This window comes from Sinohyriopsis cumingii, chromosome 1, assembly GCF_028554795.1.
Source record: "Sinohyriopsis cumingii isolate HCF-2022 chromosome 1, ASM2855479v2, whole genome shotgun sequence".
Taxonomy (NCBI): Eukaryota; Metazoa; Mollusca; class Bivalvia; order Unionida; family Unionidae; genus Sinohyriopsis; species Sinohyriopsis cumingii.
The window spans coordinates 113228166-113300254 of record NC_142961.1 but is presented as its reverse complement, the minus strand read 5'-3'; the positions used below and the strand labels follow the sequence as shown (position 1 = coordinate 113300254).

At 37.3% G+C, this 72089-nt stretch overlaps 1 protein-coding gene across 1 annotated transcript; it reads left to right on the top strand.

Moving 5' to 3' along the window:
* Positions 1-26798: 26798 nt before the first annotated feature.
* Positions 26799-62948, top strand: LOC149807644 (BTB/POZ domain-containing protein 19-like). Its single transcript, XM_089969100.1, has 7 exons — positions 26799-26966; positions 31602-31827; positions 33971-34024; positions 36761-36889; positions 40756-40887; positions 47342-47467; positions 60294-62948. Exons 1-7 carry the CDS (start codon positions 26878-26880, stop codon positions 60411-60413), a joined length of 876 nt encoding a protein of 291 aa, XP_089825226.1. The 5' UTR covers positions 26799-26877; the 3' UTR covers positions 60414-62948.
* The last annotated feature ends 9141 nt before the right edge of the window (positions 62949-72089 follow it).

Here is a 72089-nt window from a genome sequence, read left to right as displayed (position 1 = left end):
ATATCATACTCAGCATTCCTTTGGACCCCACCAGCAAGAACAAGAGGGGGATCATGACGTCTGGGCAGCCCAGGATTTCCATACTCTACGCCTAGGCTTGCGCCATGGACAGGTCACTCCAGTCTCGCTACTGAGTGATGAAACAAAACGGAAGATGACAGTCTACGGGTTATACGTCCCACCTGATTGGCGTAGGGAAGGGGCTCCACGGTCCAGCTTCGACGGTGTGAGGGATCATTGTGTCACACTGACCGACTATCTCCCGCCTCAAGCCGGGCAGCCCCCGGTCAGTAAGGTGCTGACCCGCCAACGTCTTCCTGCTCAAGTTGGTATCTGGAGCTCTGTGTGTAGCTCAGCATGACAAGCAGACAGAAATTCCGCACCGGACAAAAGAAACAAGAAGCCAACAAAGAAGACTTCAGCTCTTCGATTCACAAGCTGGAACGTGCGCACCATGTGCACAGGCATCTCTGACGACCCCAGGGAGGTGGACGACACCAGGAAGACGGCTATCATCGATAGAGAGCTCACCAGATTAAATATCAGCATAGCTGCCATCCAGGAAACCAAGTTCGCCTCTAGCTGTTCCCTCATAGAGGAAAACTACACCTTCTCCTGGAAGGGCCGAGAACCTTAGGAGTGAGCTTCGCTATCGAAAATACCCTCCTATCCTCGGTTGCGCCTTCCGCAGAGGGGCAATGATCATATCTTGTGCATCCGCGTCACCACTGCCGAAGGTCCTGAAAAGGATCATCAGTGTCTACGCCCCCACCCTCACGTCTTCAGAAGACACAAAGGATCAGTTGTATGGTCAGCCGGACGAACATATCAAAGGATGCCCCCAAAGACGAACCACTGTTCCTCCTCTGCGACTTTAATGCCAGAGTAGGTGCGCAAAACGAGTCATGGCCTATCTGCCTCGGACATCATGGCACTGGAAAGACCAACGAAAACGGTCAGAGACGTCTGGAGCTGTGCACTTACTATGACCTGTGCGTCACAAACACCTTCTTCAAGTGTAAGCCACAACACAAAGTGTCATGAAAACACCCCAGGTCTAATCGCTGCCACCAGCTCGACTTGGTCATCACCAGGATCTCTGCCCTTAACAGCGTCCTCCCTACCAGAACCTACCACAGTGAAGACTGCGACTCCGACCACGTCCTCGTGAGCAGCAGGGTGAGTCAACAGCCACACACACTACACCATTCAAAACCAAAAGGACGCTCTCGCATCCATCAACGCTGCGCAGATGTCGGTCCCCTCCAAGGTGGAGGAGTATGTGTCCGCCATGGACCAGGCTCTCTAGGACCTGCCAAAGCACGATGCCATAGCCAAGTGGAACGCCACGAAGGGTGCCATCCACAACACAGCCATGTCCACGTTTGGCAAGGAGGAGCGGCCCAGACAGGACTGGTTCAACGCATACCTTTCAATGATGGAACCAATAATTGAGGACAAACGAAAAGCCTTCATAGCTTACAAAAATGCCCTAATGAACGGAAGCTTGCTTCTCTCAGAAATGCCCAAAGCAGCAGCCAACACATCACTAGACAGTGCGCGAACGAGTAATGTCAGCAACTGTGTTATGGAATCCAGCGAAGTGCCGAGTCTGGAAACTCCAAGGTATGTACAGTGGCATCAAGAAGGCTCTAGGCCCTACAGTGAAAAGGGTCCCCCCTCCCCCGAAATCTCTGACGGGAGAGAAGACAACAGACCATGATCAACAGTTGGCCAGATGGGTGGAGCACTAATCAGAGCTATACTCACGAGAAACGTCAGTCACTGATGCGGCCGTTATCATCAGAAAGAAACTGCCCACCATGGAGGTGCTCGACAAAGTGCCAACCTTAGAGGTGCTCAGCAAAGCAATCGATTCCCTCCCAAACCACAAATCACCCGGCAGTGACAGCATCCCGCCGGAAGCTATCATACGTGGAAAACAAACATTGCTTCAGCCGCTGGACGAGTTACTCTGCCTCTGCTGTGAGGAAAGAGGAGCAGTACCCCAAGACATGCGCGACACCACGATTGTGACCCGTTACAAAAACAAGGGCGACCGCAGTGACTGTAATAATTACAGAGGGATCTCGCTCCTGAACATCGTTGCCAAAGTGTACCCTTAATCCCAGTGCGGATTCAGAGCAAGCAGGTCGACGACAGACATGATCTTCTCCCTACGATAAGATAACTCCAAGAGAAGAGCAGAGAGCAGGCTCAGCCACTCTACATGATGTTCATTGACCTCACCAAGGCCTTCGATCTGGTCAGCAGGAAGGGCCTATTTGAACATCTCAGTAAGATCGGTTGCCCCCCCCCCCAAAAAAAATAAACCAACTCTTCAGCATGATAATCTCTTTCCATGCCGATAAGAAGGGAACAGTCCTGTACGATGGATCCTCCTCAGACCCCTTCACGATCAACAGCTGCGTGAATCAGGTCAGCGTGCTAGCGCCGACTCTTTTCAAGATCTTCTCCAATCTCCTGTCCTACGCCTTCGACTCGTCCACTGATGGCGTATATCTGCACACCAGGTCGGACGGGAGGCTGTTCAACATGGCACCACTGCGCTAGAAGACAAAATTGAGGTCGGTGCTCATCAGAATGATGCTTTTTGCAGATGTCTCAGCTCTTGTGACCCACACCGAGGATGATCTCCAAAGACTGGGAGACCGTTTCGCTGATGCTTGCAAGCAGTTTGGGCTCACCATTAGCCTGGAAAAGACAAACGTCAGCGTGCAAGATACCACCACTGCCCCTTCCATCAAAATCGATGGTGTCACCCTGGAAGCAGCCAACAACTTTGCTTCCCTAGGGTCAACCATCAGCAACACTATCTCATTTGATGTGGAGCTGGACTGAAGGCATGGAAAGGCAAACACCGTCATGGTAGACTAACAAAGAGGGTGTGGGAAACAAAGCGCTGACAGATTACACCAAGATCCAAGTCTATCAGTCCTGCTTTTTAAGCACCCTTCTGTATGGAAGTGAGACCTGGAGCACCTACATGAGGAAAGAGCTCCGGCTCAACTCCTTCCATATACGGTGCCTAAAACGCATCCTGAAAATCAGCTGGCAAGACCGCGTCCCACACAGTGAGATCCTGCACCGTGCAAGTATCCACAGCATGTACTCCCTGCTGAGCAAACACCGCCTTCGATGGCTGAGACACGTCCGACGCATGGAGGATGGGAGGCTGCCAAAAGACATCCTATATGGACAGCTGGCCACTGGCACCAGAAGAGTCGGTCGCCCCTCACTCCGTTTCCATGTGTGCAAGAGGATCATGAAGGCATGCGACATTTCACCCGACGGTTGGGAAGTGCTAGCCGAGGACCGAGGCACCTGGAGACTGGCGGTAGGCAAGGGCATATCAGTCGCTGATGCGAAGAGAGCTCATCTGGCGGAAGAGAAACGTGAGAGAAAGAAGAGCGCGGCAGCAACCTTAGCAACTCAGACTCCTCAGTATGCCTGCACCAACTGCATTATGGACTGCACAGCCACAGCAGACGATGCCAAAACCCCAGAGACAGACGACACTCCAAGGGTGCTATTCGCATGGTCTCTTGAGACTGAGCCGCCAATTATTATTTTTGTTTTGGTGTGTGAGTGCCGCTCTCTCACTACTCTTTCTCTTCGTTTCTTCGTCGAGGCCATCAAGCAAGACTTATGCGTCAGCTCCAAGTGGGTGGGGTTGGAGGCCATCTATATTTTGTAAACATTTTATTTGTATCCTGTTCCGACTCTTTCCGAACTTAGGAAACCAATTGGTGGTATTTTCTATGTCCTTTGATTGTTTTTTTTTTGTCTTTGGTGTTGGCGTTAGTGGTGTTAAATAGTATATGGTAGTCATGTCTCCTTTATTTTGGGTGGTTCTTCTTCTCTATTTTTTAAATTTTAAAATCTGATGGTATAAAATTGTACAATTTTAAAATCTTGATAGAATAATTGTCTAAAGGTGCATACTTCTACATTAATCATGAAATGGAACGTCTATGGATTTACTTTTAGGATACTATCAGACATATCTGAAAAGTTTTTCTATAGATTGTATATAGTCTTCTTCGATTCATTCATAATATTTAATGAATTTTGCAGATGGAAAGGGAAATAAAAATGTCTATATTTCTTTACATATATATATACTATACTCTATCAATAAATATGTTGCATCTACCTACGGTGCTTTTGTTGGCCTTTATAGGTTTGATTTCAATTTAAATTCAGATCGTCTGGTCAGTAGATGTCGTGCTGCCTATGCTGAGCAGTTAGCATTCAGTTAAGAAAGCTGAAGAGAATCCAATTGTTTCACATCAGAGAGAGAGAGAGAGAGAGAGAGAGAGAGAGCGTGTGTGTGATTTGGATTTTTAACGTAGCTTTAACCATTTTTCAGTCATATGGTTATGTAGCATCATGTCACACCCAGTCACAGTATCCTGACAACAGGTTGACAAGGCCTAACACTAACCTCTCTTAATGATGAGCGCCCTTGAGAGGCAGTTATTAGTACAATTTTCATAAGATTTTAATCAGAATACACAAGGGACATGATGTATTCTGTAAATGTGGTCTATTGAATTCACGCGTGTGTGACGGGTAGAGTATTAATGCATTTTCTTTTTTTCTTTCATGCACGTAAGAGACAGACAGTCCAAAATAGAAATTAAGGTCTTCTTCACACAGAATAAAAACAACTCCAAAATAACCGAATCTTGTAAAAGGAAGCTACAGTATCCGCTAATGATAACGATAGTTTTGTTACATATGTATAAATTTTCTGATTTTATATACAGGGCCGTAGAGAGCGATCATGGGCCCTGGGGTAAGAAACACCCAGGCCTCTCCTAGTTCCAGGCCCCTCCTCACCCCTCTTGTCGGCCCTGTTTCAGTATCAACACCCACGTTTGTCTTTCTTTTTTTCTGCGTGTCTTGCTTGCCAACAAGATGTCGCGAGTTCGAAATTCTCGAGGACATCCCAAAGTTTTTATTTTTACTTTTTTTATATTTTTATGTCGAAACTTTCTTTTAGACTAGTTCATCCCAATTGTTTTTAAAAACTTTTCTTTTCATTCACATCCTGGGACGAGAGTAGTGAAGGGGGATACTCTACGTACAATGGGAATTAGCATTACAGAACCCCTTGGGACACTCTACGTACAATGGAAATTTAACATGGCGAAAAATCGTGGGACACTCTACGTACAAGGGGAATTTAACATGGGAATAAATCGTGGGACAATCTACGTACAAAGGAATTTAACATGGGAATAAATCGTGGGACTATCTACGTACAAGGGGAATTTAACATGGGAATAAATCGTGGGACAATCTACGGACAAGGGGAATTTAACATGGGATTTTTAAAAAATTTTTTTTAAAAAAGGGTAGGCAATGGAAAGGCTATCTCTTTTCGAGATATATGGCTGGCCCTGAAAAGGGCCTTTGGGTTTTTCTTCTTCTTCTTTTATCTTCTTAACTTTTTCCAACATCTTCTTAATTTGTCCATCATTCCTTTCTTCTTCTTCTTTTCTGTTTCCGGCAGCCAGTCCGGGTGGCCCATGGCCCGGAACTTCTCTTGGATTTTCATCCAGTTTGTGTTCAGTTTTTCGAATTCATCCTTTTTTCTTCTATTTTCTTCGTCTTTTCTTTCATTGGACCACTTTTCTTTGATCTTCTTGACCTCTTTGGTCAGCACATTCCTCATTAGTTCTTCAGCTTTCTTAAGTTTTTCTAACCCCCACTTTGCGAAACACCAATCTGTCCATTCTACAACGTCTTCTAAAAAGCACCTTGCACTTGTCACATGATCTATTGCTTCTTTTAACTTACCCACTTTGACATACGGTGGGTTAATTAAACCTCTGATTCTCTTCTCCTCATCCTCTATCATTTCTTTCACGATGTTTACGGCTAAGTGCAGGCTGTTTACTTGTCTTGAGACGAAGTCTTTTGTCACTTCATACCTCCATTCCTGTTCAACCCTTTCTGCTACACTCAATCCATCTACCATCCAATACCAACTTCCCATAAGATCGTTGTATAAAGCTGAAGCTGCTGGCATCTTCTTGTTTGCTTATTCCGTAGAATGAGCTCCAATGGCCAACACTGTTAGTTTTATACTGAAAGTGCGGACGTGATGGAAAACATCCCCCTAAAAAACATAAAATTGATCTTACCTAGATCATGACCCAACAACGCGCGGACGTGAAGGAAAACATCCCCCTACTTTTTCATTTCATATAATATAACCCCAACTATACTCTTCACATACTCTAAGAAACCCATAATCTACTATCCACACCAACCTACTTTATCACTTACAAACACAAACACACAATCACACAAACACATACCCTCACATTTTTTAAAAAAAGAGTTAGTGTTTATTTTCACACTACTCTACTTACACACATTGGCAAATGGATCGTTATTTCTTTTCTAGAGTATTGGGTAGCCCTGAAAAGGGCTGTTTTGTTTGGAACTTCATGGACACCTGGTTAATGGTGGCACCTTCCAGGCCTGGCGCCACATACACATCTTATCCCCCAGTTACTTTTTACCTTTTTGGGGGAGAGAGCAGAGGCAGGATATGTCGCTTCAGAATCCCAATTTTCGCTCTCTGGGATTTTGAAATTTCTTCTCTCCTTTTCCTCATCCTCTTCTTTGTTTCTTCTTTCCTCTTTATATCTTCTTTCTTCTTCTTCTTTATATCTTCTCTCCTCCTCTTCTTTGTTTCTTCTTTCCTCCTCTCTTATCCTTCCCTCCTCGACAATGGCTTCCGCGGCCAGTTCATTTAATATGCGCCTGGCATATTCCAGATGCACATGAAGCTCCAACAGTTTCTCAAGTCTCGTGTTCATTTTTTGGTGTTGATCAATCAACAAGGGTAGCTGGACTGCCGAACGAGTTTCAATTTAGACTGAAAGCGAGGACGTGAAGGAAAACATCCCCCTAATAACATAAAATTCATCTTACCTAGATCATGACAAAAAAAAAAAAAAAAAAAACAACAACGCGCGGACCTAAAAGAAACACTCACTCACTTTTTATGCTACCCATTACTATTTAAAATTTTTTATAAATCACTTCAATAGACTATCCACATACTCAAATCAATCCAATCTAACCCCAAATATACACCTCAAACACTAAGAAAAGATATCATTTTAATCTACTATCCACACCAACTTACTTTTAGCTCTTACTAACACTAACACACCAACACATACCCTCACATTTTTAATAGCAAGAGTTAGTGTTTATTTTCACACTACTCTACCTACACACATTGGCAAATTAATAGTTATTTCTTTTCTAGAGTATTGGGTAGCCCTGAAAAGGGCTGTTTTTTTGTTTGCTATGGCATTCTTTTTTTAGTTTCTAAGAATGCGATGTCCTCTGAGGATAGACTTTCTGGCGATAGGTCTGCTTCTTCGGAAAGAGAAGAAGAACTCTTTGGTGTCGATACGACAATCGACAAAACCTCTGTCAGCTTCAGGTTGCTGCTGTTGTTGTTGTTGCTGTTGTTGCTGCTGTTGCTGTCTCTGAAGTCTGTACTTCTCTGTCCATTCTTCTTTTTCCCTGTTCATTTCTTCTCTGAAGAGTTCTTCTATCAGGTCTTCAGTGATTTTTAACATTCACACATTCTCTATTTCTTCTGGCTTCGGTATCAGACTGTGTCTGACCCTATGCAAATTCACGTAGGCTTCGTTGAGTTTAGCTAGTTTGGAGCACATCTTCTTAGGAGGATGAGTCGACAATGGATGGTTAGACTGGAAATAACCCGGTTCTTAAAGTCAAAGCGCGGACGTGAAGGAAAACATCCCCCACACGGTTTTCGAGCCGCAACGTTCAGTGAGTGTCATGAGAGGGATAGTAAGAAAAAAAAGAGCATCAATCCAACATTCTTCTAGCTAAACAAACCACAAAGGCATTTTTTTTTCATAACACAACATTTTTTATTCAAAAATCACTTAACACTTAACAACAACTCTAACATTTTTAACAATAATAATAATAATAACATCAAACAATTTTTTTCAAATTACTAACATTTTTTCTCAATTTACAATCTACTTTAAACAAGGCTGACAACGTTGTGAATGAAATCGTGATTTCCACTGTTGGAAATCATTAGGCCATTGATGGACACTACGTTTCCTAGCTTGAGACAAAAGATAAGCATAATGGTCACAAAACCATCGATCTACTTTCACATCGTTTCTAGCAGAAGAACGAGGATCGAAATGAGTCACTAAATGTTCTAAGGAATAGCCCAGGCTGCGATGATGCAGAAAATACACACAGTACTGTCCACACACCAAGGAATCTGTGCCTTGTAATTTCACGTTATTGAATCGGGTAGTCTGAGCATTTCTTCTCATAAAGTCAATGATATCGTCTTCCAAAGGGGGCAATCCGTACGAATCGAAATATTCCACACATCCTTCTTGAGGAAAGTAGACGGCTACCCAGTGGGTTCCTGGGAGATGACTGTCGTCCGTGTTGATCACGTAAGCTTGATGGTCTTTAGGTTTGCGATGAGGGAGTTCATCTTTAGCACAGACGACAGGATTCCAAGAAGCCGTATACGAACTGTGGTTCAAAAGGTAATAAAGTTCCCAGGTATCCATTGATTTGTGTGTGAGTTTTTCTTCTTCTTCACAGGTAATAATAAGTCGTCAATTCGATCCTGACTTTTTGCTTGAAAATGTCTGACGAATAAACGGTTATTCGTTCTGTTTCCTCACTCTGATTCAGGAGAGCTTCGATACGATGGATCTCTTGAGTGGTTAATGCTGGACAAGAATGTTCACGCAAGTCTTTATACCACTGGTACAACACGTCTTTGTCCGAGATGAGACTCCAAGCTTCGTCCAGATACTCATCCAATTTTTCTTCTTGACTCAACATCAGGCATTTATCGTGTTGAATTTGACTGGGATGATCGTTTTGACATCCATAGCAATTTTTCTTGATCAATTCCGTCATTTTGTCGACCAAGTGTTTGGCAAAACAGGAGACTAAATGGGCTTCTTGTTCTGGCCATCTCGACTTCATCATGATTACTTCTTCTTCTTTTTCCAGGGTCTCCTCACATTCCATGTCCAAAGTTTCTCCACTAGGTAAAGAGGGATAACAGTCTTCCATGGTTTCTAGTAATCTAGAATGACTTCTCTCAAACTGTTGATTTCTATGGTGTTATCGAATTCTGCATACAGGATGACGTTCAACGTTGGATTATCTTCAGCACCGGTGGCTTTGATTGCAAACTGAATTTCCACACGAATCTGGCCGGATTTTATAGGGTGGAAATGTCCCTCGTCGCTGCCTTGGTCTGGAGTGAAATCGAAAGCCCACAAAGCGTAGCCTCCTGCATAATCTTCGTACGTAATGCCGTGACTGGTGTTGGTTCCTAACTGTCCGGTGGCTTCGTACAGGGACAAGTACGACCTCAAGTAATTCTTCTTTTTAAAGTCAGGTTCGAAAGGTCTGGTACACAAGGTTTTGCCATCGCGACTGACTTCGATCTTGGACACGTCAAAGTGTTTAAAGTTGAACGGATTTTTTTTGATAGCTCCGTTGAAGGCTTCATTCTCGACGATACCAAGGATTAAACGTTTGGGTAGCTGTCCTTGGAACAAATGATCTTCGATCATGGATCGCTGTCCCTTGGGAATGGTGAACGTTTTCACTTCCACGCGTCGGATCGGATACTTGGCAGTCGTTCTGCTCAACGTCTGACTAATGTCGTTTCCCACTTTAGGTAACACTTCCACACGGCGTACGTAGAGTCTGGCTTCTAGGATTTTGGTTTTGTAATCGTCACTATCACCTATCAAATGGAAAGCGGTACTGCTTCGATTCAGTCTGAAGCGGACATTCACCCCGTTCAGCAAATATTTCTCTTGCAACCACATGTCCAAGTGCAAACGGTCCATCAGTTCTAAACTCTTTCCATCTTTGATTCTGTCTCTTCGTTCTACAAATCCCGCATTGTGTACTTTCTTTGGATCAATTTCTAATTCTTCAAACTGACCTTCATCGTCACCTTCCCATACCACACAGGCATTGAGATGAGTGTTCTTGGCGTCTATTCCGTACGTCAAGAGATTTTCCAGGTAGGCACGGTAAGGGTAAGTATCCATGCTGCTGCTAACCAGTTTGTTATTCAAGTACAAGTCCACTCCGCTAAACAAGGAATGCATAAAATTGTTGACGGGAGCTACTGGCTCAGTGTCAATAGCATTTCCATCCTTATCTTGAACTTTGACTTTCAAGTACAAGTAACTGCTATTCAGATCGATGTAATCTTCGGGCTGTCCTTTGATTTCAAACTCGATGGGAGCGGAATCGGTCAAAGAGGAGACGGGGTGAAATTCCACCCACTGGGATTCTTGCATCGTCATCATGGTGGGGGGCATGGCAAACAGATCCAGTTCCGTCTTGGAACAAGCGCAAGACTCTCGGTGCATCATTTTTTTGTGTTTCAATAATCGAAAACGTCTAAGTCTCGAACGGTTCTTCTTTTCTTGGCCTTTCTCGCTTGAAGTCTGGTGAAAGGGTGTTTTCTTCTTCGTCGTCTCTTTCTGCCTTGTCCTTGCTGAATGCCTGACTCGGTAGCGTGCAGGACATTTATAGGTGTGTCTCGTCGGCCTAAAATGTCTTTGCCCGTTTGCAGCAAGACATTTTTGCCTGCCCTCATGAAGGCTTCTTTAGGGTTTTGTTTGTCGATGATGACATTTTGGAGAAATTCTTTGCCTTGCGTCAGTGCCGCATCTTTCAAGGCGTGCAATCCGCGTGTCACCATCGGTTTCAACACCGGGGCCACCGAACGAAAGGCCGATTTTAACATGTCTCCTAAACCGTGTCCTCGCTGCTGAGCCACCCCTCGGTACACTGGATACATGACTTACTTACGAGTCGTGAGAGAACCGTTTTCGAAAATGGAGTTTCACCGTGACTTTTCCTTTGGTGAATGGAATATTTTGTCCCAAATCTCCTTTTATAGTAATGTTGACCGTGTCCAAATACGACTTGCTGACCGGTAAATAGTGAGGATGGACAAATTCGCGGTGGACGTGGTAAGTGTTTCCACCTTCCTGGTCACTGGTTGTGGTACTATCCACTTTGAAAGGAATGACACGCAGTAACGGCACAGAGGTGTGTCCCACTACGTTGTACTCCACCACATCGGAATACACGAACATCAAATTCAGTCCTTGGTTCAGTTCTACCGGTTTTCCAAAAGCTCTGTAAAAATCCATATTATTGTTGATCTTGGGGCTCATATTTTGTGCGACCATTGTTGAATATCCACCCAAAATTTCAAACAAACTACCATTGAACCTGAAGGACAACAGTTGAGTATCCTGAAATTTCATCAGTAAGCGACGAGCCACTTTATAGTACTCCAGGGTGACACGTTTAGTTAGTTTGTTCAGGGCTTTGGCAAAGGCGAACTCGAACCTGTCCACAATAGTGTCCACCAAATGTTGGCCACTAAAATAAAACCCTGCTGGAATTTTCAAGGTGTAGATTTTGAAGGGTGGATTGTTGGCTGGTCTTATGATCCCTGAAAACCCGATGTCATTCATGGCTTCTTGTAATTGTTGGATCAGGATTTCGACCTCAAAAGTGTTTTGCGTTTCGGTGATGTTTTGGATTTGTGTAGGGTGAATCATTTCTACTAAAGCCACTTCCCAATGGGCTTCGTGATCTAAGGGGATGGCTTGAGGTAATTTGGCCGTGTAACAGCACAACGTGTTGTGGGGAAACACCTCCATGGAACTGTCACTGGGTAAGGTTAAGTAAAATTGGTTTTGGTGACTCATAATTCCAGAGTTCTGTGGCTGTCCGAGGGGTTAGTGGATGTCAGAGGCGTGTCTCCGCCCAAAATGGGGTTCTGATTGTGATTGGAGTGGTGACTGGCACTGGCACTGGACACAACGTTCCCGTTCGAGGAGAATTTCAGGGAGGGATTGGGAAGCAGGTAACCGATGCAACTGCTCAATAAAATGGTCCACAATTGTTTGTCTCCTTGTTGCAAACTCAAATTGGCAATGGCTGCCCCGATGACACAATACACCACGAAGATTTGGCAGAAAAAGACGATTTGCGTTTTAGGCACACGTTCTCCACACCACACCCACAAGGGTTGTTTTTGTAAATCTTGCACAGAAGAACTAGGTGAAGAAGGACTGGTCGACGTAGCTGCGTCTGCTGTGTGAAAGGGCATGATGGTCACTTCTTTTTATAGTCGATGACTTGCGAAGCGTCGATCCAAGAATCGAAACTGGGTGGATATCCTTTCCAACGTACTTTGATTTCTTTGACACGTCGTTTGCCCACTTTACGGGTTCTGCGTTCGAGAATGCTTTCGATGTCGTACACGTCGTCTTCTTTTTTGGTGACACGTTGTAACTCGGGCAAATAAAACGTTCCTTTGAGTACTTCTCCGTTCATGTCTTCCAATTTATAGACGGCAGGATGACGGCCATGCACTCGTCCAGTGACGCGAAACAATTCGGTCGTCCAGTTAGGTAAGTAACCTTTGTCGAAAGTGCGTTTGGTTTTGCCAATGCGCACCCAATCTCCTACGGCCAACTCTCCACTTTTCTTGGGGACAGCCCTCGTCGGGGACGTACCGAACAGGCGCTCAAACACCAGCACTTCGTTGTCGGGAGTCACGTCTTGCGGAGCACGTCCGATGCTTCGATGGTAAGATTGGTTGTACGCTTGCACCAGGTGCGGTAAGATGTCGATGTACTTCAGAGTGTGGTGATGCGTAAAATATTTCCACATGCGTTCTTTCAAAGTGCGTTGAAAACGTTCCACGATGCTGGTTTTGGTTTCGGGATTCTCGGTGGTAAAAAAATGAATGTCACGTTTCTTTAATTCTTTTTGGAAAGCTTGGTTTAGAAATTCGGTGCCTTTGTCCGTTTGCCATCGAAGAGGGTGACGACCGCTTTGTTTCAACACCCGTTGTAAGGCTCGCACTAACTCGCTGCTCGATTTGGAAGTCAAGGGCACGACCCAGGCAAATTTGGAAAAGACGTCGATGACACAAAACAAATATTTGTAGCCACGATTGTAGCTGGCCAAATGAGAGACATCGGCTAAATCGGCTTGCCATTGATGATCGATGCCTTCCACTCGGGTGCGACTTCTGGCAAACTTGCGTCGAATGGGTTTGTGTAAAGTGTAGGTAGCTTGTTCTTGTAACCATCGTTGCACTTGAGGTAAACGGAGACTTTTCAGTCGCGTTTTGGCAGCACGATACAATTTTTGAACTCCTGCGTAAGCTGCAGGATGCGAGGGATCGTAGTAAATGCTGGCTAAGACTTTTTCCATTTTTTTGTGTTGGTTGGTGTGTTAATAAGACACCCACTCTTGGAGGATGCTACTCTTTTTCTCTTGGGGTATTTTCTTGGATTGCAAGGCTTTGCGTGTGCGGCCAGCAATAGGTGTCGAAGAGGAGAAGGATGTCTGAGCGGGGGATATCGGTTCTTGTTTCACTTCTGTCTTCACTTCTGTCTTCACTTTCTTTTTCTCTTGTGAGGAAGAAGGGGTGGCCATCATCTTTTTAATCCATCCAATTCTGGAGGTAGGTGGTGTTGTTAACTTGCGTACTTTTTCTGGTAGAGTTTGAAACCCTTCTTCTTCTTCTTCTTTTCCTTTTTCTGTCTTGACCACTGGTACTGGTACTGGTGATGGTGCTGGACTTTTCATCAAGGTCTTAAAATCTTTTAGAGTGGGTAAAGCTGTTTCGTCTAAAGCTTTCTGGTGAAAGAGTTGCAGTCGTTGCAAGAGTTGACCGTACTTTTGCGATTTTTCTGTTTCGGACAAATCTTGGCGATCCATCAAGGACTGCAATTCGTGTTGTAACTGGGACATCTCGCTCAAATTGGGATTGGGAGGTAAATGCGGGGTGCGTTGTTCTTGCCACCGATGGTATTCCATCCATCGTTTGTAAGGCACTAAAGCTAGTTTTCGTCCTTCCATGGGGTTGTCAGGGGTCGATTCTGAGATCTTGGGACTTTCGAAGGCCTTTTTATCTTGCTCCCATCAGTCCTCCCAACATGGTTCCCAAGACTCCTTTCAGTATGGGGCCTAACAAGAGAGGCAAAATGCCTCCACGTTGAACCAACATCTTCTTTTTTTGACGAATGGGAATTTTCTTTTGAACCATTTGGCGAAGAACGTGACGATGTTTGCCTAAGCATTGTTTCTGGTGTTTGGACAAAGGGATCGTGCCTTTCAAAACGTTCAAACAACATTCGCACACGGTATCGATGACCTCTTTGGAGGCCGTTTGAATGAGTTTTTTTCGTACGGGTGGAGAAGCTTTGGACAGGACAGATAACAGGTCCCCATGTTTGGCTAAACGTGGTGGCAGTCCTTTCCTTTTCTTTCCTTGGGGTTTTCTGGAGGGTGACATCTTTGAGTCTTTAGGAGCACCAAAAGAACACTGATACCCTACTTGGTCACAGGCCTTTTTTATACTGGAACGCGTCACCACTGATTGTCTTTACGGCGTATCAACTTCATGACAGGCATGACACGTCGTGCAGGGGTACGTAACGGACTAAATCGAGTCAGTTCTTGCTTGGACAAATCCAGTAAACTTTGTAACATGCCCGATCTTTCATGGACTTTGATTTTGGGAGAAGGTAATTTGTGAGCAGCAGCCACTGCCGCTAAATTGGAAGGTCCTGCCACTGGGGAAGTTCTTTTGGGGGTCATCAACGGAGAAGTTCTTGGTGTGATTAACGTCTCCAAGTACTCTTCAGTTCCTGATGACATCAACGGAGAAGTGGATAAACGTGAGGCTGTCGGAGACACAGTCACCGCTGTGGCAGGTCGTGGTTTGCGAGTGTAAGGCTGCGTCCTGGCCGCAGTGCCTCTCTTGCGACTAGTTTTCTTCTGTGGACTTTTCTTTTTCTGGGGACTTTTTCTCTGTTTCTTTTTCTGGGGGCTTCTTTTCTTTTTCCGGGGTGGTGTCTGGTAAGAGGAGGGTCCTGCCACTGGAGAAGTTCTTCTCTTTGGGGACCTGGTCTTTTTCTTTTTCTTCTTGGGGCTTCGTTGGACTTTTGTCTTAGGGATAACTTTGGGGGCATTAGGATCCCATCTTAAGAGTGAGCGAATGATGACCCCTCCTAGAGTACCGCTCCCTCCAGGTTTCAAAATGATTTGTTTTTTGGTTTGAGTGTCGATGCGGGGATCGGCCAGTTGGACCAAAGCGACTTTGTTTCGATCGAAAAAGCGTTGGGTTTGATGAGGAATCTGAATGATTCCTTGGAGTAATTGACGTGCCGTCACCGTAAACCATCGTAAGACTTCTTTGAGACTAGCTTCTAAGACACGAGCTCGTGTTTGTGGATCTTTTTCTCGACTGATGCCATACAAGGCACGAATCAATTTGACGGGAAGATGCGACTGAAGGGACGTCATGTTCACACTGTGTGAGACAGACGAAAAAGGGTCTGAGGTTTTTATAGATTTTTTGATGGGGAGTGAAATGAAGTCGAGGACGGAGACGTGTACAGGACAGGCCCTCCGTCTTGGCACCAGTGGTGAAACAAGTGGGTACGAAATCGCAAATCCTCGGGAGTGGTAGGTTTCAAATCGACGAGTAAATAGGCGTGTGGAGTTTGAGTGGCATCGTCGTACGCCTGAGTCAGCCAAGGCGTTCCTAACTGTTTGGCTAAGACTTGCACTTGCGATTTATCTCGAGGGCTTTTAAACAAGACCACGTAATGCGCATTGAGACTGATGGTGCGATGGGCTTTACTTTGTTGAAACAAATTTTGGGTGATGTAAACGACACTGGCATTACGGTGATGCCCTTTGCGCGTGAACCACAATTTAATTTCTTCTTCGTCTTCTCCTAACATGTCGTCGAAAATGACCAAATGGGTTTGACGGGAGTCAGAGACGATGCCGTCGTCTTCTTTAGGAATGCCTTCCACAAACACGATGGAATCACCTTGACTTTCTCGCAAAAGGCTGTACGCCGATTGCCACTCTTTGTAACACCACACGATCCGTTGAGGGGGCCGATCGATCAAATGATGTTTATGTTCGATCAAACGTTTGACGAATTCGGTTTTGCCAGAACCGCTAGGTCCAGCAATGAGCATGTTAAAGGGATGGCGAAGATACAAAGCCTCCCAACTGGCACGATCTAAATGTTCGTCGATGACTTTGACAGTAGAGGAAGAGGGAGCAGAGACAGCAGAGGTAGCCATGGTGTGAGAAATGTCACTTGTGACACGAAAAACAAACAAGACAAGAGTTTATATACTTTTTCAGAACACGTTTATTGAATGTTTTTTTTCAAACATGAATACGAAAGACAAAAATACATAAAAGCCAAAGGCTTAAGTACAAGGATAAAAGGCACATGATAACGATGAACGTGGAATAAACACAAGTGTCTGTACAACAACCACATGTTTTGGGTAATGTTCTAACCAGTTCTATAGTAGGGGGTAAGGTCACACAAGTGTCCTCCCGAAAGGGTCTTTCAGGTCTGTCCACGACAGTCCTGTCCTGGGTGACGGGTTCTTCTGGCACCGTCACTAACACGGGTTGAAAAGTAACTTTTTTCCTTGAACAACTCTCGTGCATACTGGGCCACTTCTTGGGTCCAAGCCTCAAAACCCCATTCTTTCCAGGCACGGACATCTGTCCAATGGGGATGTAAGTCACAAGCTACACACACATCGTCATACACGTCTTGGGTAGCTAAAAGTTGACGAATCTTTTTTTCCCGTAGAGGTCGAGAAGTATCCAGATGAAAACGCAAGGCTTTGAGCAAAAGAAGTTTTTCGTGACCATTTAAGGCCATGGAGGTGGTAAATACTGATCGTAAAGAGTCCACAAAGAATCGGCTGGTAAACGAAATCCCAGAAAACAAGTCACTAAGACACACACCACTTGTCGTCCCAAATTGAATGGATACAGTTCTTGTAATAATTGATGGTAATGATCCACGGTTTGAATATGGTCATTGAGTTCCTTCCACGGAATCTGTTGGATGACATGTGACATAAACCGTGGCATGGCAGCCTGTTTTTATATTCTCTTTTTTTTGGATGCAATACACGTACTTTCTAGCCAGAGATCTTCGTTCTCCAGTAGGGAATCTAAAACTTGCATACTGTAACCGAAACGTCAGAGTTCGTTTAGAAGTTTCCTCTTCCGCTAAGTAGATTCCACGTAACAAATGTTGGTAATCCTTTACCTTGTCTTCCTCAATGTATTGCTGTAGGTGAATCTCGAAGTAACCATAATTATGAACATGTCGATCATTAGCGACCTCAAAGTTTTGAACAATGTCTGACCATTGAAAGAATTTCTGACGAATCAGTTCTCTTATACCATTCAGGTACCAGTGGTTAAAGATCTGGTGACGTAACGGATGCAATTGTTCTTTACGTTTCACTTGTATTTTCACCAGCTCTCGGTAAATCCTTTCTCTCAACTCCACAGGCAAAGCACGAATGTTCTCTTGTAAAGTATCCATGAATAGGTCATACTAAATCCTCTTTGGTCTGACACAAGAAATGTACTGTTTGCACAAACATGGTTTTAATTCATTGTCGAATCTAAATCGTTTCACCACTAATCTACACATTACAATTCGTTCAGAAGTTTCCTCTTTCACCAAGTTGACATTGCGTGAAAGATGTTGGTAATTCGTTAACTCTTCCTCTGGAATTCGATGCAGTACGTTTACAATGTAGTAGATAGAATCGTCAATACCAAACCATTCCTTTTTATAACCAGGAGGTCGTTGATCAATGTCTGTCCAATGGAACACTTTCAACTCAATCAGTCCTTGTATAGCCTGAAGGTACCAGTGGTTAAAGATCTGGTGACGTATCGGATGCAATTGTTCTTTACGTTTCACTTGTATTTTGACCAGCTCTCGGTAAATGCGTTCTCTCAACTCCACAGGCAAAGCACGAATGTTCTCTTGTAAAGTATCCATGAACAGATTATTATGGTAAGAAGTTACTTCAATGTCTCGGTCCCACTAAGGGTAAGTAATGACAATTCGGTGACCATCGAGCATGTTCTACGTAGGCCGAATCTTGCGGTTCCCAGTGGTGAAGTGACACACCGCAACTGAAACACTTGACTTTATCTCCTTTGCCCAAGTAGAAAAATCCGGCTCTGGCTAATTCTTCGGGGGTCGGTCCTCCCAGATACTTAGGCCATTTTCCTTTGAACGATTGAAGACGATTTTCAAAGTCGCAGTATTCCGACAAACGCACAGGGAACGAATATTCGTCTTTCACAGGTTCGTTTCGATGAGGGTTGAGTGACATGGGTAGGAGTTTGCTCAGGGCTGGATGACATCCGTAGGGGGGTAGACGTGAAGGTGGACATTCCCCTTTAAAACGAAACCCAGTAAAATGTCCAAGAGGACGAGCGGCATCACTTTCGCATCCCACAGGTTTGACACGCACAGCATCACTTTCCATGATAGGGGTAGGGGCACTAAAGTTCCCATGATGCTTTACGGCATCGCTCAGGTCACAAGGTACAGCATCGTATCCATCGCAAGGCTCACAATCGCACTCGTCTGCAAACTCCGTTACGCAATTACAATGGTAACCACATGGACAATCGCAGTTTCCTTCCCGACATTTTCCGTCGCAATGTCTGGGTCTTATCCATCCAATATTAGTCACACTAGAGGAAGATACAACTTTTTTACAATCCCCAAACTGGAACGATGTCTCTTTCAAAGTATTCATCTTGTTCGCTCGGTCTTGGTAGTCGCAATGAACTATCGATCTTGCCTAGGGTTCCTTTTTTATATACAGACCAATACCGACGTGACCGTACGGTAAGGTGAAATGATTGGGAAGTCGAACTCGCTTCTGGTAAACAATTTGATAGACTTTTTCCAAGGGTTGACTGACGATGTGGTGAGTGGGTAAACGTACAATTTTGTTCGGTTGGTGAGTGGTCACTTTAAAGTTTCCATCCTCTCCCGATTGCAAGGCTTCTTTCAATACCCCAAAGTTGACCACTCGACTGGTACGATAATTCAGAGTCAGTCCTTTCACTTTGCACGTCGTGTGCACTTCTCCTTGTTTGTCCCGGTATTCGTAGCCGTAATTTTTGGGACCGCCACTGACAAAACTTAGAATCTTGTCGTCGGGATGCTCGTCTGTCCAGGCTCCTAAACGGTCTCCTTCGATGTCAGGGTGATGTTGAATCGGGTGATGGATGTAAATGCAACTGTCCGTGTCAAAGTACAGGACGCGTTCTTCTAACAGTTCTAAAGCTTCGTACAATTTTAAGCGAGCATGGGCTGTCACGTAAGCCGCAATGATGACATTTTCAAAAGGGTCGTCTTGTACAAAGTCCAGATCTTCTTCGTAATTGACCAAGATCAAATTCTCTCGAACGACGTCCACGTGTTTCATGTATTTGGTTTTGTCGTGAATCATCTGGAAGTAGCGGGAAGGTTCTGTCAAATATTCTGTCTTGGGTAAACACGGTCGTTGTGCCATTTTACCCCACAAGCAATTTAACATCACTTTGGCAAACGATCGCCTGCCTTCGTTTTTCTCGATGTGGTCTAAAGTGATGCCTTCTTGTTCGTAATATTTCTCTTTGAATTTTATTTGGTCTTCGGGAGTGTGACACCAGGAAGGATAGCCGCTGTTTTCTTGCTTCAGTTTCAAAAAGGCATCCACGTAGTCTGCGAAAATGCCTTTCTGACTGGGATCACCCTTGCGGTACTGTTGTGTCTTGGGAAAGTGGCAAATTTCGTACACTTCTAACAGTTGGTATCCCATGTCCAGAGCTTTGAACAATTCTACGCTGACCCAGGTTCCCGTCAAGGCCCGTTCTTCCTGGCTGTGCTGACAAGGCTGGTCTTGGTTGCACGTTTCGGCACAAGTACGGCACAAGGGAAACATCAGTTTGCCTTGACAATGGTGAGGTAAGACGGGATGGTATAGGTTCGTGGGAGGCAAAACTTTACACTTGATCAAACCTTCGTATTGTCGAATGTTTTTCAGGTCGATGTGTTCCGTGAACAATTGCGGGTGCCCTACAGGAAAGCGACAATATTTGCACACGTAGGGATACAGCGAACACACGTCCAAGTATTTGATTTCTTCTCCTTTCTCTTCGTCGGCTTGGTACAGCAAACAGGTGGCATTGGTCCTTCCTCCGTACAAACTATCCCTCGGGTTCAGCGGGTCCATGAACTGGTAACTTTCCACGAGGCATTTAAACTCGGGATCGGTTTTCATACGGTGATCGTACTCGTGTTCCCACATTTCCACCACTTGGTATCCTTCCTGTTCTAACTTTAGGCGCCGCTGACAAGTGTCCTGGTACAAGTCTTCCATGGTTCGTTGCAAAAACTGATTTTTAGTGCCACGGTCAGGGTAACAGACGGGACATCCGTGAAATAAGCAACCGTTAAACTCGTACACGATCTTGGGGTTTTCTAAGTCCCAGCCATCGACCGAATACGTTCCGATGGTCTTTTCGCCCCCTCCGTTGCGGGCATGTTGAATCCACTTGTCTTCCTTGTCGCACAAGTAATGTAACCAACGTAGGGCTTTGACCGAGTATTGACGTTTGACAAAGTGGGTCGTTTGAGGACTGATGACAGCCACGGTGTTTTCAGGCATGAATCGTTGTCGATACACTAAGGAACACGCTTTGGCAATGGTGCAAGCTTCTTTCAAAGGATCAACCCCTCCGTGTTCCATGAACAGTTCTCGAAATTTTCCACAGCAACGCCGTAAAATGTCCACGTCGGAACGACAATACTTTAGCATTTCTTCCTGAAAGTCGAAAGGGTCCGAGGCGTGAGCCTGGTACCAAGCGTAGAAAGCTTCTCGTTGCTCGGTACGCATGTTGTCGGGGTCGTAATAGTGATCCTCAGGTAAATGGGGTAGAACGGAGTGTTGATTGGCTTCCGTATTGAAAAAGTGTGGAAAGTACCCTTTAGCCATTTCTGTCATTCCAAACGTTTTAGGCATTCGACTCAAAGGCATGGCCAAGTAACTCATCGAATCTTTAAACTGTACTTGTCCCACTTGCATGAAAATGATTTTGGCTCCGTTCAAAGTCACTTTAGGACGCTCGGTGCCTTGTTCCGTATAGTACCTCAAAAGAAACTGTCCATCGTATCCGGAAAAATTGTGAGCCATCACCGTGGCATGACGATGACAATCTCCGTAATGTTCGATGTCCTCTTGGCTCCACGTCTTGTGGACGGGGTCTAAGACCCATTGGGCAAAATCGGCTAACGTGTTTGGTCCCCGAAAGATTTTTTCACGCCCTCCGGGAATCTTGCTGCAGTGAGGGCAATGACTGAAGATAGGTTCTTGAATGCACTTCTCGCACACTCGATGAGCCACGCAGAAATTAGGAATGTGAATGCCAGTCTCTTGCATGCATTCGAAATCGAAAAAGATGAAATTGCCTTTCTTCTTGTGACCGTCCTCTTTCTCAGTTGGGGGTTGGTATTTTTGCACGTAACATTCGTGTTCCAAGTCCACGATGTGGTGACAAATGTGACATTTTTTCTTTCCTGAACATACGTGTGCCTTGGTATTATTGGTACGTATGACTTGTTCACACGTAGAGCACAATCTCAGGAGTTGACAAGCGCATTTTTTCTGTGAACCTTGCGTCTTCAAATGTTGTTGGTACAGGTAGGGCTGACAAACGTGCGCAGACAAGTCGAACAAGGCACTGGTTCTTCGCTCAGACAGGGTGAAGAGGCCAAACATCCTGTGCATTTCGATCCACAATGCTTGTGTTGCTCTCGATTGTTATAACCATGGTCACATTTCTCACAGTAATAACCGTATACTAGGAATCCGGTGATACTGGTAATGGTATCGAAATGGTCATCGTGATGATAAACATGAATGTATTTTCCGTCCTTAAAATCTTGGCCTCGAAACAATAGAGGTCCGCGCATTTCTTGAGGGTGCACTTTCAAGGTGTATCGTGGAGCTAGGACATCTTGCAATTTTTGCATCTCAGGAATGCCACAGGGTGTGTCTTTGGACAGTCCGGCTTGTTGTAACAGGAGTTCTGCTTCGTTTCGTTGTTTGGCTCGGTCGGAACGTTGAATAGTGTTCCAGGTTCTTTTCCATTCTACCGTGTCGTTCTTGTTGGCATAGGTTCGTCCCACCACGATGGCACGGGCTAAACACATCTGGTCATGAGGGTTGTTAATTCGGACGAGACTCGTTTTGGTGTTGCGAAGGTTGTCCACCAATAACATCTTTTTGCGTCCAGTCCCTTGAGGAGGAGAGACGTGGGTCATGTCCAGTGTGGCTTTACCATCGGTGATGTCAAACTGATCATTAGATTGTTGTACGTGTTGAATCTTGTCCATGACTTTGGAAGCAGTCAATTCTGCAGGGGTGCTAAACTCGATCCAAACAGGGGATTTCAAACCGTCGTGTTGTATGGAAAGTCTCAAGCGATCGTCTTCTTTGGGTTGACATTGTCGCTTGAGTGCAGTGAGCAAAGAATCCCACACCTCAGTGATGAACACTTCTGCTTTCTCTAACGGCACTTCACCCTTGAAATCTTTAAACTTCACCGTGTATTTGTAAGCCGTGGTTCTAAATTTTCTAGAGGAGCGCTTTTCCGTCTCTCGAATGGAATAGTACTTTTCAGGGTTGACTAAGGGTGGTGAACTTGGTTTAGAGGGTTCGGATTCTGGTTCACTCATGTCCTCTTCAAAATCACTGGCATGAATTTGTGCCAAGATTTCAGCCCTGGTACGAGGCGATAGATCACGTTTCTGCCTCTTACTTTCTTCTTCTTTCTTCTCGAATGAATGGGATCGTTTCATCTTGAAAGCAAAAAGTCAAATGACTCAAGTTCAAACACCATAAGCTACTTTATAGTCATAGCAGACCAGCGTATATAAAAGGGTGTGTGTCTTGTCCTTTCACTATTCATTTCACTCTCAAGCCGAGCACAACGATGGAAGAGACTAACCAGATGGAACGTTTCGTCAGAGCTTTGCGAGGGGTCATTAGAAAATTCTCTTCAGACCAGCCTACGGACTACTCTCCTTCCTTTCGAGATAAAAGTCAAGATACTTGCTATATCTGTCAGAAGAAAGGGCATTGGTCTTCAGAGTGTCCAGACCGTCAAAAACGAACAAAAACAGGGACTAAAAAAGACAAAAGTCAAGATACCTGTTATTATTGTCAAGAAAAAGGACATTGGTCTCCAGATTGCCCAAAAAAGAAACAAGAGGAGTCAGAAGAAAAGAAGGATTCTTCAGAAGAAGAGAGGGATTCTTCGGAAGAAGAGAGGGATTCTTCAGAGAAAGAAGAGGAAGAAAAAAGACAATTCTATTTACAAGAGGCAAAGAAACAGGAGAAGAAGAAAAGAAGAAGGGAAGAAAATGAGGAAAAGACGGTGAAGAAATTTAAAAAACAGAGAGAGTAAACAAGGAGAAAGAAGAAGTCAATGAATTTTTTATTAAAGTGTTGTGTTGTGAATTGTGAATTGGATTGTAAAAAATGGAGAAAGGAATAAATGAATGATAAAAGGTAAGTGTCTTTGAGTTGTGATTTTAAAATAAGAAGCTACACTCACGCACTCATACACAGACACGTATTATAAGGGCAAAATGGGTGGGGTTTCTTTTGAGTTATTGGCAAATTGAAATTGTATTTCTTTTCGAGAAATGTGGGTGGCCCTGAAAAGGGCCTTTTTTCTTCATGGTGAAAGGGTGAGTTTAAGCAATCAACTTTAACTGCCTTATGCCTTTGCCACGGCCAAGGCCTACTTCTGGACTGCGTAATGTTGATGATGATGATAATGATTGGGTTGAAATCACTAAGGGTGGTACGGTAGGCTTAGTCACAGGGTTGACGTGTTTAGCTCGGGAAGGTCGTATTCTCTTCGGTCGTGATAAAGAAGTCTGATACATTTGTTTCAGACTTCTTAACTCCGCTAAAATGTCCAACAGTACCGTGACCGTTTGATTTTCACCCTCTTGTTTCTTTGCTGCTACTTCTTCTTGCTGTTGTTTTTTTCTTACCTCTTCTTCTTGTTGCTGTTGCTGTAGGAGAAAAGCCTGTTCCGCTTCCTTTTGTCGTTGTATAAATTTCTCCAATTCTTCTTTCTGTCTCTGTCTAAAATTCTCCACTTGCGGTAATGAAGAAGGTAACGAAGGTTCCGGAACAAATTCTTGCGAGGAGAGAAAATCCACAAAATCCCAATTCACCTCTTCTGAAAGTAAGTCCGAGTTCCCTTGGGCAGTCTCCCCTGCTGGTGCACCCCAATGGATCGTTTTCTGAGTTTCCGTCATGTTGAATCACTGTCGCATAGATTGACTGCACACAAGCGCTAGCGAATCTATATAGACTACGTGACGTCACAGACTGCACTCTTCGGATTGGATGCGAGCTGACTGAATTCTGTAACGCGTGTTCGGATTGGTGAATGAACTCAATCCGTTTCAATCCTTCCTGTACCTATAAATAAGCGCCGTTCACTGCATTGATTCACCTATTCTCGGAGTCTCAACATGTGGACAGACGTTGAATCTTCAACCCTTGTGTCAACAATGATGTTCAGGACGGACATGCTCATGTATGTCCGATCCAAGTGGACCGTTGTCCACAGGACCAACAGCAGCCTGTGGATAAGAAGAGTCTATATAGAGAGACAAGGTTGCCTCAAGAGGACTCTGATGTATGGCCCTGCTGTAAGACGAAGTTTGAGGAAAAGAAGATGTCGCAAATGCCCTTTATGTTAAGGGCATATTAACATAAACCAAAGGCCCTTTTCAGGGCCAGCCATATATCTCGAAAAGAGATAGCCTTTCCATTGCCTACCCTTTTTTAAAAAATTTTTAAAAAAAATCCCATGTTAAATTCCCCTTGTCCGTAGATTGTCCCACGATTTATTCCCATGTTAAATTCCCCTTGTACGTAGATAGTCCCACGATTTATTCCCATGTTAAATTCCCTTGTACGTAGATTGTCCCACGATTTATTCCCATGTTAAATTCCCCTTGTACGTAGAGTGTCCCACGATTTTTCGCCATGTTAAATTTCCATTGTACGTAGAGTGTCCCAAGGGGTTCTGTAATGCTAATTCCCATTGTACGTAGGGTATCCCCCTTCACTACTGACGAGCAATTAATCTAGTTTTTTTTTTTTAAAAAATCGCGATCCTTAACTGAAAAATAAAAGAAACATTTTTTAAATACGAACTCAGTCCTAAATAATGAACCGAATTACATATTGATCAGCTGATATGAGAATGAACGTAGCAGTTAGCAAAAAGCGTTTGAAGCAACAATTACTCATTTTCATTGCGATCACTGTTAGTAGCACGAATTCTAGACGCATAGCGAGAGTAGACCCATATATGTAATTTACAGTTATTATGTAGTTCTCAAATGTTCCTTCATGGAAGTTTTCAACACTTTTATGATTCTGAAAGCTTCTCTCCAACTTCCAAGGCCAAACTCAAAGCGGTGAGTTAGGTTTCATTGGGGGCCTGACATGGGAATCACACCATGGTTTGGATACAATAGGATTATCCAAATTGTTGAAATTTGATGATACAGATTTCTTACAGAATTTTTGTTTATTAATTTCCTTTTGCATGTCAAGTGAAAAACAAAGTTCCAGCCTCCTTGAGAGGATGTTGATACAGAATCGAAAAAGAGAGGATTGTTTTTCCTACCTATAAGAAATGATGGTAAAATTCTGGCTCTTTCCCGTGATAGGTTGATAAGTGAATACTAGACTATTTTATAAACTTCAAAGGTCATGGCCAGAAGTCGTTTAAATGGAGTGTTGGTAACCATGAACTTAATTGTAAACAGTTTGTCATCGGTGCTGTTGTAATCCTCATGAATGAAACGTACTTTATATTGATTAGTATACAGAAATAATTTGGGGTGGGGTGGGAATAGCTTAAGAGTGTATTGGCCAACCATTATGCATGTGTATTTTAACACTTAAAATATTTACAAATCTTTTAGAAAGAAAAGAAACAAAACAACTTATAATCGTAAATAATTGTTGAAATAATTGGTATATTATTGCTTCCAGTCGGTAACATGGCTCTATCGAGTTAAAGTTTCATATTGTGTGATGCAACTCCGCCTTTAAATAAAACATATCTGGCCTTTGAGAAAACCCACATTTCGCCTAAGTATAACAGTTTTGAACTCTATCGGAAACGAGGTTTGTTACTCCGATTGTTTTGGACGCGAATGTCCGAAACTGAAGTTGGAACCTGCCTTTTTAGGCACTATTTTTTTGTTTTACGTTTATTTTTGCAATACAAGTTAAGAGTTAAGTTTGATTATGAAAATTTGTCATTGTTAGTAATTGCTATTCAAAAGAAAATGTTGAATTAATTTTTAAAAAAGATTTTGAAGTTGATAATAACGTCTTATAAAATGTACTGTGTATAGATTAGGTAAAATTGGAAAATCTATCACATAAACCAGTCAGAAGGTTAAAAAAGTGATACTTTATTTTTTATATAGCTTTTTTATTTATTTATTCATTTATTTGTTTTTTATTTATTTATTTATTTATTTATTTATTTCTGACTCCATAGTCTATATTAAGGATGACTCACCTCTGGTTTAGCTTCATATTTTAAAAGTTCACAGTTCCGTGTTTTCTCGAATTTAAATTATTAGTTTTTATATATTTTTACATTACAAAGTCATAGTGTTAGATTTATAACATTTTGAAATTTAACTCTGTTCCGGCTCCGCATTTAAATATTATCCATTTCCTGCAGGTACCTGACGACGGGACTCTTTCAGTTTCGGTTTCTAATTCTTCTTCCATTAACATTTATTTAACATATTCCATGGAGATGGCTAATGAAAAATTAATGAAGGGAGATACGATTGGATTTGCTAACGAAATGAAGAAGTTGGTCAACAGCAAAGAATTCAGGTTAACCCACTTTCCTAGTTTCACAGTATTATAAACTGTTGTTACAGCAATGATTCCTTCTTTCGCTGTTACTGACAAGAACACACCATCGGACCACATGGGCTTGTATCCTTGCTTACAGTTTAACTATCAGTCATATCTATAGTATAAAATAGCATTAGTATTATTTTATACTTTAGTGCAAGTCACACGGGTCATGTAGGTATTCAACACCGCATTTTTTAGTAATTGGTGTTTTTTGTTTTACAATTTGATTCTACATACTTCAGGTGGCAAGTATTCACTCATTTGGATTCATATATATCCATATTGATTTGGAAGGTCATTATTTAGACGCCCCGAGAGGCGCATACGGCAAAATCAATGTTAAAGTACATAGACATTTTTGGACGAAAAAGAACCTAAATGTGTGATCCAGTGCAATCCGGATTGAATGTCGCATGCTGTGATGTCACCCTGAAAATTTTGCATATTGATAAACAAATTCGTATTACCCTCGATTGTGACAATTCCACTTGACGTGCTCTTATTTTGACCCAAGTTTAGTACATGGCCACCATAGTAAAAGTCCAAAGCGATAGATACTTTTCATCTGGATGTTTCTTGGTGACAACTGTTAAGGTGCAGAGCATTCAGTAATCAGGATTGAATATACTTTGGTTAAAGAAAATTAGTGTCAAATTTTAAAAGAACAATTTTAATTTAATTTAAAATGATTGTTGTTGTTGTTGTTGGGTTTAACGCCATTTTTCAGCACGCAATTGGCTATACATGGCGGCCAGTATTAATGGTGGAGGAAGAACCCGGGAAAACCCGGGAAAGAACCACCGACCCACGAGAAGCTACTGGCAAGCTTTCTCACATACCCACATTAGCCGAATCCGAGACTCGAACCCACGCAGACAGCGGTGAGATGGCAGTGATCCGTAACGAAGAACGCTTTAGACCACTCGGCCACTCGGGGCCCCAATTTAAAATGAGTAAATGCGCATGTGACTTGTACTTTAATGTACAACTGACAGTTAAATTGTAAGCAACAATACCCCATCCCCCCAGGCACTGGACAAAATACATGAAAGGAATCATACCAATGAAAAGTGATGATTGGCTTGTGTCCCATCTGAAGTGATAAGCTTTGAAAATCTTTTAAATGGGAAAGTGCTTATAATGCATCCAAAAATGAATGTGAGTTATGTGTTGGGCTTTAAGTCCTACATTGTAAGACATCAACCCTGATGTTTATGTTTCATGACGACCCTAAAACATAAAGGACGATGACTTACATTGTAGGACTAGGGTTGGGTAGACTGAAACTGAGTATAAATCAGAAGCTTTGACAAATAAGTTATCATTTGTATGGAATTGGTCAGTACACACCACAAGGCAGGAGTCTGCGAACACTGAAACCCCTTACACCATCTCTTATCTCCAGTAGGGGATTTTGTGATCTTTGTAATATTCCCCTGAGAGACAGCATGTAATTTTTATTTAAAAAAACACTTAGGAAAGTGGAAGTATACTTTTATTGAAAAGAACTTGGTATATTTATATTAAAAGATGCTGGTCATTTCACCAAAGTCATATGGAAGCAACACATCAAATGCATTTGTATTCACACATTATAAATGAAGTGATGGCAAAAAGAAAGATAGGTATAAATCATATTTAATGCCAAAATTTAAAATAATTACATGTATTGTAGTAAGCCATTAATTGTTACTAAGAGATGATTATAATGTTTGTTGTCATATCAATGCAACTAATATCTATGGGGAATACCTGTAACATCATCAGGATGGGAACACAAGGCAGTGGACAGTTGAGATTCTGTTCCAACAGTGTCCACACATGGTCAACAAAAGGAGGAGTAACCACAAGGCATGAAAGTGATTGCCTCACATGCATTATTCAGAAAAATTACACACTTATGAATGTTGATGACCATCTGTGGTGCTGTCTTTTCATCAGCTGATTCATCATCATGGATACCCTCAACATCACTGTCATTGACACTGCAGAGGTTGATGTTTGGAGTTTTCAGTGTTCACTAGGGTCACAGTGATGCCATCTGCACAGTGGCTAGTGGTGCACTACAGTCACATTCATGTGTGTCCTTTTGATTGGAATTGCATTATGCACCATAGAATGTACATGTCTTTCATGGTGCTGTGTTTTGTCTTGGATTGATGAATGGCTGAACCTCACTGTTCCAGGTCTTCAATGGCCTCAATGATGTCATTCAGTGGTATCAGGTTGGTGAAACTCCTGCTTGCATTTGTGGACAGTGTCTTTGTTGTCATAGCATCTTGAGAGTCTCAATGAATGACAATTTCTTGATCAGAGCTTGGGAAAAGTGAAACAAACAACCTCTGATTTCCACTGATTCATCCCAAATTCATTTTATTAATAGTACTGATGCTTTCTCATAATCCGCCATTTTGGCACATGGAGAAAAATCTGAAATGATCTCCTTTACCTTTCTGAAACACAGCCTTACAACAAACATTTTCCAAGTCACTAGTATGTAGCAGACTGGAAAGGTGTAACCATGAAATAACAAAAACATTGAGAACAGTTGATAAAATAGACAAGGCAAGGTTTGTAATGTAACATCCACCCCAACATCCTTGGCTTCCGTCAGCAAATCCAACTGCACATCTGTTGCAAAGAAAAACATAGATTCATGATCAACAACATTGACAAGTCACCAGTAGAATGCCACTCCATTGCACTTAGTGTGCCTTAAAACAGAAATGTAAACATCCACTTTATCAACAGTAGAATGCCACTCCATTGCACATAGTGTAATTTAAGACAGAAATGTAAACATCCACTTTATCAACAGTAGAATGCCACTCCATTGCACTTAGTGTACCTTAAGACAGAAATGTAAACATCCACTTTATCAACAGTAGAATGCCACTCCATTGCACTTAGTGTGCCTTAAGACAGAAATGTAAACATCCACTTTATCAACAGTAGAATGCCACTCCATTGCAATTAGTGTACTTTAAGACAGAAATGTAAACATCCACTTTATCAACAGTAGAATGCCACTCCATTGCAATTAGTGTACTTTAAGACAGAAATGTAAACATCCACTTTATCAACAGTAGAATGCCACTCCATTGCAATTAGTGTACTTTAAGACAGAAATGTAAACATCCACTTTATCAACAGTAGAATGCCACTCCATTGCACTTAGTTTACGTTAAGACAGAAATGTAAACATCCACTTTATCAACAGTTGAATGCCACTCCATTGCACATAGTGTAATTTAAGACAGAAATGTAAACATCCACTTTATCAACTGTAGAATGCCACTCCATTGCACATAGTGTAATTTAAGACAGAAATGTAAACATCCACTTTATCAACAGTAGAATGCCACTCCATTGCACATAGTGTAATTTAAGACGGAAATGTAAACATCCACTTTATCAACAGTTGTTTGTAGTGCTGGATGCTGTATATGATGAAGGACTGGAAAATCATCTTAAACCCAAAACAACGACAGCAACAATATTATTACAGCTGTGCAATGTTGTTTTTTCTCTTATCATATATATCTATTCTACCATCATGCCATCCTTCTGGCTTTAGATCTATCTACCTGTCTGTCTGTCTGTCTGTCTATCTATCTATCTGTCTGTCTGTCTATCTATAATAATAATGATAATGCTTTATTTATAGAGGGTGACTCATTAGTCAAGGACTAATTTCCCATGAGGCCCTCTTAAGGAGAGTATAACAATGCACATTATATGAAGATAGCAATAATTACTGTTTATTTTAACATGTTTAGTATTAAAATACTCAATTTAATTATTATCTGTTGGAAGCACATGCATGCTCATGATATCTCTTCTTAAATACTCTAATATTTTCAGCAGATTTGACATGTAGTGGAAGCTTGTTCCACAGAACTGTACAAGAGTATTGAAAACTCTTTTTAAATTACTCTGTTCTTGGTTCTATCTCTCTGTCTGTCTGTCTGTCTTTCTATCTATCTATCTATCTATTTTTATCTGTCTATACATCTATTGATCGTGTTCACTTTAAATGCTGTTAGAATTATTTCATACACAATTATGCATCATGAATAAGAATTATCTGTCATTATTCAGTAGGAAAATAAAATCTTTAATGTTCAAGTGGTTAATTCTTGACATGTGATATTAACTTGCTAACAAGGATAAAACATACCTCAAAGGGCCAAAACCTCTGGTAACCAGGCTTAGTAAGTTGGGGAGTAAGCAAGGTTGTGTAAATGCATATAAAAATGAACAGCTTATACATTTTTCTGGACTGTTTTGAATATATACTTTATACATACATATCAAATGGACTTGGAGTTGAATGGTAAAAGATTGCATAAAAAATAAATGAAGAAAAAAGAAAAACTCAAGCAAACAATTAAAGTTTTAGGAAATTTAAGGCTTACAAATTGTTTTTGACTTTTACATGTAAACTATACACATATCTATGAAATATGCTTAGAATCAAATAAAACAAACCATAGTATCAAAATCAGTAAATAAATACAACATAAGCTACATCAAATGAATCCTGTACATTATTATATGTATTTAATGTATAGTCATTTGCTACCGTTGTTTGCTTTTCTGTTACAGTGACATTAAATTTCTTGTCGGACCAAACAGAAAAGTAATATATGCCCATAAATGTATTTTGTCCTCACGCTGTATGGTGTTTAAGGCAATGTTTACAGACCAAGCCTCAAAGAGTGGTGGAATGGATAAGGATACACAGTTACCTTTCCCAGACATGTCTCCTGATGTTTTCATGGCAGTACTGGAATTTATCTACTCCAACACTGTCACACTGAGACCAAAAATTGTAAGTTGTGTATTTCTACATGCATATTTGTTCATTTTAACAAATGTTTTTTCAGTGCCAAGATTGTATGTTTTATATTTTGAATCAACTCTTAAGTCTACCATGTCCACCTTTTGAATTCAAAGGCAAACAAATTTTACAGAATCAAAGGCATTGTTATTGCCTTCAGACTTACATATATAATTACACAAAAGAAAAAATAATAATTTTATAATGTTGTGACTAAGAAGTAATCCTTGTTCTTCACTCATTCACTTGTAAAAAGTTCAGGCCAAACATCCATCATTTCAAATTTTAGGCCCCTACTAAAATATATGCAGGGGTCATCTAGTTAGACTCTCGTCTGTTCATCATGTTCATTCTGTCATGTCACATCCCATCTGTTACCAGTTTATTTCCACTTAATAACCTTAGAAAGACAGCATGGATTAAAACCGAAATTGGTATAAAGCTTTACATGAAAACATGAGACTCTGACAGGTTAAGTTTGATTTTCACTATTTTTGATCAGACATTATGACCTTTGTATGACTTAAAACTTTGCTCATCAGCTACATCATACTGGTGGGGTACATTCATATCACATTGACAAATTGAGTTATTTTTATATTTATATGAATTGACAACATCAAAGGGCTGTAAAATCAGCTGCATGTATTGTGTCCATAATTTCTAATCTAAGCAATTTAATTATGCATGACTGGAAAGTAGGCATGAAAATGTTTGTAATTTCCCTGAAGTGCTGTCCAGAATTTTTATCTACATCCTGGAAAGCTTTTATATAGCCATGCATCAGGCATCCATTATCCCTCATCTGTCCAAAATGCTTATTTGAACTTTTTCTCAAAAACTACTTTGCTAGTTTTAATCAAACTTGGATGGAATATGTTTCAGTTCATGCTCTCCCAAAACTGGATTCTGAGTGCCTTCTTTAGCAATAGTGTTGCTTCCAGAAGTTGAAAACCTGTTTTCAGCTTTTTTTCCAGAGTGGCTGAGCCAGTTTTGTTGGATGTTAGTAGGAATGTTTGTTAGTACAGGCTCTGTTAAAAACTATTTTTGAACTTTTTATTGCAGCTGAGTCAATTTCAATGAAACTTGGTAGGAACGCCTCTTAGGACATGCTTTATAAATATTTTGTCCAGGGTGGCTCCCCTAACAATGGTGCGGCTTTCACAGCAAGCTTATAGAAAATCTCTTTTCAACTTATTCTCCAGAATGGTTGCATCAGTTTCAGTCAACTTGGTGGGAATTTGTTTTAGGAGATACTCTGTCAAAATTCTGTCCAGGTTGACTCCCTGCGCTGTGGTGCTAGAACAGTTGAGCCATTTTCAATCAGATTAGGTAGGAATGTTCCTTAGGACACAGTCTCAGTTTTATTTTTTGGAAGGTTCCCCTAGAACAGTTGAGCCAGTTTCAGTCAAGGTGGTTTGGGACATGCTCAGTCAAACTTGTGTCAAACCTGGTTCCCCTAGCAATGGTCATGGCTTCTATAGCAAATATATGGAACACATGTTGTCAACTTCTTCCTTGGAATAGCCTAGCCAACTTTGATTTGACTTGGTGTGATTGTTTCTTAAGACAATTGCCCAGTCAAAGTTGTGTTTGATGTGGCTCCCATAGCAATGGTGAGGTTTCCACAGCAGTCAGGTGGAAAGCCTACAAATAATAATTATTTCTCCTCAATTGTGGCTAGGTGTTACTAATAAAAATGTTACAGAATGACTTTCTCCAAAATGCCTTATCATATCAGACCAGATGTGACAGGCAGAACCCTAGCATTAACACCCTTCACATTCATGCAAAGGATTCCAGTGCACTACCTAACCCAATTAAACAACATATCAGATATCACCAGTTTCTACCTAATAGCTGTAAATTAAACAGTCTTATTACTACATTTTCCTTACAGACCAATGCATGCATGTAAGATCATGCCTACTTGGAAATGTTGTTTATTGGATAAAGCCAATCAGCTGTAATGTTTTTATGGGATTTGAAGACAGGAATTGGGCTTTACTCAGATCAAACTGCAATTTTTAAGTTTTAATCCATATTGCAAACAAATAAAACTTAATGATTTGTGACAATAACATAAATGAATATCTAGCAACGGAGTAATTGCATCTGAAATACTTTTTTGCAGGCAATTGAAACCATGGCAACAGCTCTAGAATATGGCTTGGATGATCTTCGAAGGGTAATGATAATGGTTTCACAGTTACCATGGCAATCTCATCTCTTGGCTTGGGACTTTCATTCTTGTATTGTTCTGTAAATAGCCTCAGACTTTTCATTCTTTTTTGTTCTAAAGATAGTATGGGACTTTTTGTTCTTTTATTGTTCAAAAAATAGCCTCCAACTTTTCATTCTTTTATTTTTCTAAATGTAGCCTCAGATTTTTCATTCTTTTTTTGAGCTAAAAATAGCCTCAGACTTTTTGTTCTTTTATTTATCTGAAAAAAGCCTCAGACATTTCATTCTTTTATTGATCTAAAATTAGCCTCAGACTTTTTATTCTTTTGTTCATCTTAGGATAGCCAAGATAGGTTTAGTCATAATTATCTACTTTTTGCAAATGAATGACCTTAAGCACCATTTGGTGACAGGTATGTAAGGCGTAGCCTTATATTCAGTTGGCATTTTAAATTTGGTCCTAAAACTAAGCAATTTATTGATTTGATGTATTTAAAAAAATACATAGTACAATATGTAATTCACACACAATGCACTGTTGCATAAATTAATTAATAAATGAGTGAATAATGGTGATAAAAACCTGTGTTCATATAAATCCTTGGAAAGAGTGAGAAAGAGCTGGACAGTGTGAGCAGATAGTCTAAGCTGGAATGTATTGCACACACATATGACCCTAGCTCCAATGTGAAGGATAAATACCATTGAATAATATCATATTAAAAGGTTTCAGCATGCAGTTTGAATACACTAATAATGTATTCATTCAAAATTGGGTCAAGCTCTAGCTGGTGCTTTATAGTTTTTTGAATTTTTCACAGTTGAACTAAGTTCTTCAATTGTAATTGGAGAAGCCAGGTATATTGGTTCACTTTAATCATCACCTTTGTCTTGTTTGTTTACACTCTGTACTAATTGACCAGTACATGCATAATTTTCTGATAAGGCTGTTATGAGTTTCTTAAAATGTGCATAAAAATCACAACAACCATTTATTGATTATTAAAATCTTTTGGACTTTAAAATAGTTTCCAAAACTCATGTGGATTTCCTTTTGTTAATCATGCAGTTTTTCCCCCTCTTTCTGTATTGTAGAGTCACTTAAGCATTTGGCAGTATCTTTCATATTCTTTTTTTTTCTTCATTATGTAATTCCTTCAATCTTCACTGGACTTGAGGGAATTATAATTTTTAATAATTAAAACACTTTCATATAGTTTCCTTTTATTTCTACATTCACCATTAAAGCAAGAAGCATTATCTTTAATACAAACATTAAATTTCCCATCCTGAAAATGCACTATTTTTGAATATCAATTGGTATTTTTGATAATAAAGTGTGTTAGTACTTCAGACTTTTGAAGCTTTGGTCCTGCAATTTTAAGAATTTCCTTACTCTATTAGATCTCTAACGCTTTCTTTATCATAATCATTAGAATTTTCCCTTTCTCAGAGCATAAATATCTTAGAGTTTGAAATTTTCAACAATATGACACTGTCTTCATCAACATCTATTGTTGATCACATGACTTGTAACGGTCATGTGGTATGAGGAGACTGGTGTTGATGGGTGGTAATTCAAGCTCCTCATCCCTGTTTGGTGTTGGCCTCTGCTGTCATATTTCAGTTACCTCATTAAACCTCCTTTTCACTTTCTTTATCCTTCACAATCAAAGTCAAGTCATTGGCAAATTAGGAAATTTTCAGTTGTTCTTTTTAATTTATGCATATTATGTCCATTCCCTTAATATTTTCTTTTTGTTTTGTAATTACAGCTTGTATTTCTTCTGGAAATATTGAAAATGTAGTGTATTGATTGGACATCCATGTTTTATTATATTATTTACAGAGAGGGAGTACTGTACAAACACTATTTACCAATAATTAATCTAGTACTCCATGACTTTAAAAGTGTTCATGGGAGACATAAATGTAGACAATCTTATAGATGAGGTTGCATTACATTGAGGTGTTTTATACATAATATTAAATAATGTGATGTAATCCATAACTGTACCAGCCGTTTTTAAGGGACAATTTTCTACTGAGGAAGTTGATAGTGCCAGAATACTGTACTAGGATGATAGTTTGTAATCTGTATTTGATAAGGATGGGAATACTGAACTAGGATGATAGTATCAGTATTTGATAAGCAAGGGACTACTGTAGTAGGATGATAGTTTGTAGTCTGTATTTGATAAGCAAGGGACTACTGTAGTAGGATGATAGTTTGTAGTCTGTATTTGATAAGCAAGGGACTACTGTAGTAGGATGATAGTTTGTAGTCTGTATTTGATAAGCAAGGGACTACTGTAGTAAGATGATAGTTTGTAGTCTGTATTTGATAAGCAAGGGACTACTGTAGTAGGATGATAGTCTGTAGTCTGTATTTGATAAGCAAGGGACTACTGTAGTAGGATGATAGTTTGTAGTCTGTATTTGATAAGCAAGGGACTACTGTAGTAGGATGATAGTTTGTAGCCTCTATTTGATAAGCAAGGGAGTACTGTAGTAAGATGATAGTTTGTAATCTATACTTGATAAGGATTGTGGTACTGTACTAGGATGATAGTTTGTAATCTGTATTTGATAAGCATGGGAGTACTGTACTAGGATGATTTGATAAGGATATTGGTCTGTAATTAGATAGAAGTTTTTATCTCCATTTGCAGTCTAGTCTCTTATCATATACTGACTATACTGACATTACAAGTCTTTATTATGTCCCTTGTATTTATAGGTGTGTGTAGAGTACCTTGTGGAGAGCTTGACAGTGATGACAGCATGTGACTGTATGCAGGCTGCTGTTATGTATGAACAGGAACACCTCAAGAGCAAGACCCTCAAGTTCATTGAGGAGCACACTCAGGTAGTACATGCAAACAATATACTGTAATTATAGTATCTTATTTTCACAGTGACAAAATTAAGCACTTCTGAACTTAACATTTTTTTGATGACTTAATTGTTCAATTCAGTGCTTACTACTTTTATTATTTCTGTTTTAATGTTTGAGTTTTCATCATATTTTCACAGATGTTTTTTTTTATTTTATACAACTGATCAGTTGGCACTTTTTCCTATGGAATAGGTCAAAGGTTACTGGTTACAAATGAATATGTGCCCCTTATGGTGTTGATACAGATACATCAGAAAATCACGAATGATCAAGATATGCAATGATTCTGTGTCGTTTGATAGAAGACATCAACTTTTATATAACATACCTAAAATTCTGCTTCACTTCAGTGATGTGTATTAGAATGCATCAGGAAAAACATAATTGCAGATGATATGCAAGGATAAAAGACTTAAATGTTTTCACAATATACCTACAAGTTCGCTACATTTTATCATGTAATTGCAGAAATTGATTTTACCCCTAATGACCTCTCAGACTCGTATAAAAAGTAAGTTGTTTTTGGTTGCAGAGGCAGTCATAGTGTTGTTCATGTACTTTGCTCAAAATGTAAATAAAACATCAATAAAACTAACACAAAGAATTTTTTTAACCACAATGAAAGTTTCTCTGCTCATCATTTTATGTAAAACACTAAAACAACAGTTAAACTCGAAAGAGTTGAAAATAAATAAAACTAGATGTAATATTGAATAAAGATACCTTTTTTTACTGAATGGAGCTTCTTGTATTTCATTTTAAAATCCCATGCAGTGAAAATCTTTTGCACTGTATGTTTTAAACACATGCAGAAAAAAATCATTTATGAAAATATTAAAGTAAAATGCACACTTTTCTTGAATGGACTGAACAAAACTTGTTTGAAATACATTTCCCATGTAAAAAATTGTCAGTAACTGAAAATAAAAACTTGCATAAAAAATATTAATACAACAATTTGATTTGATACATTTTGGAGAGTTATTAAATCTTTGATTTTATTTGATTCTGTAGCCAGAAAGATCAAATTGTGGATGCAGACCTAGCATCAAGGATATAATTTAATTTAATGTTTATTCTGTTGTCTCTCAAGATGTGCTCTTTCCAGATTTATTGTTATTCTTTTCCTCCCGATACTTTTGAATCTTGGATTTTATTAATCAAATTATTTAGATTGGAATTTGGTTTTTAATGCTTTTTTAGTAATATTTCTTGTAGAAGCTTGTCCATGATCCCCGATGTATTGTATTAATGATGCATTGATTTCCAACATGAAATAAATTTGTATACATGTATTTTTCTCATTTACAAAAAAATGTCTTTCTTAAAAGTATGAAGAGTAACATGTAAAAAATTTATTATATACCAGGTTGTGTATGAATTCTAATATAAGACAATTGTGGCATGGCTCCTGCAATTTGATAGTAACCCTAACTTCTCTGATACACAACAAAGAAGTTTTTTCTTCTTAAAACTAAGAAAAATAACATGTAAAAAGTTTATTCAGGGATCATGCTGGGATTCACCAATGTCATAAATTTCAATTTATTGTCCTTACTGGTGACAAAATATACCATCTGGTGATTCATTTTTGCAACATTGACAGCTATTTGAACTTGTATATACAACCTTAGGTTTTGTTTTGAATGAAGAAATTCAGAGGCACCATGAAAGGAAGTTGCATAATTATAAATGCACTGGAATTTATCTATTGATAAAAAAACAGATTCTTTGTTCATATTGACAAACTATCTTAACAGTGCATTGTTATAGCATAGTCTGCTTATTCTGACATCTGACCAGAATACTGTATGCTGTGAGATCTCTGATTTTTTGTTGTTGACATTTCTGGTAGTGGAAATCAACTGGATGAGGCACTATCTCATAATGGTTCTTTTGGATAAAATAGTATTGAACTACCGGCCACTCACTAGTAATTACTATATTTATTTAGATTGACATTTGTTTGTTGGTGGTAAGTAAATTTCCTCTTCCTTTCACTCATAGAATTAAATCCTTCGGAATGCTCACATTTTCTGTAGTAATCCCTATCAGAACAGAAAACCTGTGTATTCATCACTTGTTTGCCTTACTTTTAAAATTTCTGATGCATGTATGGAAGGCAGCATCACTCTGCATGTACGGAAGGCAGCACCCCCCACCCCACCCTGGAGATCTGCTTTTTAGTCTATCCACTAGTCATGCTGCCAGGACTAGCTACAATCGACCAAGTTTTGAAGGCAAGAACAGTAACTGTTACTGTCAACCAAACAACATAAATTCCTTTTGTTTTTAAAATGTACACAGAAAAAATAGTTTTGCTGAAACTTCAAAGAAAACTGATTACCTTTGAAGTACCAATCATTCTTTATAAATACTAATCAAAAATCAATGTTTTTTCAATACAGTTATTTGATGTTGCTGCCTCAATAAGAAATGGACATATGTTTGGTCCTCCAAAGCTGTCCTTTAGCAACTTACTTCAGTAACACATGCAATCTTAATCAAGGAAAGCTGGCTACAATCTTCAATAAAAACAAGGAACCTTTCATCAAAGGATGTGAGCACGAATCTTAAATTAAAAGCAATGGGATTTGATGGGTTGTTGCATTTTTCCAAGTGTCTGGAACATGTTTATTGTGCCATAAAAGTTTCATTTTTGCAGGAAAACAATTTATGCTTATGGTCGTTACCAATGGTGGCATAAAACACAAATTAAATTTCCATTCTTTTGAAAGCATAGATATCTGGCTGTCAAGCTAATTGAAGATGGAGTATCTTGCAGAGATGCTTGTGAAACTTTTTAATTTGTTCACATGTTTTCGTTTCCCTATGAAATAGCCTCTTTCTCTGGGTAGTTGTCGCAAGATGATAGCTGTCTCCAGCTGACCAACATTGAGGCCACTTTAAGAATGTAGCATGTAAATAACTATAGCAACATGCTACCTGCAACCATTGTAGTGAATTCAGATATAGATCAAAACGAAGACTACCAATTTTTTATATATATGTTATTAGTGTTTTATAACGGGATGTGAGTCATACATGAAGTTTATAACACGTGATCTATACTCGAATTCATGGATTTATTATATACTTGTTCAGTACTTAATGGATTATGGATTGTACTAAACAAATTTGAGTTGTCAATATACAATTGTTTATCAGACTAGTTTGTCTTTATTTAATCAAAAGCATGTATTTTTGCTTTCACTTTTATTATCCCTCTCCCAATATTTTAGGTAAATGCATCATTTTCTTCAGCTGACAGACTTGGTTGGTGGTAATATGGTTCGGTCTATAACACAGTCAGGCTTTATGGACACCAACCACCATGTTATTGTGGGATCACTATATATATAAAATTTAATTTTGGTTTGAGGTGGGAATAGTATAATTAGGGTAGAGATTGATCAATCGCCTTCAGGATAACCTTCTCAGCTCATTTTAAAAGCATTCAAACTATGCTGTCAGATTATATCCAAATTTTTGCCAAGACACTAATGGATTCACCACAGAAAATGGGTCATTCTAGTTTACTGTTCATTAAAACTTAAAATTTTTTCAGAAATACATGTACTCAGTTGGCATGAAATGTGGTGAGTAGCTTTATTTTACTTTTCATTAGTCAAGGAGTCCAATAAATCTAATTATCTCTTTCGTTAATCATAATGAGTTTGAAACTTTGCATTACTAAATGATTCTGCCATGTGACATTGCTGAATTTTATATGACAGTTTGATGTGCAGTGTTTATAATGTGATTTTGCAAAACTTGAAAGTGTTTCTTTTATTGTCATATATATGAGGGCTATGATTATTTCATTTTCCTTGCAGCAAGTTTTTACTTCAAAAGGGTTCCAGGAACTTTCTGATGGTGCTCTGATAGAGGTCCTGAAGTCTGACAATCTGAAGCTGGATGAGGAGGAGGTCCTGAAGTATGTCAAGGAGTGGGCTCATGTCAATTCTGTGAGTCTGATATTCACTCATTCTGATATTCACACTGTTTTGGATAATAAATAATGATTATGAGGAGGAGGAGGATGACGAGATTTACAAGTATGTGAAGGAGTGGGCCCATGTCAACTCTGGAAATCTTATATTCACACAGTTTATATAATAATTAACCCTGGTAGTGCGAGAGCCATATATTTATGGATGACGTCACCTGGCTTTGTATGTGGGAATCATATATTTATGGTCAAACATTACCTAGCTTTGTGTGCAGATACCATATTTTTATGTCACTAGACAGTGATGTCTAAGGATGTCCAATCTTGATCAATTATTAATCATGTGCTAAATATAGCAGGGGGATAGCATATGTAATAGTCTCGCAGATCATGGCTTTGCATCATTGTAACAACATCAGTGAAACAAATACAACAACAGACTGACTTATTTGCCCAGGAAAGTGTGTTGTCAACAGTGGATGTTGATGTAAACAACATGGTGGCTGTTAGGTAGTTGCAGTCTCACAGCTGTCTCATAGCCAGTTGCTGCTGATTACCATATATGTGTATGTTATAGCCTGAATTACAATAAAGTTCTTTAGGGCTTTGTGAGGAAGTGTAGAGGTATCTAATTATTCTAATTGGGAATCTAACAATCATGACCTTCTTTCAATTGCTGAACCGTTGACCTGGTGGAAATTTTTTTTTCCTTGTCAGTTTTATTTTATTTCATTTTTACAGAGCTGGTTTCAGAGGTAGGTCAATAAACATATAAAGCTTGTTCTTTTTTTCCCTCAAATGTTTGACAATGGAGAAGTTATAATATGTTAATATTGTTGCTGAGAAATCTATTTTATTTCAGATATTTTTGGCAGGTTGCAATTATGAATTATTGAAAACCTCACAACTCTTGCTCTATAATTTATAATCAGTGAGAAATAATTATGTTTATTTTCGGTAATAATGACTTTCAGGCCTCTCAAATCTACAGCTCCACTCAAAATAATACCTGACAACCAATGTCACTATCAGGATACGTATGTACTGGACGTAGGAGCTCGCATCTAGTGTTGCAAACTCACATTTCAGTGTTCATACTGTTGTTTATTTCTGCCTCACTTGGTGGTAAAGATCAAAGAGCTTACTTGGCTTTGTAGCACAATGACATTTCTCAGTTGTTTCATACCATATTTAACCCAAAAATAGTACATTACTCTAGTGTGTAGTGAGAAGAGCTGTGATAATAAATATTGCCCTACCTGATGATATTACATTAAAATCATTCAGATGTAGACACCAGAATATTACAGAATTAAATACATCTGTTTGGTAGGCCATTGACAGTTGTACACAAACTAGCTGAACATCAGAAGATTGATTAAAAATTAGATTATAAAGAACTCCAGTTGTAAAGAGTTATTCTAAAACTATATGTGCTGTCATATATTAAACTACACATTAATAATAAGAGCTATTAAACAAATCAAAGACATACTTAAAAATCCATAAGACATCGGCTTTCAACAATTTTCAAATGAGAAAACTAGTTTTCAATTACTTTGACTACACTGCATAAACAGTAATCTTTTCACACTAAAACATGACAAATATAATTGTTCTACATTATGATAATTACCGTCAAAATTAAAACAGCTTGATAACATTGAGTTCTTTGAAAAATGAATGCTGTATTTTGCTGCATAAAAGATTTTGCCAACAATATTTTAAAAAGTCTTTTGAACCTTTCAAACACTAACATGATTTTTTGGGTTGCTATGGCAACCAAAGTAAATCTGTAATTATTTATAATTTTCAATATGATTAGTCTTGGTTCCTTATCAATAAGCGATAGATAAATGAAGAGAATTATATTTTATATGGAGACCATTTGTGAATAATAACTATATAAATATTGCATCATCTAAATATTGGAACATGCTGAGAAATGTTTGAAAGTAAAGTTTTAATTATCTAGCATAGGCTTAAAAGTAATGAACTGATGATATGTAATATGTAGAAACAAATTAACTGTCCACATACACATTCAGAATAACTATATTTGATGGAAAAATATTCATTATATTTGATTTTATTTGGACAAAAATTACTTTTCCACCCTTTTTCTCTGTTTGGCTGGTAACTATGAACACATAAATTTCACTGACATTTTTAGTGTTAGCAATCTGCATGCATATATGCATCACTTTATATAATTTCACAGCAATCTGATTATAAATACTAGTTCTGAGGGTGTTATTTGGATTCGGCCCAAAGGATATGTATTGTTCTGAAACAATTCAGTATACACAGATGGGTCAGTTAGAAATAAATGAACACTGGTTGTCTAGGTCAGACAAAACAACACAGCACTACCAGGGTTAATAATAATGATGAGGAGGACAAGGAGAAGGTCTACATTTACCATATTTACCATACATGTTGGGACACTGTATTTATTGAGACACCATAAATTAATTTTAAAAGTAATTTTTTGTGCACTGTATGTTCTGGGACAGTTTTTTTTCCAAGTCATAAGTTGTGGGATACCTTTTAAATCAATCCAAAATTAAATGTCAGAAAATGCACTCCAACTGAATTTTTATTTAAAAAAACATAAAACTGTGTACTTGAGATAAAACTCTTTAATCCACTACAGCAGCATCTCATCAACACAGCCCTTCTCCTGCACATGAACAATCCAGTCTTTCGGTACATGAATATTTTTTTAACTTTCTCATACTGTGAATTTTTTTTTAGAGGCAACACATCACCTGAAGTGGAAACTACAAGGACTAAAGTTATATTTGTTCAAAACTGCACTAGTCTTGCTAATTCTCGTACTTTTGACCCCCATCTTATCGTCAGTCTGTCCAGGAATGTGATCAAAGTACACTAGAGTTTTATCCATGTTAATGATCATATTGTCAGTGAAATGATAGATTTCTCTTCTGGCCTTCATGAATTCATCAAATTATTTTATTTTCTCCAAACCTTCTGGATGACGCTGGGTCATCGATGTTCATGCATGTAGCACTATTTTGTGTTACTTTAAAAATTTTTCCATTGTTTCAGTTTATTTTCAAAATTTCCTTGAATACCAGTGAACAAGAAACATTTCCATATCTCGGCCATCTTTGTATATTCAAAGATAAAAGATAAAAAAGTCAGCACACTTAAAAGAATTTATAGTCGGCTTCTGATGTCAGCTTGCTTTGCAATAAACTAACCTTTGTATTGATATCCTTTAAAAAAAAAAACAGCTTTAGAGTCCAAAGTCAGCTTCCGGGGTTGACTTGCTTTGTAATAAAAATAACATTTGTCTTTTATGTCCTGTTGGTAAGTTCAAAGAAGAAGTTTACTGCTGGCTGCCAGTTGTGTTTATTCACCACCAGGGCTTCTGTGTCTGTGTGCTTGGCATCAGTAGCTGTAATTAATACAAAGGAGCATTGATGTCTGTGGGTAAATAGTAATGATACTTTTGTAACCCATGCTGGCAAAAAGATTGTCATTTTACACTCAAGTGAATGTGTTTTCAAATAATGATTTTTATTTGCAAGATACTGTCTTACAGTAGACCTGGATATAATTCAGTCTTGGTCATTTTGCACCTAACACCATGTCATGTGTGAATGGCAGTTGTCTTTAGTATATTGGTTGATTATTTCTCTCTCGTTTGCGAAATCATTTGCTTCTCTTCTGGCCTTCACAAATTCATCACATGATTGTATTTTCTCCAGATATTCTGGGTGATGCTTGGTGATTGACATCTGTGCACGAAGCACTATATTGTGTCACTTTAAAATTTGTTCCATTGTTTCAATTTATTTTCAAAATTCCTGTGAATACCAGTGAAAAGGAACCAAAGTTTGCTTCCATATATCAGCCATCTTTGTATATTAAAAATAAATAAATCGGCTCACTTAAAAGAAATCATAGTCAGCTTCCGATGTCAGCTTGCTTTGCAATAAAATAACATTTGTATTGATATCCTTTACACAAAAAGTAACCACAGTCGGCGTCTGAGATCAGCTTGCTTTGTAATAAAAATAACCTTTTGTCTTTGATGTCCTTTCAGTAGGTTCAAAGATGGAGTTTACTGCTCGCTGCCAGTTGTTTATTAATCAATAGGGCTTCTTTGTGCATGGCATCTGTAGTTACAGTTAATACAAAGGAGCATTGATGTCTGCAGGTAAATAGTAAGGATACTTCTGTAACCCAAGCTGATGAAAAGATTGTCACTTACACTCAAGTGAATGTGTTTTCAAATAATGATTTTTATTTGTGAGATACTGTCACACAGTAGACCTGGATGTAATTCAGTCTTTATTATTTAGCACCTAACGCTGTGTCATGCATGAATGGCGTATTCAAGATATCGGTTGATTATTTCCCTCTTGTTTGTGATTTTGTTGGATCCAGTTTTCAGTCAGATATCATGTTCAAACCTTTGAGCACAACCACACACAATTTGTTTCTCAATGTTCATGTCAATGAACAATGTGGCGACTGTGTTATTGGACATAATTGATACACATAACATTATTGAAGCCTACACTACATATACAGATTTTATGGATATAATTTATTCTTTAATGCTCATGTTAAAAAAAGGAATAAATGATAACAATGCAAGGTTAGTTTCTTTCTTTTTGTTATCAATTAAGTGCTTTATTTATCTATTTTATTGCAAATTGCAGTGGGGGGTCAGCACAAAATTCAATACAAATTTATTTCATTTCTTAAGTCTTGGGATATATGACCTAAGTGAAAAAAGTGTCACCATAAGTTCTGGGACAGGAACAAATTTTTTTATCATGTCCCAACATAAACAGTAAATACGGTATGTCAAGGATTTGGCCCAAGGAAATACTGAGTCTGGTATTCATCCAAGTTTCAGATAATAAACAATAATATTGACGTGGATGAGGATGAAGTAGGAGGATAATGATTATAATGATGGCTTTTGATGAACAGATATGTCTAAATTTGATAAATAGATTAAAAAAAGATAAGTTGATAAATGGACAAACAATATTTGACATACTTATGTGAATTCAGATTCACTGTATAAATTCATGTGTAAGATTTGCTGCAATGAAAATACCCCCCCCCCCATGGTTTGCAATATAAACCCTGCAATTTAATTATGCCAACAAAACTTTTTTGGAGTAGATGCCATAAGACAAGTGATGCATGTATTTCACATGATTTTTTGTTCTTTTTTGGTCAAGGTTAATTTCTCTCTTTGTGTTAATCTGCAAAATCTATATTTAGCCTATGCTGACCATATTATGATATTGACAATTACGTCTGGTCATAATCATCTAAGAGAAGAACTCAAGCCCCAGACTCTATCACATTGTTGACTCCATTTCCTGTAAACGTTAGCATTGACAGTTAATTATATAATATTCACTTAGTGGTACATGTACTTTAGCCAACACTTCTTTCAGTAATGAAAACCTGACATCAGGAAACTGACATTGGTAAAGATAATAAGATTACTTACCATACCATATGAATTAAATAGAGGGGTGGCCTTTCTTATGGGGTACTTTTGAACACAAACATTTTGATATAAAGGTCAATGTTAATAACAATATTGCAAATTTAGTGTCATGGCTAAATTTAGAAAATATATCTATACAATTTTTTAAAATGAGAATAGTTTGCAGTTAATTATTTATTTTTGTAATTTACAAATATTAATGGGCACAGATTATTTGTATACTTAGAACATAATGATTTTGCAAAATTATTATTCACAGTAAAGATCGTGTTGCAAAATGGTGTTCACAGTAAAACATCTTGAGATTAAAATCCTATGTCTCCAAAATTATAGTTTCAGTTTTATTGGGTTTTGGTTAACTTGCTTTCTCTTTTTTCTTCCAAGAATGAGATGTGTTCAGATGTTCTTTCCAGGAAAAAACTAAATGTTTATATGTTTTGACAAATCATCAATAATCAATGTTCAAAACAGATATCTGTACTAATTGGGATTTCATTGCATGTTTATAGGTTTCTGTGTTAGATTGTGTTTTACTCTAAAGCTTTTTTGTGTTTAAAGATTGTGTAAGACCATTGGCTAGCCACATGCTCTGATTAAGTTTTAGTTTTGTGGTATTCATTTTAATGTAAAATTTACATTTGGGGCTGAAGGTTTCTTGTGGTTAGCAATTTAGGCTTACAATGATAAATTTTCAAAAATAAAGAAGGGAATACTGTACTCAGCATCAGAAACATAACTCGGCTTTAAGGGAATTTTAGTTGACTGAGTTGTCTTGAAGACAGTTTTTAATGCAGTTGATAATAATTGTAAAAAATGTATCTGCTTCCACATATACACATACATACAGAAATGGGTACAATTAGTGTCATGATGTTTCATTTGTTGATGTCATAATGCATACATAAGTTTCATTAAAAATGCTAGACTTGTAATTATAATTTTTTTAAATTCTGAAATGCAGGTGGTGCAGTCCAAACCTCCATCAGAGGTGGCTCAGAGAGTGGTACAATGGCTACGTCTGCCCATCCTGTCACTACAGGAACTGGAAAATCTGGAGAAGGAAAATAAGAAAGATAACATCATACCAGTAAGACACTGAGTATTAACATATGTGCATAAGGAACTTCTAGCGATAAGAGAAAGTGTTATCCCCACCCTTTTGGAAGCAAATGTGGATATTATATGATTGTACCCACCATGAATTGCAGTGTAATGTAATACCTAACTGCTCCACCATTTAAGACCAAGATTTAAAACTTTGGGATTTGATAAGAAGTGATCCATGGTCTGCAGATGTGCCCAGTGGTTTCAGAATTTCAATCCACTTCCTGGGGTTTGAGCCTGAAGGGTGAGATGGGGAACATTTTTGCAATATATAAATTGTACAATGACAACAACAACAACACTATTAAAAATAAAAATAATAATCATAGTAATAATAACAACAGTTATAATAAATGCTATATTTACTGAGGGTACAACAGTATACACTAATCTTCCTTGAGGCAGTCAGTAATACTAACATTACAGATAATTGAAAAAGCTATCAGGACACTGGAAAAATGTATGCAGCAGATAGCTTTCACAGTAAATATAGGGTCAGTTAAATAAGGAAATTGTAACCCCCCCCCCCCAAGTAATTTCATTTTAATGAACAGCAGATAATTTTTAATAAATTAATATTGCATAAATTTATTTAATGCCAGAACAGTGACTTAAGTACATGTGATGTTAGAATACATACTGTCAGTGATAATAAATATAATTACTGGCTTATTCATACATAAAATATTGTTTCAGTCTATATGCTTAAAAATAATAATGTTGCTCTACTTCTCCCACACTGTTAGATAGAGAAATGAAACTTTGAAGTATGATTTAGGGTGGTCTTTAGAGATGTGCAACAAACTTGGAATTTAGTTCCAAGCCCTGGAGGTGTAAATATGATTGTTGGGGGCAGGGAAATAAGTATACCAGTTCTTCTGCATGTTTTTGTAAAACAAACAAATAATTAATTATTCCTTCATCCTAAAATATACAGATATTCCATGTCTATAAAAGAAGAAATGAAAAAGCCATGTATAAAGTACAGACTATCATTTAAGTCAAACTGCAGAATAATCACACTTTGCATTTATGTTAACTTGAACTGAAATAATTGCTGTTTTATTCAGTTTATTTCATCTCACAAGAAAATGGAAGCATACTGAAAAACACAACTTCACAAGTTAACAAAATCAGTCATGTTTTAATCTCTTAGCATCATTTACCATCCATGAAAATCTGCATCAATACAGCTCTCATTTGAGAAAGTTTGTGAAATAAAAATGTGGCCTATGTTGGTAAAGGGTGGGTGTGTTGCTGTTCGTCCTAACTTTGGTAGAGGGTGTGAGTTTAGAATGTTGGTTCTAAATTTGGTAAAGGATGGGACAAATAATGTTAGTTCTAAATTTGGTAGAGGATGAGAGTGTAGAGTGTTGGTTCAAAATTTAGTAGAGGGTGGGAGTGTGGAATTCAGGTTCAACATTTGGTAGAGGGTCGGACTGTAGAATGTTGGTATTAATTTTGGTAGATAGTGGTAAAGTAGAATTTTTTTCTTCTTAAATTTCTAGAGGGTGGGAGAGTAGAATGTTGGTTCTAAAGTTGGGAGTGTAGAATGTTAGTCATAAATTTTCTAGAGGGTGGTAGTGTAGAATGTTGGTTCAAAATTTGGTAGAAGGTGGGAGTTTAGAACCTTGGTTCTAAATTTTGTTGAGGGTGTTAGCATAAAGTGTTGGTCCTAAATTTGGTAGAGGGTGAGAGTGTAGAATGTTGGTCATAATTGTCTTACAGAACCAATCCCATTTTGTGCACTGTTATAGCAAAACTTGTATTGGAATAATAGCAAAGAAACTGTTTTCCAGTACTTATAAAATAACATATGAAACAAATGAAAAATAAGGATATTTTTGAAGTAGGATATTTTTTAAATATATTATCCACTGAAACTAATCTAACATATTCAGCTGGTATTATACACAGTGTAGGTGATAGACAAATGTTTTAGATAAAGACTGGTTGTAATGGGTGTTTTTCATTGTTTAATAAAAAAGTGTGACTTCTAATGCTTTTAAGATTTAGATTTTTATCTTCAGATGAATAATATAGTTATAAACATATGCTTCTTGTTATAAATGTGTTGTTAAACCAATGAATAGTGAAATGTAGTTCTCCCAATTTTTAAGAATTTGAACAATTTATGTAACTTGTTGTGGCTATTTCAGATGATAAGCAAGTCATTCCTGCATGTTGTGAAAGCAGTATTAGTCTGTCTGTCTTTTTCTTAAAAAAAATAGTTGTCAAACAATGACAGTGCATAAATAAAGTCTTTAAAAACAATGTTTGAATATTACAAGGCATGAAAAATTTATTTTGGCAAACAAATTCTGGTGTTAGTTGACAGCAGTATCTGAAGACATATAGAAAGTATAGTATATGTAGAGTGTGGTAGTGATAATTGGGAAAAGTATGGGTACAAATTCTTGGTTAAACTAAATTTTTAAAAAATATTGAAAAATACATGAATTCCAGAAATGTGAACTTTAATTCAGTCCTTAGTGAAATTGGAAAATTCCTTAAATCTGAGTTTGTTTTCATGTCCACAACACAGTGTATATTTACCACTTTATACAGTGAAAGAAATTGAAGGCTTAATGAATACTTTAAACTTTTGGAACTGTAATATGGTCATTATAAAAGTTCAGTTTTTGTTTTTTGCTTTTATTAAACAAAATATCATAATCTTTCAGTTTTTGACCTAATACTTGCACATGTATTAATAAGTTCATGCCACTCATTGTAGTCAAAATCAGCATACAAATGTCACTTGCCTTAATAAGCACTTGCAATCATTTCAGTCAAAATCAGCATACAAATGTCACTTGCCTTAATAAGCACTTGCAATCATTTCAGTCAAAATCAGCATACAAATAGTCACTTGCTTTAATAAGTACTTGCAATCATTTCAGTCAAAATCAGCATACAAATAGTCACTTGCTTTAATAAGTATTTGCAATCATTTCAGTCAAAATCAGCATACAAATGTCACTTGCTTTAATAAGCACTTGCAATCATTTCAGTCAAAATCTGCATACAAATAGTCACTTGCTTTAATAAGTACTTGCAATCATTTCAGTCAAAATCAGCATACAAATAGTCACTTGCTTTAATAAGTACTTGCAATCATTTCAGTCAAAATCAGCATACAAATGTCACTTGCCTTAATAAGCACTTGCAATCATTTCAGTCAAAATCAGCATACAAATGTCACTTGCCTTAATAAGCACTTGCAATCATTTCAGTCAAAATCAGCATACAAATGTCACTTGCCTTAATAAGCACTTGCAATCATTTCAGTCAAAATCAGCATACAAATGTCACTTGCCTTAACAAGCACTTGCAATCATTTCAGTCAAAATCAGCATACAAATAGTCACTTGCCTTAATATGCACTTGCAATCATTTCAGTCAAAATCAGCATACAAATAGTCACTTGCCTTAATAAGCACTTGCAATCATTTCAGTCAAAATCAGCATACAAATAGTCACTTGCCTTAATAAGCACTTGCAATCATTTCAGTCAAAATCTGCATACAAATAGTCACTTGCCTTAATATGCACTTGCAATCATTTCAGTCAAAATCAGCATACAAATAGTCACTTGCCTTAATATGCACTTGCAATCATTTCAGTCAAAATCAGCATACAAATAGTCACTTGCCTTAATAAGCACTTGCAATCATTTCAGTCAAAATCAGCATACAAATAGTCACTTGCCTTAATAAGTTCATGCCACTCATTGTAGTCAAAATCTGCATACAAATGTCACTTGCCTTAATAAGTTCATGCCACTCATTGTAGTCAAAATCTGTATACAAATGTCACTTGCCTTAATAAGTTCATGCCACTCATTGTAGTCAAAATCTGCATACAAATGTCACTTGCCTTAATAAGTTCATGCCACTCATTGTAGTCAAAATCTGCATACAAATGTCACTTGCCTTAATAAGTACATGCCACTCATTGTAGTCAAAATCTGCATACAAATGTCACTTGCCTTAATAAGTACATGCAATCATTTCAGTCAAAACCTGCATACAAATGTCACTTGCCTTAATAAGTACTTGTACATGCAATCATTTCAGTCAAAACCTGCATTCAGATGTCACTTGCCTTAATAAGTACTTGCAATCATTTCAGTCAAAACCTGCATTCAAATGTCACTTGCCTTAATAAGTACTTGCAATCATTTTAGTCAAAACCTGCATTCAAATGTCACTTGCCTTAATAAGTACTTGTACATGCAATCATTTCAGTGAAAACCTGCATTCAAATGTCACTTGCCTTAATAAGTACTTGCAATCATTTTAGTCAAAACCTGCATTCAAATGTCACTTGCCTTAATAAGTACTTGTACATGCAATCATTTCAGTCAAAACCTGCATTCAAATGTCACTTGCCTTAATAAGTACTTGTACATGCAATCATTTCAGTCAAAACCTGCATTCAAATGTCACTTGCCTTAATAAGTACTTGCAATCATTTCAGTCAAAACCTGCATTCAAATCTCACTTGCCTTAATAAGTACTTGCAATCATTTTAGTCAAAACCTGCATTCAAATGTCACTTGCCTTAATAAGTACTTGTACATGCAATCATTTCAGTCAAAACCTGCATTCAGATGTCACTTGCCTTAATAAGTACTTGCAATCATTTCAGTCAAAACCTGCATTCAAATGTCACTTGCCTTAATAAGTACAGTAGTCCCCTTCTTATAAGGCCACCCCTAATGCAGCAGGGAAGTGGCCTTATAATGCGGGTGGCCTTTCTAGAGGGGAATGACCAATGCGAATAGTAAATACATATGAAAAAAGTCACAAGTACATTTAATTTTAAATATTTAATATTTTAATTAAAAAATCACATGCATGATGTGAAATAAATATAAAACAAACTTTGTCCTTATTTGCAAAAGTATGCTATGAATAACCATTGATACAGTTTTAAAACTGTCTTTATAATTATGTTACAGTTCACATCATCTGTCACTTTGTTGGTAACAGTCCAAAAAAACAAACCAGTCTCGTCACATTAAAAATATCCTTGCTGTCATATCCCCTGCATATATCGTTTAGTCTTTTGTTCCAATCTTTGACAACTTCATTATTAACATAAGCTGATTCGCTGCTAATGACATAACTCTTGATATTGTGTCGCACTTGAAATCTGTGCAACCATCCGTTACTTGCGGTAAAGTCGTCATATCCCAATTCAACTGACAAAATTTTTGCTTTTTCTTGTCTTTGAAATCAGGATACAAACGTCTCCTGGCTCAAACAATCTTCCTTTCTCCGTCCATTTCACCTTTCCACTTCTGCAGAATTGTTTCATTATCTTTCACCATATTGTTTATCTGAGTCTTCCCGACGTTAGTTTTCTGCAAGGATCCTCGACGACCCCCCTCCTCCCGTCAGTTGAATTACTTTCACGTTCTTCTCTAAACTGAGAATTTTTTTTTTCCTCGATGACATGTTGATCTTTTTGCAGTAAGTTATTCATGTTGCCAACTACAATACTGATAAAACAATTTTGTATGCATCTAAACAAATTGCCGTGTGTTTTAAAAGGAAGTGATCTTGTCACGTGATTCGTTAGTCGCAGTCTGGTACCCTACTGTTTTTATACATTTCTTACATTAAGTGAGAGAAGCCAAAACGGCTTCGATATGTACCATTAACATCACACATATTTGACCTCGCGGCCGCTAGGATTCGTAATTTTGACAATTATTGTCAGCAGTAATAGCCACTGATTACCAAAGTGAACAAGCTCAACATCTTACTAAGGGAAGCCATAAAGGCTATTAAACCATTTTCCTGCTGACTTGGGTATTGTACATCGATACTGCCACTTCTCAGCTGTTACTACTGTTCGATAATTGTAATCTTAACAATTATCAGAGTGACTAAACTGGACATCTTATGATAACACAGCAGTAAGGCTAATTGGATTACATGTACGTACCCTTTTGTATGAATTAAAATTTGAGTCTTTCTCGGTTTTTATGGAATAAATTTGGCTTCTCGTGAGGCGTAAATGATATAATATTAACCTTAGTGGTAAATGTACTTTACTCAACACTTCTTTCAGTAACGAAAACCTGACATCGTGAAACAGAAATCGGATTACTTAATATACGTTATGAATACAATACTGGTTCTGGATACATATTCAAATAAAATGCGGCCACTTGTGAGGGGTAAATTTTATAATATTGCACTAATATGCTGGCCGCTGGTCGCGTTAGCCGGGTGGCCTTTCGCGAGGGGTACTTTATAACACAAACTCGTCGGTGCCAACAGATTCTGGCCGTAAGGAGCGGGTGGCCGCTGGTCAGGGGGGCCGTTGAAGAGGGGGACTACTGTACTTGCAATCATTTCAGTCAAAACCTGCATTGAAATGTCACTTGCCTTAATAAGTACTTGCAGTCATTTCAGTCAAAACCTGCATTCAAATGTTTCTTGCATTAATAAGTACTTGCAATCATTTCAGTCAAAACCTGCATTTAAATGTCACTTGCCTTAATAAGTACTTACAATCATTTTAGTCAAAATCTGCATACAGATGTCACTTGCCTTAATAAATACTTGCAATCATTTCAGTCAAAACCTGCATTCAAATGTTTCTTGCATTAATAAGTACTTGCAATCATTTCAGTCAAAACCTGCATTCAAATGTCACTTGCCTTAATAAGTACTTACAATCATTTTAGTCAAAATCTGCATACAGATGTCACTTGCCTTAATAAATACTTGCAATCATTTCAGTCAAAACCTGCATTAAAATGTTTCTTGCATTAATAAGTACTTGCAATCATTTCAGTCAAAACCTGCATACAAATGTCACTTGCCTTAATAAGTACATGTACATGCAATCATTTCAGTCAAAACCTGCATTCAAATGTTTCTTGCATTAATAAGTACTTGCAATCATTTCAGTCAAAACCTGCATTCAAATGTCACTTGCCTTAATAAGTACTTACAATCATTTTAGTCAAAATCTGCATACAGATGTCACTTGCCTTAATAAATACTTGCAATCATTTCAGTCAAAACCTGCATTCAAATGTTTCTTGCCTTAATAAGTACTTGCAGTCATTTCAGTCAAAACCTGCATACAAATGTCACTTGCCTTAATAAGTACATGTACATGCAATCATTTCAGTCAAAACCTGCATTCAAATGTCACTTGCCTTAATAAGTACTTGCAATCATTTCAGTCAAAATCTGTATACAAATGTCACTTGCCTTAATAAGTACATGTACATGCAATCATTTCAGTCAAAACCTGCATTCAAATGTCACTTGCCTTAATAAGTACTTGCAATCATTTCAGTCAAAATCTGTATACAAATGTCACTTGCCTTAATAAGTACATGTACATGCAATCATTTCAGTCAAAACCTGTATACAAATGTCACTTGCCTTAATAAGTACTTGCAATCATTTCAGTCAAAATCTGCATACAAATGTCACTTGCCTTAATAAGTACTTGCAATCATTTCAGTCAAAACCTGCATTCAAACGTCACTTGCCTTAATAAGTACTTGCAATCATTTCAGTCAAAACCTGCATTCAAACGTCACTTGCCTTAATAAGTACTTGCAATCATTTTAGTCAAAACCTGCATTCAAATGTCACTTGCCTTAATAAGTACTTGTACATGCAATCATTTTAGTCAAAATCTGCATACAGATGTCACTTGCCTTAATAAATACTTGCAATCATTTCAGTCAAAACCTGCATTCAAATGTTTCTTGCATTAATAAGTACTTGCAATCATTTCAGTCAAAACCTGCATTCAAATGTCACTTGCCTTAATAAGTACTTACAATCATTTTAGTCAAAATCTGCATACAGATGTCACTTGCCTTAATAAATACTTGCAATCATTTCAGTCAAAACCTGCATTCAAATGTTTCTTGCCTTAATAAGTACTTGCAGTCATTTCAGTCAAAACCTGCATACAAATGTCACTTGCCTTAATAAGTACATGTACATGCAATCATTTCAGTCAAAACCTGCATTCAAATGTCACTTGCCTTAATAAGTACTTGCAATCATTTCAGTCAAAATCTGTATACAAATGTCACTTGCCTTAATAAGTACATGTACATGCAATCATTTCAGTCAAAACCTGCATTCAAATGTCACTTGCCTTAATAAGTACTTGCAATCATTTCAGTCAAAATCTGTATACAAATGTCACTTGCCTTAATAAGTACATGTACATGCAATCATTTCAGTCAAAACCTGTATACAAATGTCACTTGCCTTAATAAGTACTTGCAATCATTTCAGTCAAAATCTGCATACAAATGTCACTTGCCTTAATAAGTACTTGCAATCATTTCAGTCAAAACCTGCATTCAAACGTCACTTGCCTTAATAAGTACTTGCAATCATTTCAGTCAAAACCTGCATTCAAACGTCACTTGCCTTAATAAGTACTTGCAATCATTTTAGTCAAAACCTGCATTCAAATGTCACTTGCCTTAATAAGTACTTGTACATGCAATCATTTTAGTCAAAATCTGCATACAGATGTCACTTGCCTTAATAAATACTTGCAATCATTTCAGTCAAAACCTGCATTAAAATGTTTCTTGCATTAATAAGTACTTGCAATCATTTCAGTCAAAACCTGCATACAAATGTCACTTGCCTTAATAAGTACATGTACATGCAATCATTTCAGTCAAAACCTGCATTCAAATGTTTCTTGCATTAATAAGTACTTGCAATCATTTCAGTCAAAACCTGCATTCAAATGTCACTTGCCTTAATAAGTACTTACAATCATTTTAGTCAAAATCTGCATACAGATGTCACTTGCCTTAATAAATACTTGCAATCATTTCAGTCAAAACCTGCATTCAAATGTTTCTTGCCTTAATAAGTACTTGCAGTCATTTCAGTCAAAACCTGCATACAAATGTCACTTGCCTTAATAAGTACATGTACATGCAATCATTTCAGTCAAAACCTGCATTCAAATGTCACTTGCCTTAATAAGTACTTGCAATCATTTCAGTCAAAATCTGTATACAAATGTCACTTGCCTTAATAAGTACATGTACATGCAATCATTTCAGTCAAAACCTGCATTCAAATGTCACTTGCCTTAATAAGTACTTGCAATCATTTCAGTCAAAATCTGTATACAAATGTCACTTGCCTTAATAAGTACATGTACATGCAATCATTTCAGTCAAAACCTGTATACAAATGTCACTTGCCTTAATAAGTACTTGCAATCATTTCAGTCAAAATCTGCATACAAATGTCACTTGCCTTAATAAGTACTTGCAATCATTTCAGTCAAAACCTGCATTCAAACGTCACTTGCCTTAATAAGTACTTGCAATCATTTCAGTCAAAACCTGCATTCAAACGTCACTTGCCTTAATAAGTACTTGCAATCATTTTAGTCAAAACCTGCATTCAAATGTCACTTGCCTTAATAAGTACTTGTACATGCAATCATTTCAGTCAAAACCTGCATTCAGATGTCACTTGCCTTAATAAGTACTTGCAATCATTTCAGTCAAAACCTGCATTCAAATGTCACTTGCCTTAATAAGTACTTGTACATGCAATCATTTCAGTCAAAACCTGCATACAAATGTCACTTGCCTTAATAAGTACTTGCAATCATTTCAGTCAAAACCTGCATTCAAACATCACTTGCCTTAATAAGTACTTGCAATCATTTCAGTCAAAACCTGCATTCAAACGTCACTTACCTTAATAAGTACTTGCAATCATTTCAGTCAAAACCTGCATACAAATGTCACTTGCCTTAATAAGTACTTGCAATCATTTCATTCCAAACCTGCATACAAATGTCACTTACCTTAATAAGTACTTACAATCATTTTAGTCAAAACTAGCATACAAATGTCACTTGCCTTAATAAGTACTTGCAATCATTTCAGTCAAAACCTGCATACAAATGTCACTTGCCTTAATAAGTACATGTACATGCAATCATTTCAGTCAAAACCTGCATTCAAATGTCTCTTGCCTTAATAGGTACTTGCAATCATTTCATTCCAAACCTGCATACAAATGTCACTTACCTTAATAAGTACTTACAATCATTTTAGTCAAAACTAGCATACAAATGTCACTTGCCTTAATAAGTACTTGCAATCATTTTAGTCAAAACCTGCATACAAATGTCACTTGCCTTAATAAGTACTTGCAGTCATTTCAGTCAAAACCTGCATACAAATGTCACTTGCCTTAATAAGTACTTGCAGTCATTTCAGTCAAAACCTGCATACAAATGTCACTTGCCTTAATAAGTACTTGCAATCATTTCAGTCAAAACCTGCATACAAGTGTCACTTGCCTTAATAAGTACATGTACATGCAATCATTTCAGTCAAAACCTGCATTCAAATGTCTCTTGCCTTAATAGGTACTTGCAATCATTTCATTCCAAACCTGCATACAAATGTCACTTACCTTAATAAGTACTTACAATCATTTTAGTCAAAACTAGCATACAAATGTCACTTGCCTTAATAAGTACTTGCAATCATTTCAGTCAAAACCTGCATACAAATGTCACTTGCCTTAATAAGTACTTGCAGTCATTTCAGTCAAAACCTGCATTGAAATGTCACTTGCCTTAATAAGTACTTGCAATCATTTCAGTCAAAACCTGCATTCAAATGCATTACAAATAGCAACTTCCAAGCATCTTTGTCTCAATCTGAACATATTTTGTAGAAGGTAAGTGACTGCTAAAACATTTCAGCTGAGTTTCATCATCAGCCAAGGGAAAGTGATGCTACAAAGTAAAGTTCCTTGTGATTGGTTGTTCCTGCTAATAATAAAGAAGATAATTTACATACATAGTTCACCATCAGATAAAGTCCATCTTTCCATTTGGCACTGAATGTTGCTGTCCTTTAAGAGTCTTTTATTATACAAGATACTAATTTATTCATATTTGAATGTCTAAATATTTTTTTTTAAATAGGAGATGTATGTATAAAATTAGCATTTTATCATAGTTACTAATTTCACAGGATAAAGTCATTGATGGATGTACATTTTCTGCACATGTTACAGTAATAGAACTCATAAACTGACATTGACATGAGATGCAAAGCTGAAACTGTTTGTTTTTGACTTCAGGGGAGCAAACATTAATGGTTGATCTGACAGGAGCTGGAAAAAGTTATTTTCATTATATTGTAGCTGAGGTGGACTACAATCTCATGCTTCACAAGCATGTTGAGTATTTTGGGCTTTTTAAATGTGGTTTTATTTCTTAGCCAATTGAAACAGTCAGTCTAAAGTTTGAACAAATTAAAACTGCTTTGTTTAGAAAAGCAGCTGTAAATACGTCAGAAGTGGCAGGCATCATGGAATGATGCTGTAAATAACAAACTTCACGCAATCAAACCAACTCTAGGAGAATGGACTCCTTCCTACAGAACCATTCGTAGGGAGGAGGTAGTCATTGCAAGAATCCGAATTGGTCATACTTATATCACCCACACCCACATACTAAAAGGTGAAGACCCACCAGAGTGCGTTTCTTGCAATGAACCATTCACTGTCAAGCACTTTATGATAGAGTGCTTTGACCTACAACCTACGCGCGATCGTTATTACATTGTGCATGACATGAAAGAACTTTTTGATAATATAAACATCACTCGTATTATAGAGTTCTTGAAAGCCGTAAATATTTACTCTAAACTCTGACTTTTATGCTATCACCTTGTGCAGTTTTATGCAATATATATACCGTCCCATTTTAATACCTATTCATCTTTTTTACATCTCCCGTTGATCGGGAAGCTTTATTTTGCACCGTTACCATCTTACCGTTTTTAATTTCAACCATTTGTTCTTTTATATCGCTGGTCAATATAGGACCTTTTATAAGTTTTAAAAGATTATACAAATAACACTTTGTTTGGAGCTAAATAGCCTAAAAGTGCTGTTGCGCTGTTAAAAAACAAACAATCAATCAATCAATCATGTAAATAAAGATACTATTTTTATTTTATTCAATGCTCTACAATGTTTCTCTTGCAAAACAACTGCATATAGTGTATTTAGAGAAATTTGCTCTGTATCTGATGCCCGTCCTTGTTGACAAATAATCTGATTCAAGGCACGTTTTCAACTCTAATTTAGCACAAGCAATGTTTTGTTAACATGATGTTATTAAGTGCATCAGTCCCTGCTGGTTTTATTGTCTAAGCAGTTCTAATATGTTTAAAAACTTGTATGGTTTCAAGTGCCTTGAAGTTGCTGTAGAGGAACCAAAGTGATCATAATGTGTGTAAGTCAAGGATTGGGGTACATTTTATGCTTGCATTTAGCTGGGATCCTGACTTATCCTGGGTCAGATTAAACTATCACCATGTGACTCAAAATACTTTATGATACCTTTGGACTGAATAAATCAATATGCTAGAAAGGTGTGAGGCATTAGATAATCACAGGTGTACTGAAAGTTTGATGAACATTTCAAGCCTTATGTCTACCACCTTGCTGTCACTTTACATCATACAGAAATTTAGATGGATATAACATTAACCATTTTGGAGATAATTTTTCATGACATTTTCTGTATTTATTCAAACCAAATGCTAATTTACATGGGGCTATATGTAAATGCAAACCACTCAGATTTAATATGATGTGCTATTCTAGTAAGGAGGCACAGTTATGTCTCTTTTTGCAATTGGTCAGCAAAACAGGTTCCTATCTGGATTTTTAAAAATCATAATTTATATTTGTATTGGCCACTTTTACCAAGGAGATGATGCAATTCCATTTCAGGTGGAGAGCTTTAATGCATCCTGGAGATTTCATGCTCTGAAGCAACAGGATCCAAATAATGCCCTGGCTAAAAAGCGGTCTGGCACTCGACCCCGTGATCATCACAAGAACCTTTGCTAAAGTCTGTCACATTGTAATACATCTGTGTATGATGTTCATGGTAAATGATTTGGTCCCATTGTTTCCTTGCTGCAAAAAAAGTTGAATTCATCCTATAACCTGTCTGATTGTTTGAAAGAAACAAACATGTTTCATATATGTGACAGAACACAGATGACAGCTTAGGACAGATCAGGAGATTTGCAAAATTTGCTCAGGAATTTTGACCTCAAAAGAGGGAGGATTTTCATGGACCCAATATTTTGCGTGCAATGGACAAAATTACAGCTGTTGAAGAAAAACAAAAATCCATGCTCATCATTTCATAAAAACAGTCCTCACATTAACTTGTTGCCACACATGCTCTCCTTCAATGTATCACAAACATTTTAGCATTTCTTGAGATATCATTGCCTCCATTATATTTGTGACAGTCCTCATCATTATTGATCTTTTTATGACTATGGTCATAAATTAAGTAACAGAAAGAAGTGAAACCAACAAGTTTTGTAAAACTTAACAAATAATATAATTATCAAAGTTATAAAATGAAAATGTAAGAGGAACTTACAGTATTATGAATTAAATCCAAGATAATTCTGAAATGTTCAACTCAAGTCCAAAAGAATCAAATATTCCAGATGAATTTCAGATCATTGAATGTACTGGTCTGCCAACAGTCCTGATGTATCAAAATTGCACTGTCCATAACTCCTTTGAATAAATTTACAACAGTCCCAGAATAATATTTTAGTCCAATAAGTACTTTGTAATTCCACTGAATAATCTAAACAAATGTTTCCTCTCAAATAATATCTGAACTCAACATTAAATAAACCTGCAGACTAGTATTACAACATAAACATAGGAAATAAGAATGAAACAAAATTTTCCCACTCATCCTGCTTATATACAGGCACAGAATCCTAAAATGCAATTTTCTCCTACTCACTGCATGACATTTTGCAAATACCCCACATCATAAAAGAACCCAACTGACCAACCCATCCAATGGAAAATAACTTAATTCTTCTAACAATCCATATGACCGACCTATCCAATGGGAAATAACCACAAAACAGCTCATGCATAAAGTGGAAATCCAGTTTTAAAAACCCTCCAAAAGACATGGACCACATTTTTGTCAAGCTTGCCTCAGCAGAAACTTGATATTGTGATGACTTTGGCATCCAAAAGTAATATCCATTCATCCATGCCTGGATTAAGATCAGTGTTAAAGATTTTAGATTAAGCTCAGTAATGTATGTGTTTGAATTTTAGCAAAATAAAAGGTAAACTTGTTAAAGGGAACATCTTGCTAAAACTACAATCCACTTCTAAAACCTACAGATTCAGGTAATAGGGACCCTCACTAGCAGAAAACCTGAGAGAATGTATATTGCCACATGCAATGGTAGAAAAATTAAACAGGCTTATGACAAAACTGAACTAAGCTTTAAATTGGTAGATTGCCTTCACTTTGTAAAACACTCCCTAGGGGTTTACAATTTAATTTTAATTGTAAATCTTACAAAACCAAATAAACTAAACTGTATAATTTTTGTTTTTATATACAGAATCATTCACTGCAATGTTTATTTTTGTTTTAACGCTTCTGGTGCAAACATTTCTCATAGTTCTGACCTTGATGCTTGCCCAGACCCTTCATAGCTGCAGTAAATATGCAGATCCAGTTTACATTAGAACCAACTTTGATTTTAATGTAATAAACTCTTGCTCTTTGCACACCAGGGTAATATTCAGACATATTGCTGAGGAAATAATGTGCCATTACCCTGTTTTAAGATTTTACCGTAAAGGGACTGATTTTAAGGTTAAGGTCTATCGAGGAAGTAACATGCTATTACCATTGCTGTAGGAGTGAACCATATAGTGGTTAATTCTAGGTAAAATGTCTATATGACAAAGTAACTTGTTAATGATATTGCTGTAGGAATGTACCATAATATGGCTGATTATGGCGTTAAAGTCTGTTTAAAAAATTATTAATTTAACCTAATAAAGACCAATCAGAAAAAAGTCATAATATTTCTGAGGCATAAAAATGTGTTTAGGACTGATTGCTGTGATGTGAGTAATGTACAACTGCATCATTCTCTTGAGGTGAAAGTTGGAGATGACATCAGAGATATTCATTGTTTTAATGGATGGCATGTTAGAACAGTGGGATATAAATTAAATGTATCTATGTAATTGTTTTAACTATTTCTAAATAGAACTTGTAAAGCTTGTTAAATAGTGGAATTTTATAGATTGTAGAAAACAATTGTTGAATTTGATTACATACATGTACTGTTTATGCTGTTCTTTATTTTGATTTTATTTCAAGTGATTTATTTTTTCAGAAAACAATTTTACACAGGTTAATACCAATTTATATTTATTTTTTTACACGAAGAAATGCGTTTAAATGCTAGTTTTATTTATTTGTGCTGTAATACATTCTGATTCACAAAAATACTTTATGCTTAATTATAGCAGCCATGATGTTATGTTATTGATATTTTACACTTGAATAAAAGGTTATGGGTACAATGTCTTATTTTCTGTTTTCAAATTTATTCCATGATCACTCATACTTTAATCTATTTACAAACGTGTGTGTCTCTGTGTGTGTGTATGTGCATGCATGTGTACTATAATGACTGGTAGCTGATTACTTTCACAAAATGCCATTCCATTCCTTATGACCAACCCTCACCAAACATCTGCTTTATCAAGATAAGGATCTCTTGAAGTAATTTTACATAGTTTCTGCTCATCAAAATCAATTTATTTTAGATGTTTATACCAGTCAAACTGCTTTGTGGTTATTACTTTTAAATACAGCAAAACATGAAGGACACTCAAATTCAGTAAATAAAAAGTAATACATTTAGTAATTATAGGTTACTGCATTTGTATGGGAAAATATGAACGAGTTTTGGGATGGAATACTGCACGACCTTGGGAGTGCAGTATATCCTAACGACAAAACGAGTTCATATTTTCACATACAAAGGCAGTAACCTTTTTATTATATGCTCATTTTTTTATTCTACCTAAGGTTTAATTATATAAACACAATACACTGCAAGAAACAACGTAAATGAATGTATGCCGCATTCCAAACTAAATACACAAGCGCATATTCATCATTACACAAACCAGCATTATTACTGCGCACATAACTCTGCCCAGATACATTTGAACTTAGTCGTGCACTCGATATAACTTTTGAAAGATAATGGCATGTCTAGTTAAAATTGAAATTTGGGGTCATATTGTCAATGAATGTGCACTGCAACAACTTTTCCATTTGATCTGGAATGAATAGATTTTGGTATTTTTCTCGATTCTAGGAAATTTTGTGATTATTGACTGGATTTGTATGTGACGATTCTACATGAAATAGATGAGATTTAATAAGCTAGGGAGAAGTGTGTTGACATCTGCAAATGTGTTTCTGTTTCTGTCATTGAATGTTTGAAATCATAATGTGGGAAAAATATGAAGACTTTCAATTGCAGTTATCAAAAAGACACTATGGAATTTAATGCTTATTTCATTTTGAGTGCAGTAAGGAGGATGCAACTGCACTTATCGAAATTACAGTACAATTTTGAAATGTGTAATCCAGATTGAAAACCTATGACATGGCTCATGTAATTCGGATTTGCAGAATTAAGAAAATACATTTTGAGGAAATTCAGGATGTAAAACTGTAAGTATATTTTATTTTGCCATTCTTATCACCAGCTAAAGAAGAGAGTATATGACTTGTCACTTGTATGTTATTTGTAAGGACATTATCTTGCGTCTGTTATATAATGTAGCTAGCCTAAATCCATAACATTGTATCAACGCAGAATGTGCCAAAGCAACTGGTATGCAGCAGTCCATGAAACATCAGTTTTAGTTCATTCAGAAACAAATTTCAACAACCACAATGTAAAGAGCCTCTTATGCGAGTGTACATGATTTGTGTACAAAATCCAAAGTGCTGGCGTCTGCGTCCATTGTTTGTTTACAATAGAAAGTAGTTCCTTTATGCACATGAATGCTATATGTGTATTGTTGCGCGAGTTCAGTATCGGGTAATATTGAATGATTCTGACAATGTAAAGTTAATGGGGAAAAAAATGAGCATATAATAATACATCCTAATATGCCCCTTCTTCAAATCTTGAACAAGGATCATAAAAGATTTCACATTAATATGATGGTTGGTTAGTATTGATGTTTTTATGAACAAGCCATTTGGATTGTGTCAAAGTAACTATCCCTGTTGCTAGATAACTTTTGCCTCTGATGAGTTGTAATTTAGTTTTTGATTGTTTAGAAGAAAAGGCTTGTCTTGTATGAGAGGAAGTTACATAGTCTAGAAACCATGCCATTTGCACACCTTATCCCTTCTTCATGTACAATCAGTAATGTATCATCTATTTTTCAGAGAAAAGTGACATACTAAAAAGCTTTCGGCAATATTTTTCATAATTTTATTGTTCATACAGAGTAGAGCCCTACCTAAGAGTATTTAAAAAGTCAACCATATTTTGAAACTACCTACTGCACCATCGGCACTATTGGTAGTATTCCTGTCAACCTTCATTAAGTTACATGTACAGTCAATGAGAAGTCCATTATGAAAATACGTTTCCTAGTATTATATCATCTTTTGGAGCTGGCTTTGGCATCTTCCAGAAAAAGAAACAGAAACATAAACATCTCATATTACATGATGTAGCATGTTATTGTACTGTTGCAGACCAAATGATGAATCAATTTTATTGGACATCATTTCAGTTTTTCCACCTTTAAGGTCCTGTTTAGTGATTTTGAACAGTTTTATAACAATTAAAAATTTAAAACTTTTGTCACCTTTATGAAGGAGAGGATAATTTATGCAATATCTGGCCACATCTGTTCCACAGACATAATCCAGTCTTTGCTTTAGTGCAAACATTTTGTTTTACTGCCAATACTGCCAGCCTTCAGCATTGTATAATCACGAACTTAACACAGTTCATTCTATTCATCCTTGTGAACCACCTCAGGAAAAATAAGATCCACTTGTTATGAAAATGATTTTGTTTTTCAAGGCCAAGCCCAGTGTGAGCACTTTGTATACCCTCAATACCCTGCATGGTGGTGGTACACCTCAGTGTAAAAGTTATGTCTTATTGGCAAATCTCCTGCTCTATTCTTGGAATTCGGTCACAACATAATTGTTGAATTGCATTTGGTAATAGTTTGCTTGATTTGTCTACAGCAGCTGGATTGAAAATAGGTAATGGTATACGGCTCTTTGAGTTTGGTAAATTTATCTACACAATGCTGAGTGCCAAGCAAGGCAGCTGTTATTTTTTTAATACATTTTTTATAAGTCTTTGGTATGACTTGGCTGGGGATTGAACCTTCCACATCTGAGGCAAGTGATTAGAGCATCTGCCTTGGATGTAGGAGTTCATGAGTTTGATCCTTGGCCGATTCATACCAAAGACTTATAAACAAAATGGTACTAACAGCTGTCTCGCTCGGTGCTCAGCATTAAGAGGTTAGTGTCAGGACTGGTCAGCACGGTGTCAGGATAATGTGAGTGGGTGGGACATCATGCTACATGTCTGTGGCATGATATCCATCACTATAAATGGCCACACTGCAGATGTCGTAGTGATATGACTGAATTTTTTTTAAAACTACACTAAAAATCCAAATCACACACACACACCTACACACACACACACCTACACAACACAGGCCCTCATGGACATGGTATGTTACATCATAATGTCCTTTTTGATATTACATTTTCATTACTATCCAATTTTTATGTCCAGCATATTACAGCTCATTCACCATTAGAGATTACATTAAAATGTAGCGCCTTTACCTCTTATTATGCCAATGCCAAAACCATTAAAGTTAATTACAAATGGGATCTGCAACATGCTGCTGCATTCCTTCAAGATTTAGTAACAGGCCAAATTTGAATATATAAATCAAATATTTCTGTCCATGATCCTGATAGATAGATATTGCTGTGAGGGTTCATGGATTTTAAATGGAATTAGAAAACCATTCTTTAAGAAGCCATACAATGAAAATGTTGGTAGTTTTTAATTCACAGATTATAGGGCCAAATCAAATCAAATACAGTTTAGTAGTGCGTGTAGGGGGTAATTACAAGCATTATGTTGAATATAGACCAAATATAAATTTATCATAAAAAGTTAAATGGTTATGTTATTTATGTTTGAAAGAAATAAGATTTATAAGTAATAGGTAAGAAAGGCAATGTTCCAGTATAAAATGAAATTACTGCACGAGTTCTCTAATATGAAAAAATATAATCCCGAAAATTCTGGAATTTCCTTAAGAATAAAAAATATATGACTTCTGCTGAAAGTTCACCTGAACAGTTTTTGAAATATTTTAGCACTTTGCACAATAAAGCCAAATCATCAACTGATTTTATGAGATATATATGAATATGATTTACTAGATCACAGAACAATCTATGAAGAACTGGATAGGCAAATAACAGCGGATGAAATGTTGAAAGTGATACAAAATCTCAAAAACATTGAAACAGCATAGCATTGGTTATCTTTTGAAGAAGTATTTCTGAAACTGATTGGCGATACTTAGACCTTATATATGTCAAATATTTAATGCAATATTCTATAGTGGTAATTTTCCTATGCAATAGGGCAAGGGAGAAATCATACCTATATTAATAATAATAATAATAATAATAATAATGACCTTATTTAAAGAGGGTAACAAATTTAGCTTAAAGAACTAATCTACCTTGAGGCCCTTATACAAAGGAATTTAATTATTTTAGCTGCATCTCTGAAGCCACTGGATACTTTGGGTTTGGAAGAAGGAAATGGAGTGGGCATTTCTAATCTCAACTGGAATACTATTCCAGAGCAGAGTTCCAGTGTATTGGAAACTTTTTTTTAAATGACTCCTTATTTGGTTTGGGAATTTTATACTGTTTGGTAGACATGGATCACCGGTATTACCAGGCAGCTTATACTGGAATAGTGATTGTAAATATTCAGGAGCACTATTATGAGATATCCTGTACAATAATTTGGCTTTTCTCAAACAGATTCGGTCTTTATTAGGTAATATTTTTAACCTACCAGCTAACGTTTCCTTGCTTTCTTTCTGGATTGATATTAGCCCAAATGCTCTTTTTTGAAGATGTGCCAGCTTTGCTATGTTTTTATCATTTGAATTACCCCATACTGTATTACAGTAGTCTAAATAGGGTTGTATGTAACTGTTATAAAATAATTTTCTGTGCCTTTTAGGGAGAAAATGTCTTATCCTACTGAGAAGCTATAAACTTGAATTGACTTTTTTAATGATATTTTGATATGTTCAGTCCATGATAGGTTATTATCTACCAGAACACCAAGTAGTCTATCATGACAGACCATCTGCAAATTTTTATCCATCCATGTCAGACATAGTTCATCACTATCAAGATTTGTCCTTCTTTGCCATGTTGAGATAAGTAATGTTTTAGTTTTACCAGTATTTACCACCATGCCATTGCATGTGCACCAGTTTTCCAGTTTGTTTAGGGCATTCTGTAAAGAAATTTCGAGTTCATGCTTTGTGTTTTGGATGTCTGACAATGTTGTGTCATCTGCATAGAGATCTGTAGATGACATTGAGTCTCTTAGTAAAAGTGGTAGGCCATTAATAGATAAAATGAATAGTAATGGACCTGGAATTGAGCCTTGTGGTACTCCATATCTAATTGTTTCAGGTTCAGACAGAACATTATTTATGTAAACATGTTGTGTTCTCTTACTTAAGTAAGAAGTTAACCATCTAATTGTTCTTTCATCACACTGGTAGATTTTCAGTTTCTTCAAAAGGATTTCATGATCCACCATGTCAAAAGCTTTCCTGAAATCTACAAATACAGATCCTATTATTCTACCTTGGTCAAATGCTTGAAGCCATTTATCAGTTAGGGAGATCAAGGCAGTCTTACAGAAATGTTTCTGTCTAAAGCCTGATTGATTAGGGTGTAACAACAAGTGTTTGTTTAAATATGACATGAATGAGTCATGGACAAGTTTTTCAATTAATTTTGACGTGTTTTGGTAGTATTGAGATTGGTCAGTAGTTATCAGCATCATCCTTAGAACCAGATTTGTGAATAGGAGTTACTTTTGAAGTTTTCCATATTTTGGGGACAGATGAAGTTGCAATACTTAAATTAATTATGAATGTTATGCTATCTACAATAGCAGAGGCAGAAGATTTAATGAGTCATGGACCAATCTGATCAAGTCCTGTAGCTTTCTTGGTATCAAGTTCACTGAGACATTTTTTAACAAAGTTTTTTGATACTGGTGGGATAGAGAAACATACCTCCTTTGAGATTTTGCTGCTGCAAAACTTTTTCAGTTCATTAAAGTTGTTTTCTATCACTGGTTCTATTAATTTTATGGTAATGTTGGTGAAAAAATCATTGAAAACATTTGCAATGTCAGTGTCATCAGTGACTATGGTGTCATTTACCAGAAGTGATTGAATTTTATTTGTCTGTTTTTTGTGTGTTCCTCCAGTGAGTTCATTGAAGACTTTCCAAATGGAGTTTGTATTGCTCTTTTTGTTTTCAAGCAATGATTGATAATAAGTTTTTTTAGCTTTTTTAATCATACTTGTTATTTTATTTCTCCATACTTTATATTGTGCATGGTTTCCCATAGCCTTGAATTGGTCTCGTGTTTTCATAGCATCTAGGATTTCAATAGTAAGCCAATTAGGTTGAATTTCAGTCTTTACTCGATGTACTTTCAGTGGTGCATGCTTTGATACTACATCCATGAATAAGTCAGTCCACACCCTCATGGCTTCATCTATGTCATCCAAATTTTGGATCATATTCCATGGAACTTTATATAGGTCATTGAGAAATTGGTCTTCTTTAAAAATTTTGAATGATCTGTAAGTGATCTTTTTGTGTGTATTTTTCTTATTTTCTTGCATTTAATCTTTCTTGTCAAAAAAGTAGGATAGTGGTCACTAAGACCAACATTCGGTACATTAACACAAGCCACATTGTCTGGGTAGGTTGGTATAAATGTGATCAATAAGAGTGCTCGATTTTTCTGTTACCCTTGTGGGCTCATTTATCAGCTGGTCTAGGCCTAATGATTTGAAAAATTCCATCCAGTTGTTCCTTATTTAAGTATTGAGAAGGTCCTTATTTATATCTCCGAGTATATATGTTTCTTTCTCCAGTGCTAGAACATTTTCCATTTGTTTCAAGAAGTTATCATTCCAAATTGCTTTGGAGGAAGGTGGTCTATAAATGAAACCAATTAGGAATGATTTTGCATTATTTTGAATAATTTCCACCTAGATACTCTCAATTTCATGTGACTCCCAAGTCAAGTCGCCTTTTTACATTTACATCTTCCCTAATGTATACAACAAGACCCCCCCCCCCATTGTCTCTCTGTCCCTATGAAATGTAGCCTTGACAGTGAAATAGATTATCATTGTGGTTAGCATTTAATTTGGTTTCATTGAGTCCTAAAACATGCATATTATTTTCCTTGGAAGACAACATTAACTTAATCTGGTCTATTTCTCCCACTATACCTTGTACATTTAAGTGACCTATGTTAAAACCTTTTGTATTTAGTTTCATATCAATTATATGTATGTCATCATGCAATGGGGTACTCACTGAGATTGTCTCCATACTACTTTTATCATTCTTACATCCTATTTCTATATTTAAATGTTCATATATATTAGCATCTTCAAAGTCACATACAAACCCTGAAAATCCGTTTACGTTTGCATCTACAATAGTGTCCATTGAATAGTTAGAGTCAAGAGTCTAACTATGTACATTTAGATTTGTTGTAAATGAAGCATTGGCATTCTCCTCTTTGCCAGCTTCCTAATATGTATAATACATTGATGGACAAAGTCTTTGTTTATGTCCACGATTTATAGATCGTATTGAAAAATTGGAGGTTGCTTCAGTACAGGATGGTTTTGAGTTTATACACTAATTTGATGGGTATTTGGAACACAGTTAAATTACATAGTAAAATTGAATACATACAAATACCAATAATGCACTAATTACTGTGTGCAAACATTTCCTGGAATACTTCAAAATGACTGAACCATGGGGATCAAATAACTGTAGACAGCAAACTGTGTATTGTCCATAAATTACAATATTGTATCTTTGCTATCCCCATTGTTAGACAAATAACATTCATGTCAGCAGTCTCAGCTGTGTCAATGACATCTCATCATGCTGATTATACTGGTGTTTTGTGCAGAATAATTACATTTCTAGTATAAATTATCCTTGAAATACACTAATGGTAATCTGACTTATCTTATTTATATTGCTATGTAGATCTATTATGTGTTACATTATTTATTCATGATTGTAGATGGTCATTGTCATTTAGCAAACAGCATAATAAATATTTAATTTTTTAACATTGTGCGTTTGTACTTTGTGATAATGTCATTTTGTTTGAGTCAACATGTTATTGTGGCCTTTTGACCTTGGAATCTGTACAAGAAATCTTGTTGATGAATTTGATGTGATTTAAGTTCAGGTCATGGGTTTTTCACTGAGAAAACTAGGTTACCTAACGGTTAGCTCCTAAAGGACTTGACCTTGTTGACACAATGATCTAGAAATAATTATTTGACTCTTGTTCTGGTTCTGAAACTGCATCTAAGTTTTTCACATAATTAGTTATTTCTACCCTACCATCAATCTTAAAAGGAGTTATTTAGTTGTGTTCATTTGAGAGGATTTAATGTATTTATTTCAATTATTCCTTGGAATTACAAGGTGCTCATAAACTTAAGGATTACATAGCTGTTTTGGAATTACTGTAAATTCATTTAAAGACATTTTGGATTATATCATTGTGATACATCAAGACTCTTAGCACATGAAACTATTCCAGATTTTTGGCACATCAGTACATTAGACTGGACTTCATTCAGAATACCACTGGAATTCATTAGGAATACTTGTTACTGTTTGACTTGTGATAAAATTTATAAGATTATTTAAGATTTTGTTCACTATACCATAAGTAATTTTTAATTTTTCTTTGTGTATTGTAGGGAAGTAAATTATTTGTTGAATTTTACAAACCTTGTTGGATTTCACTCTTTTCAGGTACTTAGTTTAAGACTATATATATATATATATATATATATATATATATATATATATATATATATATATATATATATAGTCGCATTTAAGTTAAATTAGCATGTACCTAGAAGCTTGTTAGATAGTACAACCAAGTGGCAGTGCGAGGGAATTGTGGTTTGGTACGGGGAAAATTGCTTCTGGGCACCAGGCGAATAGGTACTGTCGAGATTTGTTCTTACTTTTAATTTTGCACATGCAATTTTCTTAGCAATTCACCTGCACCACACTGTAAAAAGGGCAAATCTTCACAATAAATCAATAAATCATTTGTTAAACTAAAATACCTTTAAACATGAACTCAAGGTACAGTTCTTGCCATAGGTTTTCAGTCATTTTATTTTTTTTATTTTTTTGGGGTGGGTGGGTGGCGGGGTAATGGAAGTGTGTAGACTGGAACATAAACAGAGCAACATGCAGTGGGTGACATATTTTACATCTGGATC

Coding starts and splice junctions, on each gene's coding strand:
- LOC149807644 (XM_089969100.1), top strand. CDS start 26,878: ATGGAGATGGCTAATGAAAAATTAATGAAGGGAGATACGATTGGATTT. Junction 40,888..47,341: donor AGTGGGCTCATGTCAATTCT/GTGAGTCTGATA, acceptor TCTGAAATGCAG/GTGGTGCAGTCCAAACCTCC. Junction 47,468..60,293: donor AGAAAGATAACATCATACCA/GTAAGACACTGA, acceptor ATTCCATTTCAG/GTGGAGAGCTTTAATGCATC.